Here is a 72089-nt window from a genome sequence, read left to right as displayed (position 1 = left end):
CTTACCGGATTTACATTTGCAACGTTGCTTCAACTATTCGAAGTTCTGTATTTTGATAACTTTTAAACTATATTTAAAATTTCTATTTTCCTCAAATTTAATGGTTTTGTTATAGTATTATTTAATTTTGGGATGAAATTCTCAAAAGTAAGGGATACTGTAACACCTCGGGTTTTCCAAAAATATATTCTTATCCTTTACCCGATTTGTTTTTATGTTCGGGAAATTTTATTAATAAAATTTCGAGTTATTTATATATTATAATATTATTGCATTATTGTTTATTTATTTAGTTAATATATATATATATATATATATATATATATATATATATATATACACACACATACACATATCTTTCTAAATATTACAAATTTAACCCTAAACTAAACTGTTATTCAATTATGTTTCCCTCTTCATACTCCAGGGACAAAAGTGAAATTTCTATATACTATAATCACTCAACCCGTTTACCCATTATTCAACCCAAACCCAAGACCCGATTAGCGAACCCGGACACCCAATTCGTTAGCTTGGGCCTCAATTCTCGTCGAAAACATGGTAATTGAATCAAAATATATGTTATACTTGCCTAATGCGGCCTACCGACAATCACAATTATGTTATATCGATCAGAACGGATTCATTTTGCCTAATATACTAGCTGACACTAACTTGTTCGTAATATACAAGTTAACGTGCACTATAATTAAATTAAGCATACAGTTATAATTCTTTAACCCTCGCCGTCATAACCCCTACACTTAATTGCATTCTTATTCGCTGTTTGATCGTGTTCTTGATTTCGTCTAGCTCGGCCACTGTTCTCGTATTTAAACCCTCATATAGCATCATAACAGGCTATCTCGTCATAGCTTAATCTACCGTTATCATTTATATCAATCAATATCTTATTGCTCATTCGATAAGGTGAGAACTCGCTCCATTTTTTTACTTGTTTTCAATGTTTTAGGGACATATGTGTATTTACAGTACTTTCTTATTACTATTATTATTATTATTATTATTGTTATTATTATTATTATTATTCTCCACATTAGCAACTGTTATCCTTGTGTGTATATCAGTTTTTTCCTAACTTGCTATTTGTTTACTTGCTTTATTTTTATCCCATTCGGAGAGGTCCATCATAATAGTATGATCATACAACCGTCGTAGTGGCCGGCGTCCAATCGCATGACAATGGTTTCACCGACAACCCATTTTTGGTAACCAATGCCCGATTCGCATGGCAATGGTTTAGCCATTTCTTTGTTATTTCTTTGAATCGTGAACAATGATCATACAACCGTCGTAGTGGCCGGCGTCCAATCGCATGACAATGGTTTCACCGACAACCCATTTTTGGTAACCAATACCCCATTCGCATGGAAATGGTTTAGCCATTTCTTTATTATTTCTTTGAATCGTGAACATGCTATGGCTTAATTGTTATCTCACAGGACCAATTTGCGTTTCCCCTTAAATATTATATTGTATCTCAATTAACTGGTGTTTTACTCACTCAACCACGTGTTGACCAAAATTATTATTATTTTGTACGCATATGCAGGTTACCATTTGAACTGATTTACCAAGATTTATTGAAGAACTTAGGGATTGATATGCTAGAGAAAGATTATCAAGACTTATATTAAATTTGGACTATTTATATCCTTGTTTATTTTATTTATAAATGATGTACTTGCTTTTTTTGGATTTTGGTTAATATTCAAATTAAATAAATAAATATTGTCATTTTAATTATTGCATGATAATACCTTGAGAGTTGTGAGCAATCAGCTCACGTCCCGGTACTTCCGCCTTAGGTTGGGGTGTAACATTGTATGCATATGTTTTTACCGATAACATCATATAAAGAACGTTGAAATAAAAACAAGAGAAATTGTTAACAAAAAATGTGACCGAAGGTCTCAAATTTATTGGTAACAATGGAGAAAATTGGTAGTAGTGGTGTTTAGAAAATAGTACTGTTAAGAAAAATGTTATGTGTGTAGACAAAATTTTGGGTTTTAAGAATATGCATAGCGAATAATCAGTGATGGGGTTTCAGAGCTAGCATGATGGTATAACCCAAGTGGTACATTGGTGAATGTTTGGTAGTGATGAGATGAAATGCGCACTGCTATGCTAAACATGGTTTATAAAAATTAAACCTACCTAAACACCCAAGATTACCTTGAGGAAAACCTTCTAAATTACCCCATCAAAGTAGTTTAAAATTTATTTTAAAGAGTATTTAATTTTAAATCGCATTAGAAAATACGTAAGATTTGATTTTAACTCTCACTCAAACAATAACTTAATTTTTTTTATCAACTAAATTTTTAGAAATCACTGTTTCTAAAACCATTCATATCCTCTTCTTAAGCATAGTTTGTTCTTAATATGGTTACGAGAATAGTATCATATCTAACGTCAAATTCTTTAATTAAAGACACTAACAATTATTTTTTATTAAAATCCACGAGTCTTAACAATACCACTCACAATTACATAAATCATTATTGCCAGAGCACCATGAATCAACTGTTGGCCCTCTTCTATCTAAACATTGTATTCTGCAGGTATCTATAACACATGGGTAAAGATGCCAAGATTCTGAACATACACTGTTAATTGTCACTGCGCTCCCTGATTAGTTAGCCATATATATATTGAGCAATAAAAATAATTAGTAATTTATCGCAAGTGAGTATTTATATGTTATAAGGTCAGAAGTAAAACATTAACGATTTATAAATATAAAGTAATGTATAGCTTACCAACAATTGCGAGTATGAGAAAAGCTACAACATAAATCTTTACGGGTGAGATGCTTATAATTTCTTGGTATATTTCAACTAAAAGAATAAACAAGGAAATGGTTCTTTATGATTGTTTATGCATTGTGTATATTTATACTCGATTATAGGAACATGTTTGGAAACATATTTTAATATTAAATAACAATTAATACATGATATTAATAACAATAAATGTATGACATTAAATAGCATTGAATGCATTATTTTATGGTATTAAATGCGACATATCACATGGTGGAATGCCTTGAAGGCCGACCAAGGAGCTGATTTGGTTGTAGCCAATGCCTTGGGAGGACCTCAAAGAGGCAATGAAGAAAGAGTTTTGCCCCGAACATGAACTGCAAAGGCTTGAAGCTCAGTTTTGGGAGATCAAGCAAATCGATGGGGATAACTCCACCTATTCCAACTGTTTCCGTGAACTTAGCCGTATCGTACCTCACCTTGTAACCCTCGAGAACCGTAGCATTCAGAAATACATTCGCGGGTTACCAAACATTTCCCGTGATGCTGTGGTGAGTCATGACCCCTTAACCATCGGTAAGGCTATAGACCTAGCCGCTTCCCTCACCGACGGTCATGTTAGTGATGGAACCTTGTACCGAATGGATTCCAAGCCTACTCCCGACAAGACCGAAACCGACTCATCCTCTGATGCTAAAGCCAAACCCAAACCTGCTTCAAACAACAACAATTGCCACAACAACAAGCATAAAGCCAACCATCACAACTATGCCGTTAACCAACCCAATAACCCACCTTCGCCCAACCAAAACCAAAATGCCCCGAACAAGAGGCATACTTCGGACTTCATCCTCTATGTGCCAAGTGTAACCATCATCATTCAGCTCAATCCCCTTGCCGACTATGCACCCAATGCATTCGTTATGGCCACCATGCTAACACTTTTCGTGTCCCGCCTAATGCACAAGTCGCCCCCCATGCTCAACCCGGTGTTCCTAATACCCGTTCTTGCTACCATTGCGGAGACCCAAATCAACTCCAAAATATGTGCCCTTAATTTATCCATGCACATCAAGCTCAAACTTTGACTACACCCTACTACTTTATCCATGCTCACCAAGTTCAAACCCATCAACCTCATGTCCTTAAAGCTCCTCCCATAAATCATGGTCAACCTTACCTAACCCAACTCTATCCAACTGTGCACCCGCAGGCTCAAGTATACCGAGCATACTCTACTCAAGTCCCTGCTATGCAAGTTCAAACCATTTAAGCTATTCCAAGTCAATCTACCTCAACTATGAATGCAACTCCTCATGGTGCTTCAAGTCACATCAACTAAGCTACTAAAGGACTCCGAAGACATTTGTCGATTTTCTCATTCTATCTTAAGTTATTTTTATCTTTTACCCAGTTATGTATTGTAACGCCTCTTTATGGCCTTGGATTATTTCAATTTGAACCTTATAATTTGCATGTTTTACCTCATGAATAAAGTTTCTTTATTTAAGTTGATTGTTTATTAAAGCATAAGTCTATCTTATTTCCTTACCCTCATTCATCACGACCCATTTTATTAGCCTCAACTATTAATGAGTTATCCCTTTTTAAAAGACTTATAATTTTACGTTAAAAGATGTCTTAGAAATTTCTTTATTTTATTTAAATCCACTGCAACTTTTGTAATGTTTTATACACCGGTGATTTTCTAGTCTTTTAATAAAAATTCCTTAAAACTTTTATTTTCTCAAAATAGTGTATTTCAAATGTTTTGTCACCCGCACAATGGGACGCGGTATGTGGACCATCCGACGATTTAAGTAATTACGGGCCGACACGTAATTACCAAAGTCCTCGCACGGAAATCATAATCTGAATAATTGTGTGTCGTAATATGGAATTGAAAGTAGATGGGACAACGGTACAAATGTAAATATGACAAGGACATGGTGGATACGCCGCTGGTACATCCTGTATAAAAGTGCCCTTATCGGATTTACATTTGTAGCGTTGATTCAACTATTCGAAATTCTGCATTTTGATTAGTTTTAAATTATATTTAAAATTTCTCATTTCCTCAAACTTTATGATTTTGTTATAGTATTATTTAATTTCGGGACGAAGTTCCTAAAAGTAGGGGATATTGTAACAACTCGGGTTTTTCAAAATTTTATTCTTATCGTTTACCCGATTTGTTTGTATGTTCGGGAAATTTTATTAATAAAATATCGAGTTATTTATATATTATAATATTATTGTATTATTGTTTATTTATTCAGTTATTATATATATATATATATATTTATATAACTTTCTAAATGTTATAAATTTAACCCTAAACTAAACTATTATCCAATTATGTTTCCCTCTTCATACTCCAGGGACTAAAGTGCAATTTCTATCTACTATAATCACTCAACCAGTTTACCCATTATCAAACCCAAACCCAAGACCAGATTAGCGAACCCGGACACCCAATTCGTTAGCTTGGACCTCAATTCTCGTCACAAACATGGTAATTGAATCAAAATATATGTTATACTTGCCCAATGCGGCCTACCGACAATCACAATTATGTTATATCAATTAAAATGGATTCATTTTGCCTATTATACTAGCCGACACTAACTTGTTCTTAATAAAAAAGTTAACGTGCACTATAATTATATTAAACATACAGTTATAATCCTCTAACCCTCGCCGTCATAAACCATATGCGTAATTGCATTCTTATTCGCTGTTTGATCGTGTTCTTGATTTTGTCTTGCTCGACCATTGTTCTCATAATTAAACCCTCATATAGCATCATGACTATCTCATCATAGCTTGATCTACTATTATCTTTCTTATCAATCATTATCTTATTGCTCATTTGGTAAGGTGAGTACTCACTCCCTTTTTTTACTTGTTTTCAATGTTTTGGGGACATATGCGTATTTTTATTATTATTATTATTATTATTATTATTATTATTATTATTATTGTCCACATTAGCAACTGTTATCCTTGTGTGTATATAAGTTTTTGCCTAACTTGCTATATGCTTACTTGCTTTATTTTTACCGCATTCGGAGAGGTCCATCATAATAGTATGATCATACGACTGTCGTACTGTTAGGAATAATGTTATATGTGTAGACAAAATTTAGGGTTTTAAGAACACGCAAGAGCGAATAATTAGTGATGGGGTTTTAGAGCTAGCATGATGGTATAACCTAGGTGGTATATTGGTGAATGTTTGGTAGTGATGAGATGAAATGCGCACTGATATGCCAAACATGGTTTATAAAAACTAAACTTACATATACATCCAAGATTACCTTGAGGAAAACCTCCTAAATTACCCCATCAAAGTAGTATAAAATGTCTTTTAAAAAGTATTTAATTTTAAATCACATTAGAAAATTCCTAAGATTTGATTTTAGCTCTTTCACTCAAACAATAACTTAATTTTGTTTATCAACTAAATTTTTAGAAATCACTATTTCTAAAACCATTCATATCCTCTTCTTAAGCATAACTTGTTCTTAATATGGTTACTAGAATAGTATCATTTCTAACGTCAGATTCATTAATTAAAGACGCTAATAATTATTTTTTATTAAATCCACGAATCTTAACAATGCCACTGACATATACATGAATTATCAATGCCAGAGCACCAGAAATCAACTTTCGGCCCTCTTCTGTCTACACATTGTATTCTGCATGTATCTAAATCACACGGGTCAAGATTCCAAGATTCTGAACACTCATTGTTAATTGTCACTGCGTTCCCTGATTAGTTAGCCATATATTGAGTAATAAAAATAATTAGTAATTTATCGCAAGTGAGTATTTATATGTATAAGGTCATAAGTAAAACACTAAAGATATATAAATATGAAGTAATGTATAGCTTACCAACAATTGTGAGTATAAGAAAAGCTACGACATAAATCTTTATGGATGATATGCTTATAATTTCTTGGTATATTTCAACTAAAAGAATAAACAGAGAAATGGTTTTTTATGATTGTTTATGCATTGTGTATATTTATACTCGATTATAGGAACATTTTTGGAAACATATTTTAATATTAAATAACAATTAATACATGATATTAAATAGCAATAAATGTATGACATTAAATAACATTAAATGCATTATTTATGGTATTACATGCGACATATATTAACATTTTTGTGTAAAAAATAAATATTAGAGATTAAAAGAAAGTGATTACTATAATAGTAACCAAGTTTTGAAATTATTTCAATCATGTTACTTATAAAATGTTTTGTTCCAATCAGGTCACTAAAGTTTTTCTTTTAGTTCTAGTCTTAGATAATTTTACTTGGATAGCAGGTTATGTAGGATTTTTTTAAATAGTTTGACATTTAAAAAAATTGAGAAAAAAATTTGGAAAATTGAAAAAAATATTATATTCTTTTCTTGCAAGTTTTCTTTTTCCCGTAAATCATTTTATATATAACACAAACCGAACTACATCTGGATAATGGGTAAGCGAGCAACAAGCTGCGCCGCTATCCCCTTTTGAATCGCAAAGCCTATTCTACTAAATATAAATCCTTAGTTCCTCGGGCTCTGCGAGTCACTGTGGACCACCTTCTGCACCCGCTCCAAGAAGCGAACCGCCTCGGGAGCTAGGGATCCAAAAGTGTCGAAGGCAAATGGAATGAACACGTGCTGATTCTCCAAACACGATGTCTCATGCTTAGCAACCTTCCTAGACTCCGCTCTCAAAACCGTCTGTCCCGGTACGAAGCCACTATCTCTCAGCCCCACCAACGGGGACACCCCAGTGAGGTCAATACACGCATGCTTACCCACTGTCTCTCAATTTTTTAAATATATTTTGCAATGTCAAGCTATTTATAAATAAAAAAAACCTACGTAACCTGGTATCTAGGTAAAATATATATGATTAGAACACAAATGAAACTTTAGGAGTTTTTTACCAAAATGGGTGATGAAGAAAAAGTATTTACCAAAATGGATGAATTAAAAAGTATTTACCAAAATGAGTTTTATCTATAACCTTGTTTTTTCTCACTCCTAATTTATTGATTAAAATTATTTCTATATAAAAGGATAGATATAGAAATGAATTAATGATAATAAAATCTGACTTTTTTTTAAGTTTTCATCTAGTTTAAATCAAAATTATTTAAAAAATTGTTTCTTAAAACTGACTTTTATATTAATATTATTTATTTATCTAAACTAATTATTTAAAATAAAAGTCGCATGTTCGTATTTTTCATATTTTTAGTTGATTTATTATTGTTTTTTTCTTCTAATGTATTTTTTTTATATTGGACACAATATGATAATATCATTTTGATAATATCAAAATGATGTATGAAAACAACTTTTTAGTAGTGTTATTCTCTTTTAAAAATTCAATATCATTATGATATATATAATATAGTGAAAAAGTAACTTATAATCGTCAACTTTAAAAATAAAAACATAATACACATTTGTGTTTTAAATTTTTTTATCAACATTTAAAGTTGTATTCAAACTAGAGTACTTTTATTCTCATTATAAGCTATACAATTATCGTTACTTTATCGGTACCATAACGAACTGAACTGATTTTAAATGAACAACATCGATACAAGTATCAACATCACTTGAACTGATTCTGACTAAACATTGGTACATATATCAATATCAAGTCCAGTTCAATATTTAAACAATCCTATATAAGAAAAAAAAACTTGAAAAAAACAACAAAAATAACATATTATAAAGCAATTAATAAACAAACAATAGTTTGTTTCGTTAAATAAAAAATATGAGTATAAATAAGATTTTCCAAGAACCTTTTTTTTAATAATTTTGTTATAAACGAAATGAAAATTAACATTAAAAGTTTTATTTTTTTTAATTCAATTTTTTATCTACCTTACCCATATAGAAATTTAAAGGAAATATAAGATTAGGATTTAGGAGTGAGAAAATATAAGTTAAAAAACCCTATTTTAGTAAATACTTTAAATTCACTCATTTTGGTAAATACTCCATCCCCCATTTTGGTAAAAAAAAAAATCGAAACTTTAGTGACCTGACTGGAACAAAATATTATATGAATGGCCTGATTGAAATAATTTTAAAATTTGGTTATTATTATATAGAGTAATCTATTATATATAAATGTGTGTTTTGAATGTAATAAATATGATTACACCAACATTTTTGTATTACAAATAACTGTTAAATTGGGGCTAGCCCACATAGAAGAGGCACATGCCTCTTAAAAGAGAGGTTACAGGTTTAAACCTCTACAAATGGATAAATTATTAGTTTAAAGTAGAGTAGAATTAATAATTGTCGTTAAAAAAACTAATCGAAAATTATATCAAAGAATATTACTAAAAAGGCAGTATAACAGTGAGTATTCCTTTTCATTTATATTTTAAAACATAAATTATAACTACATATAAAATTGATGGCCACACCATAAAATCTTTTTCTGATTATTTAGTTTTTTGTCTATTAGTTTTTCTTTTCTTTTGTATATTTTTTATTATTTTAATGTGTTTCTATCTGTAACATCCTACTTTCGGTTATATTAATAAAATAAAGTTCGTTTATTTTATAGCGGGTCGTTATCGGTTTAGTTGAATAGAATACGAGATGGACTTGTGTTGGGTAAATGGATATGGGTTATGGACTTGGGTTATGGAGGAATGAAGGAAAGACCATGGGCTTAAGCCCATGATCAAAAATATATATACCCTTAATCCTCCATTTAATTCATTTACACATATCCCTTACACCATCCAAAACACACACTTAAGATTATCTCTCTAGTTCTCTCTCTCTCTAAACCGATATCAAGAAGGAAACCGAGAACCGACCCGAGGTAATGATAGTATTTTATTGTTTGAGCTTAAATCCGTTAGATATAATCATGAAACGACGAGCCGACACCGTTAAACCGTTTAAATCATGAGATCCGGGTGGAATCGGGTATAAACTGAACCTAATATGAGCTTAGGGGTCACCCTAGCTCAGATCTGGATCGAACGTGACGAAAAACGATGAAAAACGGTGAAGATACGTTTTTTCGTGAGTTTTCCGGCAATGGCGGCGCCGGAAAAACGTGTACGAGGTTGTCAGGGAATGTTCTGACAAATCTGACCTAACCCTAGTTCGCTAAGGAATAACTAGTGAATTAGAGGTAATTCGCCAGCTAATTCGCTAAGGAAAGATTAACGAACTAGCTGTAGTTCGTATCCATTTCGTTAAGGGAAAAGGGTAACGAATTACCCTTGATTCGTTATGACCAGTTCGTTAAAGGACATAACGAATTAGAAGGTCCAATTCGCTGCTTGGACTGGTTCGCTACATGGACTGATTCGTTAAGAGTCCAGTTCGTTAAAAGTCCAATTCGTGTAAGTAACTAGTTCGTTAAAGGTTCCAATTCGTTACAAGAACCAGTTCGTCATGGCATGTCAGTTCGTTAAGGATAAGTAACGAATTAGAAGTTTAACAGAATAACAGAATGGTCCCTGGACTTAGAAAAGAATGATTTAATTACAAATAAGCCCTTGAACTTTTAAGTAGCATATTATTCAATGATTCAAAATGCTAATGGAAAATGTGTTAAGACAGTTAATGAAAATAAAATTTTTCCAAGCTGACCTGGCAGCTTAACCCCAGCCAGGGGCTCTGCCCCTTGGACCCCGCTAGGGGCTGCCGCCCCTAGAACCCCGCTGCCAGGGGCGCTGCCCCCGGACCCCCCGTTCGTTGAGGGTAATAATTAAACTAGAAAGGCGATATGTGAAGTGATAGTTTACTGAAACCTATAATTATCATACAGTTAGTCGTGCACAGCTCAGGAAGAGAATAACCGTAAACTGTGAACGCAACCGCATTGAGGTGAGTTTCTAGCCCACTTCCTTGTTATGTTTTCAGGGCTGTGTGCGTACTCGATGTGATAGTTAATACACTTACCTTAAGTGGTAAGTGTATGCCTTGTATGATGTATGTATGATGATTGCTTGACGGTGCGTGAACGATCTTCGGATATTGAATGTACCGTCAGGTGGTAGCTAAAGACGTGATTGCTATGTATGATGTAAGATAAGATGCATGTATGAATATTTATGATGTATGCATAATGTGCGTATGATAAGTTAATGGTACGTGAACGCTCTTTGGAGATTGCACGTATTTTCAGTAAAAAAAATATTTAAGGACAGGTATAGTGTGAAGCTATGGAAGAAAGGGTACCGGACCCTAATAATATCCAATGATGAAGGGTGACCAGACCCTAATAATATCCGAGGATGAAGGGTGACCGGACCCTAATAATATCCGAGGATGAAGGGTACCGGACCCTAAAATTATCCGAGGTATGTAGGGTGAAACGCCCTTTATAATGTATGGTTAGATATGAAGGTGTATGGACGAATGCTGATCTCGATATGTTGTAATGCGTACCTTCGGGCACGTATATGTGTATGAAAAGTAAGTTATGTGATTAACTAGAACTCACTCAGCATAGCTGACTTTTAGTATGCACGCAGGCAAATAGGTTGAGGCAGCTCGCGTGACTGAAGACACATGGCATGGAAATCGAAGATACTGACATCTCGAAGAAATGTTGTGATGTTTTAAAGACTATGTTTTGTTTTAATTGACTACGAATGTTTTATAAGACATGATTTGATGGTTATGTAAAATGTTATGGTTGAAGTTTTATTATTCCGCGAAAGTTTTTGCTAACTCTGATATTTAGAACTGCGTTTATAAGTAAATCCAACGTTAAAGTAGGGCTACCGGTAACGGGGCCTTACACTATCTTTTTGCTTATTGGTTTTAACCTGGGCATTGTAACGTGCCCGAAACCAATAATATTCGCGTCGACTCATCTTCGCAAATCTTGAATTTACTGACCAACTAAACTTTTTAAACTTTTTGTATCAAAAGTGGTTTGAGTTTTGTTTATGTTATGGTTCTGCGACCTTAAGAAACATAATCAAAATTGTAACATATTATGGTCTACTTAATAATTGATTGGCGTTTTATATTTATATAAATGCCCTTCACCCATGTTGTCACAAAGAACGAGTTTACACTAGGGTTGTTTAAAAAGCTTGCGGCTTGTGGCTCGCTTGAAAATAGCTTGAAAATAGCTCGGCTCGAAAAAAGTTCGATTCTAAATGAGCTCGGCTCGATTTCTGAACGAGCATAGCTCGAGCCAAGGTCAGCTCGGCTCGTGGCTCGGTTTAGCTCGACTCGTTAGCTCGGCTTGTTGGCTCGGTTATATTAAACCCTAAATTTTAATATCTATATATAATAATTGTATATCAAGAAATAAATAAATAAAAATCATACATATATTATGCCACTAAATACCTAAAACCTTATAAAAGAATAATTAAAAAACATATAACGTTAAAGATTCTCTAGTTTATAAATTTTATATAATATGTATGTTAAAATTATATTTTTTTATATATCAAAATTTGTAAAATATAAAATAAAAAAAATAAAAAATAATAAATAAATAAATAAATAAAATGAGTCGGCTCGACGAGCTCGAGCTTTAAATGAGCCGAGCTCAAGCTCGATTTTTCTGCTCGATAAAGAAAACGAGCCGAGCTCGAGCCAGCTCGATTAAGTTCGAGCTCGAGCTCGAGCACACTCTGGCTCGACTCGACTCGGCTCGTTTACAGCCCTAGTTTACACATGGCAAATATAATCTTAAACTTAAGTTTTAATATAGACGAAACAGAAAATCTCATACAAATCAAAGTTTGCTTACATATCACTACGCCAAAATTGCCATACGACCACACTATTACAAAAATCGTGCCTCCAAACTTTTGTTTAAAAGCATGGCTAATGATAAAATATAACATTTCGAAACATTCTAACCTAATTTTAGTTACTCATATTACCATTATTAACAGTTCACAACCTTTGGCCACATTTTATGAAAAATATGTGACAATGTTATAAAAGTTTAAAACCTTTAGCCACACTTTTAGAAATAAAATGTGACATTTACTAGCCACGCCAGAGAAAGTGTAAGGCCCTATATCGGGCGCCCTACTACGGTTGGGCTTACACTTACTTCTCGCCTTTTTCGTTTGATGGCTGCGCCACGGGAGTACAAAAATGAGAAATGACAGAGAATTAATGTGAAGATTGTTAGTCCAGCTGATTATGCTGGTAAATCTAAATTCTTGCTTAGTGAGATATCTTCAATGCAACCTTGAAAAATCATGATGGTGGTTGGGCTTTTGTTATCATATTCTTTAAACAAAAAAAGTTTATATATTCTTTAAGTAGCCTATAGTTTTTCATTAGTGGGAATAAGGATGTTTGTGGCTACTTTGTTCTTCTCAATCTTTGTGCATTTGCAGTTTAAAAAATAAAATATGGTTTTTTTTCCCGGATCCTTCAACATGCACAAAGTCTTAAAGTCTAAATGTTTTGAGTCAAGTTTTTTATTCTTGAGATGATCTTCAAACTTTATAGTCCTGTACAAGATGCAAATAGGCCAACTTGAAGCATTTGTTTAACAATTATATCTTGGTTCGTCATAAATGAAGTGCAATTATCATCTTTACTGAAACAAAACGACAGAGCAAGAGTTGCTTAGAGAAAGTCATATGCAGAGTTAGTAGTCTATCTTTCATTCTTTTGTAGCAAAATAAGTCTCCAAAAACAATAAGACATAGGTCTTCTAACTCTTACAAGGCAAAATGAATAAATAATTACTTTATTACATATTTACAAGGATGTCGTTTTGACTTGTTCTTTTAAAAAGAGCACCTGAAACACTACGGGTTGGGTCGGGTTAATCATAATAAACACATTGTATGCTATTAAAAATTTCGGAGGCTGGTCAACCTAAGCCTATAACGAGCCTGGCCTTACCTGCACAAACCGTTTTAATCGACGGACTGAACTCATAAAAAAACCTCAATTGGTTCAGTTGACTAGATAAAGTCGCACTGTGGTTTAAGCGTCACATTTTAGAAACTAAGAGTAAATCTGTCTTTTTGAAATTGAGTTTTAGAAAGAAACAAGTAAATAAACAGTCTTAATTAGTAATACCAAAAATAAGTCGTCTCTATGATTTTTGGACTAGGGTGTTGCGTCTTTGATAACTCGTAAGCCTAAATTGTATACTCGCTTAGAAATCTTTTTGTAGGTGTATGGGCCAGAGGCAACATTGACCAGAATATGCAAGCAAGCGAAACCTCATCATTCGTAGTAAACGAGTCAAACTATCATTTTAGTGGGTGTGTCACAATTATTGTTTTAGTAAACATGTCAAATTTTGTCGTCTTTAGTTGACAGATGAAACATATCATTTCAAGTAAACATGTTAAAATTATCGTTTTTAGTGAACGAGCCTGCCAGAATTATTATTTTTAGTGCATGGGTCAAAATAATCATATTAGGAAACGGGTAAAAATTATTTTTTTCGTTCAATGGGTCAAAATTACCATTTTTAGTTGAATATGATGTCATTCGACCCATTAGCTTACTTCACGAGTTCATTTTGGTCGTGTTTTTATCTTAAATGAATATTAATTTGTCATCTCCTTATATACGTTTAACTGAATGTTACCAATTCAATTTGTATTTCCACCATTGATTAACATGTTTATGAACTACAAGGTCAATATGCATTACTTCAGCTAAAAATCTCCCACCAGGTATTTGCATTGCATGGTTATATTAAAGTGAGTTTTCGTGTCTATGTTCTCTAAACACCAGGACACAAAATCCTAGTATGGGTATACGAAACTTGTTTACTATTTGACAATTTTTGACAATATTTTTAAAAATTATCAAAGGAATTACCAATGGAATATATCAATTCATAATTACCAAAGGATCGTCAACCGAAAACACTTATACTGAAAAAATCATTAAAATGTATTATTAAATCAAATACTCACTAATCACCAAATGATTAGTCGGCATCACTGACTACTACTGAATTTTTACCGCGAGTTGTACACTTTCATTGTCTAATAGAAGTGAACAATACGCCCAAAGATAATCTGTCAGTAGTCATCGTAGCTATATTTAAGGAAAAGAAAACACTTACTTGACATGGTATCCAGCGTTGTGTACCTCAACTTTTATTTACTGTGTCGTACGACAAGGTGGCAAATGTTGATAAATTTATATTACACCACCAAACATTCACGCATCATTTTTAATAAGTTCTAAGTTTATCACATATATATACGTCTAGATCTCACAATTTAATCAATTAAATCACATCACATAGGATTCTTAATTCTTAAGTTCTCCTACCCTTGTTGAGTTTCTAAAAGTCAATTTATTCAAATCAATTTTACAAGCCTAACATAGGACTTATATCAAAATGTTATGAATGTTATGGTCCCAACCCAGCAGCCCGTACACACAGCCCAAATCAGATGGCACAAACAAGTTAAACGCTTCAAGTTATAAGCAAAGTCACAAAGGAGTCGAGGTTATGAATGAACTTATGGTGAATTGGTTCTAGTCTCACATCTCCTTTCTCTCTGTATTCTCATCTTCTTTCAGTTGGATCTTTCTTCTTGTAATTTTCTAGTTGCAATCAAATGATTAATTGATTTGAGTGTTATCAATTGAATTATTTTGTTAATTCCACTTTGTATTGAGAAGTAATCACTTCATTGGTGCTTTCATTTCTTTGTCTGCATCAATGGCGGACAAATCCTAAATCCTGGATATAATCGCTAACGTCCAAACCATGCTTGACAATACTAACCCACATCCTCTTAACCAAAACCCAAATGCCCCAAACAAGAGAGCATACGTTGGACCTCATCCTCTATGTGCCAAGTGTAACCATCATCACTCTGCTCAATCCCCTTGCCGACTATGCACCCAATGCAATCGTTATGGCCACATTGCTAACACTTTCCGTGTCCCGCCTAATGCACAAGTCGCCCCCCATGCTCAACCAGGTGTTCCTAATACCCGTGCTTGCTACCATTGTGGAGAATCAAATCATCTCCGAAATGCATGCCCTTAACTTATCCATGCTCATCGAGCTTAATATATGACTACACCCTACTACTTTACCCATGCTTACCAAGTTCAAACCCATCAACCCCATGTCCTTCAAGCTCCTACCATCAATCAAAGTCAACCTTACCTACCCAACTTTATCCAACTCTGTACCCACAAGCTCAAGTATACCAAGTATACTCTACTCAAGCCCCTGTTATGCAAGTTCAAACCATTCAAGTTATTCCAAATCAATCTGCCTCGACTGCTCCAACTCCTATGAATGCAACTCCTCATGGTGCTTCAAGTCACATCAATTAAGCTACTCAAGGACTCCAAAAACTTTTGTTGATTTTCTCATTCTATCTAAAGTTATTTTTGTCTTTTTCCCAGTTATGTATTGTAATGTCTCTTTATGGCCTTGGATTATTTCAATTTGAACCTTATCATTTGCATGTTTTACCTCATGAATAAAGTTTCTTTTATTTAAGTAGATTGTTTATTAAAGCATAATTCTATCTTATTTCCTTACCCTCGTTCATCACAACCCATTTTATTAACCTCAACAATTAATGAGTTATCCCTTTTTAAAAGACTTATACTTTTACGTTAAAAGATGTCTTAGAAATTTCTTTATTTTATTTAAATCCACTGCAACTTTTTAAATGTTTTATACACGGGTGATTTTCTAGTCTTATAATAAAAACTCCTTAAAACTTTTGTTTTCTCAAAATCATGTCATTCAAATGTTTTGTAACCCACACAATGAGACGAGTTGTGTGGATCATCCAACGATCTTAGTAATTACGGGTCGACACATAATTACCAAAGTCCTCGCATGGAAATCATAATCCAAATAATTGTGTGTCATGATATGAATTTGAAAGTAGATGGGACAACGTTACAAATGTAAAGATGATAAGGACATGATGGATACGCCACTGGTACATCCTATATATAAGTGCCCTTATTGGATTTTCATTTGCAGCGTTGCTTCAACTATTCGAATTTCTGTATTTTGATTAGTTTTAAATTATATTTAAAATTTATCATTTTCTCAAATTTAATGGTTTTGTTATAGTATTATTTAATTTCGGGACGAAATTCCTAAAAGTAGGGGATTATGTAACAACTCGAGTTTTTCAAAATTTTATTCTTATCACTTACCCGACTTGTTTTTATGTTCAGAAATTTTATTAATAAAATATCGAGTTATTTATATATTATAATATTGTTGTATTATTGTTTATTTATTTAGTTAATATATATATATATATATATAACTTTCTAAATATTACAAATTTAACTCTAATTTAAATTATTATCCAATTATGTTTTCCTCTTCATACTCCAGGGACTAAATTGCAAATTTTTTATATTATAATCACTCAACCCGTTTACCCATTATCCAACCCAAACCCAAGCCCCGATTAGCGAACCTGGACACCCAATTCGTTAGCTTGGACCTCAATTCTCGTCACAAACATGGTAATTGAATCAAATATATGTTATACTTGCCTAATGTGGCCTACCGACAATCACAATTATGTTATATCGATCAAAATGGATTCGTTTTGCCTAATATACTAGCCGACACTAACTTGTTCATAATATGCAAGTTAACATGCACTATAATTCAATTAAACATACAGTAATAATCCTCTAACCCTCGCTGTCATAACCCTATACTTAATTGCATTCTTATACGCTGTTTGATCATGTTCTTGATTTCATCTTGGTCGGCCACACTGTTCTCGTAATTAAACCCTCATATAGCATCATAACATGTTATTTTGTCAAAGCTTGATCTACTGTTATCTTTCTTATCAATCATTATCTTATTGCTCATTTGTTAAGGTGAGTACTCACTCCCCTATTTTACTTGTTTTCAATGTTTTGGGAACATATGTGTATTTACAATACTTTCTTATTATTATCCACATTAGCAACTGTTATTCCTAACATGCTATTTGCTTACTTGCTTTATTTTTCCGCATTCGGAGAGGTTCATCATAATAGTATGATCATACGACTGTCGTAGTGGCCGGCGTCCAATCACATAACAATGGTTTTACCGACAACCCATTTTTGGTAACCAATGCCCGATTCGAATGGCAACGGTTTAGCCCTTTCTTTATTATTTGTTTGAATTGTGTACATGTTAGGGCTTAATTGTTATCTCACATGAACAATTTTCGTTTTCCCTTAAATATTATATTGTATCTCAATTAACTAGTGTTTTACTCACTCAACCTCGTGTTGACAAAAATTATTATTATTTTATACGCATATGCTGGTTACCGTTTGAACTGATTTATCAAGATTTATTGAAGAACTTAGGGTCTGTTTGGTATGAGGTAATGGAATGGACGACGGAATGGAATGAACGTGGTAATGGAATGGATAAAGGAATGGAATGAGTTACCACATGGGAATTAAACGAATCATTACTTAATATTGTTTGGTTGGTAGGAGAAAAAGAAAAAATTAAAATTAAAATGGTAGTGAGTGGTGGTGGTGGGAGGTAGGTGGCGGTCGTGCATTGGTGGCCGGTGATGGTGGTTGGCGGTGGCAGGTGGTGGTGGGCAACGAGATAAGGGTGGTTGGAGGTGGGTGGTGGTAGTGGGATGGAGGTGGGGTGGGTGGTGGCGATAACAGTGGAGGTGGTGGTGGGCGGCGGGTGTGATGGTGGGGGGATGGTTGATGGATGTGGCGAGTGGTTGGCACTGATGGCGATGGTGGTGGACAGCGATGGTGGTGGTTGGTGGCAGTGGTGGACAGCGGTTACGGTGGGCGGCTGGCGGTGCTGGCCAGCACTAATGGCGATGGTTGGTGGTGGCAGGTGGCGATGATGGTAGGTGGTGGTGGTGGTGGGTGTTGATGGTGTGTGGTGGTGGAAAGGTGATGGAGGTGATGTAGGGTGAAGGAGGGAATAGAATGAAAAAAAAACATAGGTGTTTGGAAGGAATGAAATTGGGGTATTTTAGAGGAAATTGAATGGACTAGGTAATGGGTCATTCCATTCCTTTGATCAACCAAACACACTAGTCTTCATTCCCTCACAATGGGTCATTCCATTCCATCCTTCATTCTTGTATACCAAACACTACCTTAGGGATTGATATGCTAGAGAAAAATTATCAAGACTTAAATTTAATTTGGACTATTTATTTCCTTGTTTGTTTTATTTATGAATGATGTACTTGATTTATTTGGATTTTGTTGAATACTTAAATTAAATAAATAGATATTGTCATTTTAATTATTGCATGATAGTAACTTGAGAGTTGTGAGCAATCAGCTCGCGCCCCTATATATCCGTCTTAGGTTGGGGTGTGACATTGCATGCATATGTTGTTTACCGGTAACATCATATAAAGCACGTTGAAAAAAAACAAGAGAAATTGTTAACAGAAAATTTATTGGTTACAGTGGGGAAAATTGGTAGCAGTGGTGTTTAGAATAAAGTACTGTTATGAAAAATGTTATGTGTGTAGGAAAAATCTAGGGTTTCAAGAACATGCAAAAGCGAATAACCAGTGATGGTGTTTCAGAGCTAGCATGATGGTATAACCTAGGTGGTATATTGGTGAATGTTTGGTAGTGATGAGATGAAATGTGCATTGATATGCCAAATATGGTCTATAAAAACTAAACCTACCTACACATCCAAGATTACGTTGAGGAAAACCTCCTAAATTACCCCCATCAAAGTAGTATAAAATGTCTTTTAAAAAGTATTTAATTTTAAATCACATTAAAAAAATGCGTAAGATTTGATTTTAGCTCTTTCACTCAAACAATAACTTAAATATTGTTTATCGACTAAATTTTTTGAAATCACTATTTCTATAACCCTTCATATCCTCTTCTTAAGCATAATTTGTTCTTAATATGGTTACTAGAATAGTATCATTTCTAACGTTAGTTTCTTTAATTAAAGACACTAATAATTATTTTTTTTATTAAAATCCACGAGTCTTAACAATGCCACTCACATACACATATATCACCAGTGCCAGAGCACCAGAAATCAACATTCGGCCCTCTTCTATTTACACATTCTATTCTGCAGGTATCGAAATCACATGGGTAAAGATTCCAAGATTCTGAACACCCATGTGCGTTCCCTGATTAGTTAGCCATATATTGAGAAATAAAAATAATTAGTAATTTATCGCAAGTGAGCATCAATATGTTACAAATATGAAGTAATGTATAGCTTACCAACAATTTCGAGTATGAGAAAAGCTACAACATAAATCTTTACGGGTGACATGCTTATAATTTCTAGGTATATTTCAACTAAAAGAATAAACAAGAAAATGGTTCTTTATGATTGTTTATGCATTGTATATATTTATACTCGATTATGGGAGCATATTTGAAAACATATTTTAATATTAGATAACAATTAATACATGATATTAAATAACAAAAAATGTACGACATTAAATAACATTAAATGCATTATTTTATGGTATTAAATGCGACATATATTAACATTTTTGTGTAAAAATTAAAAATTAGAGATTGAAAGAAAGGGATTACTATATATGGGTGTATTTACTGTACGCTAATGCTTAACGTACGGTAGGTACGCGAGACGCTCAAAGGCAAAAAAAAACAAAGGTAAAAACCTAAAACGCTCAGAAAACGCTCACAAAACCTTAAACTCTCATTAAACGCTCAAAAACCGTCTTTTTGAAAAAAGTGAAAATTTGATCGATTAACCATCCAAAACTGTTTTTTCAGTGAAGCAATGATTGATTGGATATGTATTGACGATTCCGAGATGTTTGGATGTGATTTCATGGATCGATTCGTGAAAAACGGAATTTGTGTACGTATTTGTACGATAAGCATTAGTGTATTGGATCTTTTCTCTACTATATATATATATATAATAGTCCTGTACATGATGCAAAATAAGCCAACTTGGAGAATCTGTTTAACAATTATATTTTGGTTCGTCCTAAATGAAGTACAATTATCATTTTTACTAAAACAAAATGACAGAGCAAGAGTTGCTTAGAGAAAATCATATGCAGAGTTAGTAGTCTATCTTTCATTCTTTTGTACCAAAATAAGTCTCTAAAAACAATAAGACATAGGTCTTCTAACTCTTACAAGGCAAAATGAATAAATAATTACTTTGTTACATATTTACAAGGCTATCATTTTGACTTGTTCTTTTAAAAAGAGCACCTAAAACACTACGGGTTGGGTCAGGTTAATCATAATAAACACAGTGTATGCTATTTAAAATTTCGGAGGCTGGTCAACCTAAGCCTATAGCGAGCCTGTCCTTCCTGCACAAACCGTTTTAACCGACGGACTGAACTCATAATAAAACCTCAATTGGTTCAGTTGACTAAATAAAGTGTAAGGCCCCGGTGCCGGTGCCCTACTTTGGTGTTGGATTTACTCATAAATATTTTTCTAAATATCAGAGTGAATTAAAACTTTCGCGGAATAAATAAAACTTCAGCATTCATTACAAAACATTCATAACTTGTCTTTAAAACACAACTTAAAACATGTCTTTTAGTTCAAACATTAACAACTGAGTCTTTAGATGCCAGCTTCTTTATTCATATGTCATGTGTCCCCCTTCAAGCCAGCTTTCTCATCCCACTCACATGCGTGCATACTAAAGGTCAGCTACGCTGAGTGAGTTCTAGTTAATCAGGCAACATACAATACATTCACATACTTATAAATATATGTATTCGTAGATACGTATAAATATACGTATCCGTAGATGCATATTACATACTTAGCCTGTTACCTTTCTTTCATTCGTACATACATACTTTCTTTCTTTCTTTCTTACTTTCATACATTCATAATATATACATAACCATCTTTACCATCTCAGATAAGTTTAGGGTCTGGTCCCTTCCTTTTCAATCTCAGATATTATTCAGGTCTGGTCTGGTCCTTTCATTCTCTATCTCATATATTATTAGGGTCCGGTCCCTTCCTTTTCTATCTCAGATATTATTAGGGTTTGGTCCCTTCCTTCTCTATCTTAGATATTATTAGGGTATGGTCCCTTCCTTCTCTATCTAATCAACCATTCTTACGCTTCTTCATACATACATTCTATTATATTCGTTTATATATATTCTTAATCATCCAAACCTCATTCATGCATATTATATAAGACGTATTTCCTGGCGATGCTTGCAATATTCGAAGATCGTTCATGTACCGACAAGCTTACATTAATAACATAAGTATAATAACTATCACATCAATCATTATGACATACATTTACCTTGTAGTCTTATTCACATTGAGTATGCACACAGCCCCGAAAACATAACAAGGAAATGGGGCTAGAAACTCACTTGAATCCTGTTACGTTCACCGTTAATGGTTATTCCTTTCTTTAGTTGTGCGCGACTAACTGTATAATAATTACACGTATCAATCAACTATCACTACCCATATCGTGTTTCTAGTTTAATTATAATCCTCAACGAACAGGGGTCCGGGGCAGCGCCCCTGGCAGCGGGGTTTTAGGAGCGGCATCCCCTAGCAGGGTCCAAGGGGCAGAGCCTATATTAAAGTGAGTTTTTGTGTCTATGTTCTCTAAACACAAGGACATGAAATCCCAGTATAATGCTTAACCTTTTTTAAACAGGTGCAACCCTTGCTTAAAAATAAAAAGAAGTTGCTTAAAGATAAAAGGAAGTTAAAGAAGAAGACAGGCCATGTTCTAAAAGTCAATACTTGTACGAGGACTATATAAAGCACAACAATAACTTCAATGCATGTTAAAGAACGACAAACCATGAGACCTGGAATTGTTGATGTGGTCACTGCCATAATTACTTGGCATCACAACAATATGATCCATCAACTAAGGTCTTCTCTTAGTGAACAGTAAATTGATGATAATAAAAATAAACCAATGTGTAAACTTTGACGGGTAGCTTTGGGTTTTTGTGTGTTGTTAATATGAAAAAGGCATTCAGTGTTGTTTTTGGCATCGTGAAGAAGTCGGTAACTAAAAGATTTGACTTTTTTTTATTAGTTTAGAATAGAAAATTTTAGAAGACTGACATCATATATTATTTATTTTCCTTACCTTTTTGTTAAAAATAAAGTTTCATAATATTTAACCAAGATCTATTCATTTTATAACCTTACTTGATAATTGTGACTTGCGATTTAATTGTTATGTGAAGTGTAATCCATTTTTGAGAAAAACAAACATCCTTTGTCAATTGCAACGTGTTCCCATAGTCTACATGACAACTACAATTAACGTATGTTAACAAATTTGGTGTTTGTTTTTAGAAAATAATATATAAAATTAGATTTTGGTATTTTATTGAATTACAACATGCAAATATGTTGTTATGGTACCATAAGGAACTAAACAGTTACCGACCGAATCCTCGTTACATCACCATCACATCATAAACCGAACTTATACCGATCAAATTCCAATTATGTTCCCGCCGCAACGCGCGGGCTAACCTACGTGTAAATTAAAAATCATTTAAAAGCAAATCCTCACACCACTAAAATGGTAAAAATCCACTGGTAGTGCAAGGAGTGGTTTAATGGAGTTAGCTTTCCAAATGGAGAAATAGATGGAAAACTATGGCTTGATTTAATAGAGATTGTTCTCCATATTTGTTAAGTTTTATTTTTTTTAACTCCGTACTTTTTTTTAGGAACGACAAACTAAGTAACGTCGGGTACTCTGTACACGGCCCCCATTTGTTAAAGGTAGCCCGAGCCGGTCACGAGTCCGGATGGACGGAACCCCTAGCGGTCCACCTATTGAGGGATTCCCCGAATAAAACCCGACCCCCACGCCCGCCAAACGGCACGACAGCGAGGAGCCGGTAAAGCAGGTGAGATCAGGACTCGAACCCTGGAAAGCCATCTCCCATATAAATTGGTGATAATGAGATTTAAACCCCGTAGCTCTCACTAATAAAGTAAGTACTCTACCATTAAGTCACATCAAATATTGTTTTATTTTTTTTAACTCAGAGCTTTAAATATTGTTTTACTAGGTTATTAACCCGTGTATTACACGGGTGAAAATATAAAAATCATGAATTAAAAACACACACATATATGCATTTGAAGAAATTTAATAATCTTGGTTTCTCAATGAACAAGTTATTTTAAATATATTTGTTAGGATAACAAAAATGACCATGTATGAAAAGTTATAAATTTAGATACTATAAAAAGTGATTATATAAAAATTACAATAAAATAATTAAAAGTTGATAATTTTAATAATTACAAATATTTTCGATAAATATGGCAAAATTAGTAATAAGATATTACCAGTATTTCCTACATGTACACATGTTTCATATATACATATATTGATTCGCGTATCACACGAGTGGGAATTAGTAACTTCTTCATGTAAACATATATGGATATATATTTAAATATTAGATTATTTATTTTATAATACTTATAAAATCAGGTTTTTTTTAATATTATCGTTACAACCAAATCTACATGCAAGCAATTTTGTTTAAGAAATATCTAGAAAATTTACACACAGTTATGTTGAAGAATTGATATTTATTTTAGTTGTTGACTATCTTTGATTGAGCAATTCTAAGGTTGTCAAAATTTATTTGTAATTCAATAACAATTTTAATAATCGACTTATTAGTGATCAACTTTGCTATAAAGTTATATACTCTCGCAAATGAGTATTGGCACAAAAATAAAATTTTGGATTTGAAATCAACTTATAAAAAAAACCACTTTATTTCATAACATCAATCCATATAAAACATAACAGTGTCTTAAACAACCAAATACTAAACTAAAAGAAACCAACAGTAACAAAACATGCTAAATCAATAAAGAAAAAGCATCAAAAGAGACTTGAAAATATACTTCTCAACCTTTAGGGTTAAAAGAACCACTCGAGAATCACCATCAACTTTGTCATCCCTAATTCTGATTTGTTTTTCGTAGATGACACACTCGTATCACCATCCAGATCATAGGGCCCAACCAACTTGCGTTTGAGGTTTGTGTTGTTAAGAGGTGTTGAATCAACATTTTCATAACTAACATGAGCATCTCCGACAGCGTCTTGACATTCGGAAATAGGAGTTGCATTATCATCAGTGACAAACATAGAGCCCGTGTGATACAACCTGCGGTCGTTTAAATTAGCAACTCCATCGTTTCCAACATAAGCAAAAAAGACTATAGTTGCTCTTATTAACATGGATTTAAAGTCATTTGGAGCAAACGGTGACCAGTTGAACCATCATCCACAAAAGTACCAACATCGATCACTACAAGAATAATAACTATATGTTATTAGCAACAAAACAATATTATATTACCCAATCTTACATAATATGATCATTAAGAACATAAGTGAAACCATGAAATACTTCTCAAAAAATTTGAATCGATAATAATAAAACTTAATTTTTGGCCGGTTAATGAAACAAAAAAATGACTCGCTAACCAGGTTAAATTCTATTATTAATAAAACTTTAAATTTATCCCGTTTACCTGTAAAATAGGTTAAATTTGACTCAATAATATTAAATCAAATTAAAATATATTGAGTAAGTATTAAATTACCATTTCATCTTGTAAAAGCATCTCTATATACAGAGTCATCATTTGGTTTGTTGTTCTTTAAACACCATACATTCAAAATACGAATATTCAACATGGTTATCTTTTGTTGCTCCATTGGTCTATCGGTGAAATAATAACAATTTTTACAAATAATTAGCAAACTATTCATATATATGAATAAAACACAATATCAATAATTAAGATTAAAATGTATGCGAAATAAAATTAAAATTTACACTACTTGAAACAGAAAATTACGCATGCAATAAATTCTAAGGTTGATTTAAAAAAAGAATTCGTAGTGAAAATAGTGTTGTGTTTGTGGAATGCTTTATATGGAGGTAAAGACCATTATATTTTTGTTAAGTTTGTTAAATATAGAAGTTCATTTAAATGTTTTTAATTGTATGATCAATTTAAATAATTTGGAATGAATGCGTGGTCAACAGTTGAAATTCTATTTTTAGAATACGTGTGATTTGTCTAATAATATATCATATTAAAAAAATTTATTACAACTTAAAAAATTGAAATATATAAGTTAAAAATATATATGAACTTATAATATTACATATAAGTAAAATGCATAAAAACATATATAAAAAGATAAACATTGCGTGTCCGTAACGTAACGTATTTGTAAACATTTTATTTTGTCATATAATTAAAGAGAGAATAGAAAATGCGATTTATTCAATAAATTTAAAAATTGATAAAATGTTGGTGGTATGCTATTTGTTTTAATGTTACTTACAATAACACATTCTGTTTACAAAACATGAAGTTTGACAAACACCCATGGGTAGTGAAGCAAGACCAATTTTTCTTATTATGTGAACGTTAAAAGAAAAATGAAGATTAACCTATCAAACATAAAAGATCAAACTTTATAACCATTTACTGTTGACCAAAATGTTAATCGAATATCTAATATTATAATTATTATCCATAATAAAAACAACCCGATGTTGAACAAATCACCTAATTATCCATAATAAAACCTTACAAATTATTAATCCTTACAAAATCATAGATTAATTAAATGGAACTTACGATTGTTGTTATACCATCAACCTATAAAAATAACTTAATATTGGAATGCATATATTATATCAAATGCCAAATCATAAAAAGAATAAAAGATAAAATAATTAATATTAAAACATATTCAAATATTAAGTTATGATAGATAATAAGGAAATTAAACTTATTTATAGAAATGACTAAAATTGAACTTGCCAATTATTGTTATTGTTATTTTAGAGTAACACCAAAGAACTAAATGATATTAACAATAGTTGACCCACTTTCATTCACATTGGTTTCAAGTTATCGTAAATTATATCTCTGAATGAAGTGTGGAAAGTTGAAATATGAATTTTAAAATAACCATAATTAACGTAAATAGCTAAAAATATTGAGAACATGATTATGGGTTAGATAGATTTAGAAAGAATTAAATGGGTTATGGGTTATAAAATGGGTTAGATCGATAAAAAAACGAGTTCTTCCATAGATATAATCTTATTTTATTTTTGAATTATTATATGACCAAGAAAAATATAGAATGGTTGATATAAATGAAAAGATTAGTATTAGACCAATAAAAAGAAGACATGTGGACACAAACTCAATTGATTTAATAGCATAGGTAGACGAATAGTACATGAAATCTATTGTAATGATTAGAGATTATTTAAACTAATTAATAAAAAGATATGAAGAAAAAAAAAAGAAAGAGACATGATTGATCCATTAACCGACTCATTTGTTCCAAACGCCTTCATGGAAAAACATGCAAGACAAAATTTGATAGAAAAGGCTTATATGCATAATGGTGTTTGAGCACTTTGAATAAAAAAAATAGGCGGAAAACACCCAACTACGGATGCCGTAAGGCTATGTGTACCGGAGGGGCTGTAAAATGGGGCGTTTTGCGACATGTGACTCCCAGTCAGCAAATGATGTGTTTTATTTTTGGGGTGTAATGATGTTGTAGCCCCACACACACACACACACACACACACACACACACACACATATATATATATGGTTAAGTTCAAGAAAGAAGTCATCTTAATGCGAGAAATGCGAAAAAAGGTTCTAGCCAATCATGTAATTTCTATTTATTTTCTTATTATTTAATTAAAAGGGTATCTTAGTAAAATATGCATTTGTCATTTTTTTTGGTAAGTATCAAGTAATAAATGACAAGTTACATATTAATATATATTTAGTTTGTTACATTTTTTAATATATTTTTATTTTAATCCAAATTCTATTCGTTGATCATAAATCTAGTTGGATGATACCAATTCTTAGATATTGTTTCTACTATAATGCCATATTCACTAATTAAGCATATTATTATTTTTTTCCTTATCGATGAACCATGCATTCATGATTCAAGCAGACTCTTTTAGTCTTTTTTTTTTATCTATTTCCCAATTTGATTTTTTTTTTGGTTCAACCAAATTGTTGCACGATTGTTTAAATACAAACCACAATCCTACAAAGACTATCTAGTTCAAAATAAAACGTACTAGCATAGATTAAAAATCCATCAGATTAAACGAATTTTTTTTCGATAAGCAAATACTTCAAAGTAAATAAAAAAGTGTATGTTGGCTCACCACACGGGTCAAACAAAAATCGCTAAAACACATAGGGACAAATTGTATGCCATTTTTTTACGTCCCCATTATAGTTTATATACCAAAATGATATTACAAACTTAAAATATCCATAATGTCTCCCTTAAAGTTCATTACTTTTTTTTTCTTATTGACTCCTCTCCTAAACCACAATCTCAATTTATTTTTCCTATGAGTGTCTCCATATGTGTTCTCCGCAACAAACTTAACATTCTTCATACACTTTGACATGACATCCTACACAACAGCATACTAATCAGCTTTAATAAAATACAATCACCATCCTACACAAGAAATGAGCTTCCCTACACATTAAAAATATAAAAAGCATTGCTACGCAGTTTCCTAGTTACTACCTACACAACAAACTAAATAACCTACATACATAGGATGTCATAAACAATGTCACTATATAAAACATAGACAACTAACTTATACCTACATAACTAATTTATGTCATCTATAAGTATTCATAATGGATCCCTACACATGGAATATATACCCTACATAATATAAATGATAGTCACACAAATGTAGTTACGTTTAGTACCTACACAGTCGTCTCATACATTTGTGTAGGATTATCAGCTTTATTAACATTTTTGTAGGGCTATTGTCTTTAATAATATTTGCATTCGTTCAACTACATAAGCATTAGAATTCTTTCCTACAAGGTAGAACGTTTTCTACACACTATTTTTTCATTGACTAAATTAAAGATACACACGTAAGCTAGAATTTTTCCTACATAGTTTTAGGCATAAAGCATACACAGTGTAAGTTTAAACTTTATATGTGTAGGTAAAAGTTATAGAGCTAAAATATATCATAACTACATGTAGTGTAGAAGATTTGGAAAAAACTTTAGAGAAAATTAAAGAGAGACAAAAAATTTTAAGAATTATTAACTAAAATGGGCATTGATTGAAAGCATCTTTTTCTTATCAACATTAAGACAATATTGCCCTTTTATTAAAAACCTTCCATATATTTTCTCCTTTTTATTACAAGTTTGTCATCGTTGTTATGGACTATTGATTAGACAAAATTAATGGTCCAGATTCATTTCTCGCATTTCTCATAATAAAATGACTTCTCTCATGAACCATCCCCTATATATATATATATATATATATATATATATATATATATATAGGATCGGGATCATGAGAGAACTTTTTTAAAATTGAGAACTATGAGAACCATTCTAAACCACAAAAAACCCAAAAATAAAAAATATCATAAAATAAAGAAAAAACAAAAATCAAAAAAGTAAAAAAAAACCAAAATTCTTATTTTATCATCCCGGTTTCATAAAAAAAACTTGGTTTAGCTAAATTATATACACATGTATAATATATACATATATGTACATTTACAAGTTTTTTTGTGCACATGTGTATAATTTAAAATAAATGATGCTGTACATATGTATATATTACGTAACGAACGAGCACGAGCAAGGTCTTATCTGGTTAGGTTCGGTCCGCTTACAGCCCTAGTAGTGAGGAATGATGGCCTTTTACTCGTTTAGAAAGCTAAGGTGGTATGGGATATATGGGCGAGCTTGGTCTGGGATAAATAGTACAAGTTTAATTTTATCAATGCCTATTTTTGGAATTTCTGTCAAATGACACCTAAAACTTGATATTTGTTTTCATAAATGCTTATTTCGGAATTTTTCCCTTTATTTTAACTCATTGCTTTATAGTAAGGGTCAGGTTATTCTACGATGAGGATGTAAGGCCCCGTTCCCGGTGCCTCACTTTAACGTCGGATTTACTTATAAACACAATTCTACAAATCAGAGTTTATAAAAAATTTTCGCGGAATATAAAACATCAATTATTTGTTACAGAACATTTAATCTTCCCTTTAAAACCATAACATAAAACATCATATTTAAAACATCATTTCTTCTATCTTCAGATGACAGTTGTTCAATCCATGCCATGTGTCATCCTCAGGCCAGCTTGTAAAACATAATTACCTGCGTGAATACTAAAATTCAGCTACGCTGAGTGAGTTCTAGTTAATCAAGCAACTTACCATACAACCATTACATGCAATCATATACGTGTCCGAAGACACATAGTCCATTGTCTGACCTGTTCACCTTACCGCTTAACCACTTAACTGTCCCCTACGTCTTAGCCACTTGTTTTACGGAAGCACATAGAGGCTTGCCCTCCCACGCACTCACGTTATGCCACTTAATAACGAAGGCACGTATAGGCTTACCCTACCACGCACTCACGTCATGCCACTTTAACAACTAAGGCACGTAAAGGATAACCCTACCACGTACTATCGTCATGCCACTAACACCCTTACTAGACCCTTGCCACTTCTATCACACTCTACCTCTGCTTGTCTACAGCACACTTTCTATCATTACATCATTTTCATAATAACCAAGTTACATAATAACATTTACACACACTAATAGCCACTTATTAATCAATCCCATTGGCGGTACGTGCAATATCCGAAAATCGTTCACGCACCGACAAATATTCATTCATAACATAATGCTTACTATCACATCAATCATTATAGCATACACTTACCACTTAATGTAAGTGTATTCACACTTCACATAGAGTATGCACACAGCCCCGAAAATATAACAAGGAAATGAGACTAGAAACTCACCTGAAGTCGGTTATGTTCACCGTTTATGGTTATTCCTTTCTTGAGCTGTGCACAACTAATTGTATAACAATTACATGTATTAATTAACTATCACTACTCATATCGCATTTCTAGTCTAATTATAACCCTCAACGAATGGGGATCCGGGGCAGCGCCCCTGGTAGCGGGGTTCTAGGGGCGACAGCCCCTAGCAGGGTCCAAGGGGCAGAGCCCCTGGCTGGGGTCGAGCTGCGAGGTTAGTTTGGAAAAAAATTTATTTACATTAACTGTCTTAACACATTTTTCATTAGGATTTTAAATTACTATTTAATTCACCATCTCATTTGCTATAACGAATTAAGCCTAATTCGTTATCAAAACACAGCCTAATTCGTTATCTTGACTTAGCGAACTGAGTGAGCTAATTCGTTATCTTGTCATGACGAATGGACGAGTAACGAATCAGCTAACATGGTCGGATTCGTTATCCTAGTTCGTCATTTCTCCTTAACGAATCACTTAGCGAACTGTTTCTAGTTCGTCATCCCACCATAACGAACTGGTTGTCCTTCCGTTAACGAATTATCGCTAATTCGTTAGATTTCCGTAACGAATCAGGGTTAGGGTTTTTTCGTACGTCAGACGTCACATCTGATGTGACACAACCCCCTGCGCCGCCGTTGCTTGAAAAGCGTGAATTTTGCTAGAAAAGCGAGATCTCATTTGTTTCACCACCGTTTTCATCGTTTATCGTCTCGTTCAATCCAGATCTGAGCTAGGGTGATCCCTAAGCTCATCTTTTGACCGGTTTATACCCGATTCCATCCGGATCTCGTGACTTTAACGGTTTAAGGTGTCGGATCATCATTTTGCGACTAAATCTAGCGGGTTTAGATTCATACATTATCATACTATCATTATCTTGGGGTCGGGATCGGTTCTTCTTCTTGGTTTCGGCTAGAGAAAGAGAGAAACTAGAGAGAGAGCTTAAGTGTGTGTTTTGGATGGTGTAGGGAATATGTGTAAATGAAAGGATTATGGAGTAATATTGTTTATATATGATGGGTCATGGGCTTAAGCCCATGGTCTTTCCTTCTTTCCTTTATTAACCCAACACTAGCCCGACTCATAGTTTATTATTTCTCTATTAACTCGAGTAACCTTTTCCTTCATAAATAAATAATATTTTACTATCATTTTCAAGAAATTTCGGGATGTTACAGAGGAACAAAAATGAGAAGAACAGGAAAGATTTTTAGCCCACACAAAAAAAAAACCCTCAAAAAATAATGAAAAATTAATAAAAAAAATCATAGCTCAAAATTTAATAAAAAGACTAAAAATGTAAAAACGAAAAACCGTTTTCACCATCTTACTCGTTCTAAAAATATCGTAAAAGACATAATGTTGAGGAAAAAAACAATAATGTGCCTTATTATCTGTCATTGTGTTTTGTGTTTATTTTTGTCATTGATTGTGTCTTTTTTCCTTGACATTATGTATTTCTTTATATTATGTTATATTATATTTTGTTCGGCATTGTGTTAAATTTTGCTTTCTATTGTGTCTTTTTTATTTATCATTGTGTTGTTTGTTCATTTCGGCATTGTGTCTTTTTTCTCTACATTATGTCTTTTCATCGGTTTTTATTTTGAAACGGTAATGACGAGGAAACATTTTGATTTTTAAATTTTTTTTGTTTTTTATTTATAGTTTTGAGTTATGATTTTTTAATTATTATTTTTTTTTTGAATTTTTTTGAGTGTTTTTTTTGTGTGGCCACAAATTCTTCTCACACTTCTCATTTTTGTCTCCCTTTTTTATTTTAATTTTACCCCATATAGTATAGAGGTTAAAATCTATTGTTATTTATGTCATTTTAACGTCACATAGACACAGGAGGCTTTTTCCGGTTCCAGTTATACATTTAGTGGTTGAAGTTGCTTATTAATGAGCTTAGGCCTTTAGTAAGTAATCTATATGTATATTATCTAATATTATACATTATACATATAGGCAACCTTCATCTCCCTTTAAGACACCTTTAAATTAAATGACAATTAAAGCTTCGGAAATCTATAGCATGTTCTCAATAATTCTCCGGCAAGTCTCGGGCCGGCACATTTAAGGCATAGTCCGTCACATCTAGTTGCCTATTAACAAGTGCGCAATTCGTCGTCCATCCGTTACATCTGGCGACCTATTAACATTGGTTAGATTATATCAACTTTTAACCCTTCAATTTGCGACCTATCTTTAATTCTTCGCAACATCCTTTGGCATACCCCAATTTGGTGGGCTCGGCAGTGAGAATCCCTTCAATTTTTCCCATGTATGTGTTTAATCTCAATTTTGTTGAATCCTGTTTTTGGTTAATTTTGTTGATTGTGTTTGGTTAATTTTGTTATATCTTGTTTCTTGCTATCGTGTTTGGGTAATTATATCATGCTTTGGTTCCACTTGAACTCCAATGAAAACAAATTAACATGTCGATGCTTTCAAGTACACCCTCATTTGTTTGTTTTTCTTTACAAATGTTATTGCTCATATGTTATCATTCAATTTGTTTGTTTGGTTTTAGTTAATCAAATTTTAGTTATTTTTCTAGATAAATCTTGCTTATATGTTTTATAAAAATTGTTGTTTTCTTTGTTAATATTATAAACTGAAATCTGATTTGAAACACCCCGGCTTTAAGTGGATTACGCCCGTGTGTAACGTACATGTCACTCATAGCTCGTAACACTATTAAAGCGGCAATAATTATATCATTTCATTTCGTAAAGTAACAAGTACACAATTATTCATAATTAAAAATAAAAAGAAACACTTCATCAAAACAATAAATAAGTTCTTTATTTAAATATCCTAAGGTATACTAATGATCTTCATCCTTAGCATGCCATCGATTCAACCTGTAGCACGTTGAAAATAATATATTTGTCAACAATTAAGTCTGTGAGTTTTCATAAGTTTTTTAGTATACATATATATAAAAGGCACGATTCAACATTCCTAATATAATTGATATTCAAGCAAAAAGTAAATGAAATCAATTAATGTCGTCCTCCCGTTCCTTTAGCTGAGGCCGTAGTAATAGGGGAAATGAGAACCACCTTACGAACAACCGAAGTCGTAACGTTAAACGGCGTAGATACGTCCCGTCGGACCCTCCCACTATGTGTATGCGTTTGCGTAACTTCCACCATATGAATAGTAAACACGTTGCAAGCAAGTTCACATATAATCATAAACCAGATGCAAGAATAACATTAACATGTACGCTAATTATGAATCGGTTTATAAATAAGCACATAACTAACGAGATAAAGCTTGTGACATGCTACACCCCAAAAATATTAAAAGCTTTAAAAATGGGGTTATGAAGAACTCACTTGGAATAGGGAATCCGGTAACGATATAAGAAAGTAGATGGTTCTGTGAGAAGTCCCGATAATTTGTCTTAGTTAATAAATATCGAAAACAATGTAAACGAACTAACACAGGAGCAACATGGGTTTATAATATATTTGGGATTGTTAAAGGATTTTCATAAAATTTGTCTATTATTAGTTTTAAATATCTTAAAAGTTGTTATTATTATTATAACAATTTAGTAGGAGGTAAACCAGAAATATCTTAGTTTTAAACTCCACTTCACGAGTAGGAGGTAAACCAGAAATATCTTCAGGGAAAACTTCGGGAAAATCACGAACTACCGGAATGTCTTTTATTGTCTTCTTTTCTTGTTTATTTTCCACAATGTTGGTAAGGAAAGCCACATACTTTTTACGTATGTATTTTTGTGCTTGAGTACACGAAAAAAGCTTGAGCCCCTTGGAAGGCTTCTCGTCGAAAATACGCAAAAACCGATCGTCCTCTAGCGGTATACGAATATACTTCTCAAAGCACACGATTTCGGCACGGTGTTGAGCTAATTAATTCATGCCTACTATGATATCAAAACTTACGAGTTGCATAGGGATGAGATCAATACGAAAAATCATAGTCGTTATGATTTAGGGTACAACCACGAATAACCGAGTCAATCAAGATAGTTTTACCATTCGCGACTTCCACCGTAAAGAAACTTTCGAGTTTAGAACGAGACGACGAAAGAATAGGCTCAAAATTGAAAGACACAAAACTCATATCAGCACCGGTATCGAATAAAATGGATGTATAAACGTTATTAACCAAGAACGTAGTGTTCACCACATCATTGTTATGCTGAGCTTGATTTGCACTGATCACGAATGCCCTCCCGCGAGCATTGGGGACAGCTGGGGTAGCTTGAGAAGTCGAGGCTTGATTGGCTTGAACTGGTTGAACCACTTGGTTTTCCATAAGTTGCGGAACTTGTTGAAAGGCCTGAACTTGATAGGCTTGAGCATCGTACACAGGTGGAGCGACCATTTGGACTTGATATGCAAGCCGAGGACACGCGTTGCGGAAATGACTAGGATCCCCACAATAGAAACACGCTCGAGGGGTGGGGTAAGCTTGAGCAATGGGTTGAGCTTGAGTTAAAAGACGGTTTTGGTTGAAAGTGTGGGGAGTGCGGGGTGGTTTGGTGAGGATTGGTTGGGTACGCATGAAGCCGAAACATGCGCCTAGCAGGTGTCTGAAACAACCACAATGGGTGCATTGTCGGCAAGGGATGCCGAGTTGGTGGTGTCGTTGGCAAATTTGGCAAAACGGGTGTGGTTCGTTGTAAGGTTTCTTTGGGGTGGATCTTGAAGGTTTTCGGTTTGGGTTTGTTGGTATTGAGGTTGAGGTCGGTTTTGTTGGGTTAAGGCATAGTTTTGTTTTCGTTTCTTGGAGTGGTTGTTGTTGTTGCGGTTTGGTTTTGGTGTGGCTTCGGCCTTGACCTCTTTGGAAGGTTCGGCCTTGATTTTCTCAACAGTCTTCTTGCTGCCTTTGAGGGTTCCCGCCTTAACGTGGTTGTCAAACAAGGATGTAGCAAGACAACAGCCTCGCGAAGAGTTTTGGAAGCACCACTTTGGACCGAGTCTTGGATTTGCCTTGGTAATCGAACATATTTGCTAATCCCACGAAAAAGAGGGGTGACAAGATATGGCACCAAGACGCTAAGCTCGTTGAAGCGAGCGGTGTAAGTAACGTTATCACCACCCTCTTGCTTAAGATTCCAAAATTCCACCTCAAGATTCATGAATTCATTGGGTGGACAGAACTCTTCGGTCATGATTTCCTTAAGTTCCTCCCATGGCAAGGCCATGGCTATATCAGCACCACGAGTGGATTTTTCTTGCACACACCAAGTTAAGGCTCTTTTTCTGAAGGCACCTGAAGAAAAGTGTGTCTTCTTGTCCTAGGACATTCGATATGGAGGAAAGTACTCTCCTTTCTTTGGTACCATTCCAGTAGGGCAGTGGCACCTTTAGAGCCATCAAACTTAAGAGGATTCGTATCGGTGAAGGTCTTATGACGACAAGAGTTGGACTTCGAACCCGAAGTGGCTGAGTTCGAATTGGAAGCATAGGTTTGGTGCATTTGAGCCACCATTTCCGGGAGCACAACAGCCAGTTGCTTAGTGAACTGGGCTGTCATTTTATGGCTGGAGTTTCTTGCACGACGAAGAGGGAAATGAGCTGACATGCTGAAAAGAGAGTACTGTGCGCGTGAGTTATCGAGTGATGATTTCGAGAAGTGGAATACATAAACCTTTTAAATAAATAAAAAAAATTGATAATAGTAAAATCATTTGAAAGTTATATTGAAATTAGGATATTCCTTTGCCACCATGACTTGTATGCAATTTAAGAGTAGGAGTGCAACCATTCTCTATTCACAAAGGAAAATGGCCACGTTTGACAACTTAAAGCTATTGTTTGTATGACGTTTGAGTGATATGATTTGGCCTAATAAGTTCCAGCACCCTTTTCGAACCCTCCAGGTAAGCAACCGGGTCCCGCGCCTGATTGAGATTTATGCGCATTGCTTATCCTTAGGTTTAAAAACCTTGGTGTCAAGGGTTCGAAAAACAAGTGTGTCACCCTTCAGTTACGACATACCCGTCACGTAGAACCATCTTTAAGAGGGCTGAAAATCATTTTTTAAAAATAAATAAATAAAATAAATTGTTTTAGGCATAACCCTTAGAGTTTGTGTGTGAATATGTGTACAGGTGATGCTATAAAACATAATAAATTCGAGCGTATGAATGCACTATTAATAAAAGCGCGGGAACATATCACATAGGATATACATGCAAAATAGGCCCTAAATTAAGCTATAACTATACTAGGCCGATAAATCTAACAACCTATCTTATAGTTACGGCTCTGATACCAATCTGAAACACCCCGGATTTAAGCGGAATACGCCCTGTGTAACTTACAGATTATTCATAACTCGTAACACTATTAAAGCGGCAATAATTATATCATTTCATTTCGTAACGTAACAAGTACACACTTATTCATAATTAAAAATAAAAATAAAAAGAAACACTTCATCAAAATAATAAATAAGTTCTTTATTCAAATATCCTAAGGTATACTAATGATCTTCATGTAACAACCCAGCTACCACCGCACCATAATATTGTGCGCTTTGGCCAGGACGTACCACCATCGCCTCACAGATTTGCTTTTGGTTGCCAAGGTGGTCACCCATCCTCATACTTCTCCCACATGAGCACGCTTAACTGTGGAATTCTCCTCTCATCCACTACCCTTAAGCGCCCAAAACGCTTTATGATGGGGAAGGTATCCACCTCCTTATAAAGAAGACTTAGTTCTCCTTCCCAACCGATGTGGGATGTCACAATCCACCCCCCTTAGGGGTCCAGCGTCCTCGCGGGACCTGGCACCACCGGTCCGGCCTTGTCTCTGATACCATCTGTAACAAACCAGCTACCACCGCACCATAATATTGTCCGCTTTGGCCAGGACGTACCACCACGCCACGCGGATTTGCTTTTGGTTGCCCTGGTGGTCACCCATCCTCATACTTCTCCCACCCGAGCACGCTTAACTGTGGTATTCTCCTCTCATCCATTACCATTAAGCGCCTAAAACGCGTTATGATGGGAGGTATCCACCTCCTTATAAAGAATGCTTAGTTCTCTTTCCCAACCGATGTGGGATGTCACCCTTCATCCTTAACATGCCATCGATTCAACACGTAGCACGTTGAAAATAATATATTTGTCAAAAATTAAGTTGGTGAGTTTTTCAGAAGTTTTTGAGTATACATATATATAAAAGGCACGATTTAACATTCGTAATGTAATAGATATTCAATGTATAGTAAATGATATCAATTAATGCCGTTGTCACACCCAATTAAGGCCTAGGCGTGTGACCAACAATTGGTACTGGTTTTGTAAAATTATCAGAGTTTATTTTAACGGAAGACTTTTTATTTTTTAAAAAAAAATTTTCGTCACTTTGAAATCATTATAAATAAAATATGAATTCTTTTTTTTTTTGAAAAAGCTTCTCGGGTAATAAATACCCAAAGTATTTTTGTTTTATAAATCTTTGTTTAATTTAGCATGTTATTTTCATAATTTAAAACAATGAGCCATATCTACCTTGCGAACATCCACTTCATGAATGGCTCTAATTTTTGATACTATAATTTCCTGAAATGTTAGAAAAATACGTCAGCTATATGCTGGTGAACACACTGACGCAAAAATATTTTTATTTACTCAATTACCCCTCAAGACGTAACTTAGGTCTCAGCCCATCGTGGCTTAGAAATAATTAAGTTGAAAACATAATTCAAATTATAAACTTTAAGTTCAACTCGACCCGCTCAGCAAACACCGCAGCGTTCGACATTACTTAGGTACCATAGTATACACATGATCAGCTTCACTCCGACGTAGCTTAGGTCCGGCCCATCGTGGCGGAGGTCATGACCAGGTGTGGTGCGGTGTGCCCACCGAATTTTTACCACATATGTAAGGATCCAAACAACGTATACAACAGTCTGAGGACCAACGTTTACTTATTGTTTATAACATTTTAGGGATACGTAATCCAATGTAATCAATTTTAATTCGACTCGATTTATCAAGTTATAAAAGTTTTGGGACGTATTCACCTTTTCTTGAAAAGATCAGCTTCAATACACTGATCGGTTCCTCCTTTCTTTGCTATCTCGCACCTATAGTACGAGTATAACTTTTTATTAGTCGGATCTTTAATCCGGCTTAAGACCTATAGTCTCTTTTGTATAATCTTTACCTAGAATATATTTTCTTTTAAACTTTTAGTTTAAAAAAAGTTTTCATTATTTAAACCTTTAGTTTAAATATTGTTTATTTCTTTTATAAGTTAAAAATATTTAATTTAACTTATTTGCTTTTCTTTTACAAGATGAACCTTTAGTTCTAAATACTTTTCTTTTTGTAACATGTTTGAACCTATAGTTCAAATAATGTATCACTTATTCTTACGTTCGAACCTTTATTCCGACATGTTTTCTTTTCTAAAATCTACGTTTTCCAAAACTTATACTTATATATATACATCATTTAGTTTATATGAATAATATAAACAATATATATATATATATATATATATATTCATTTACTTATTTAAAATACTTTTAAATAATTTTTTTATCTTTATTTATTAATAAAGATTATTTTATTTATTTTCTTTTATTATTATATAAGATCATTTAAATAATAATTTCACTTCATCTATAACAAATAGTTATATCATATCTTTATCTTTATAATTTCTTTGCTTAACTTTCTTTTGTTTATTTTCGAGGTATCGAGCATACCTCGACTAAAGTCTAAGCCTTTTAATATTTTATTTTATTTGGGCATTACTGTGACATCTGGCATTTTTAGGTTAACTCTGTTAACTAAACCCAGTTAAATCCTGTTGACTATGTCTATAGACTCAGTTAGTTCTGTTAACTATGAGTATGAACTCTTGTACATGTGATGTCATGTATGCGTATATTTAAGTCAACGTGTCATTGGTGACTTAAACAAGGATAAGTGACTAATTATAACTAGGATAATAAACTCGTCTTGCATGTTATAATAAACATGTCATATAACATGTATGATAAGTATAATGTGCTATGTGATTAATATGTTATATTATGGTTATTACATGATGATGTGATTGTAAGTAAGCTAAATGATTAAATAGGTTATATTGTATGTCATGTAACATGTTTATTATTTAAATTGAACCTTAGGTTATGTTACATAGGAAATGTTTATTAAAATATGTAGCATGTCACACATGAGTTAATAAAAGTTAACCTAAGTAATTTTATTCATTAAATCAATCATAAAGGGTTGTTAATAATAAGGAGGTTACAACTATTGGATGCCAACACCTTTTCCTTTCCCTTTTCCTCTCTCTTTGGCCGTGATACTCACACCCACACACATACTCTCATTTTCTTTCATACAAACAATCATCTTCTAGTATTTTCTCCATAACACAAGAGTTGGTGATTTTGGTAAACAAGGGTTTAAGCATTTGATTAAGCAAAGTGAGTAGATTATTATGTTTATATGTTTCTTTTTCTTTTAATTCATATGAACCTTGTATCCAAATGGTTGGATCATGAAAGGGGATGATCAAAGTTTGACAAATAAAAAGGATTTTTGTATGAGTCTTGATTAATATTTTGAGTCCTTTATAAATACTTGTGTTCTTATTATGAAATCAAATGGATAAAAATAAGACATGCAATTTGATTTGGTAAGAATGTTTCTTGATGATTGTTGAATCAAAGGATAGAAAAGTTGTGATTTGTAGTTGATTGTGTTTAAAACTGCTTGCTGGCAGACTTGGTGTCTCGGATTGTATTGTGAATAACTTGATGATATGTTTGAGTTTTTGATCGATTTTTGATTCTATGAACATGTACTTTGAATCTAGTTTTCAGAAAGTTTGGAATCTTAATTTTTGGACTCTGTTTGAGTACTTTTTATTAATTTACAAAATCAGGATGCAAATCTAAATTAGAGAAAATAATTCTGAGTTGAGTTGTGAATTTCATAACTTCATGATAAAAATAGATATGGATATAATTCTACTTCTAGGATGTTGTAAATTGAATTAGGAATCTAGTCCAATTGGTCTTGCATCAATTGGACAAATATGGAACTTTTGACAAATTTTTTATTACTGCTGTGTTGTTGTAGAAATATAAATCCATGTTGTTGTAGTATATGAATATTCTGGACGAATTGGTAAATCCAAAAATTGTGAGAAAAATATATGTTGAACCTAATACTGATGTGTACATGTGTGATTTATTTGGTAATTTAATTGTGAGTTTTGATTGATGAGAAAAATCGGTTTAGGTGGTATAAATTGTTAAAGGTGATAAAGGTGTTGGTTGAATTGAGATAATTGCAAATTGTGATATGTTAGTTGTGGTAAATTAGAACTTTGACTTTTTAAGTTAACTTAGAACTAGTTGACTAAATAGTTAGTCTTGCTTGTGATGTTGTGAAAGTGTATTGATCATAGAATTGCAAGGAATATGGCTAAGTGTGTATACTTGATGATTGATTAAGTGTGACTAGAATTATAAGGTAAACATTCTAAGTCCAATATTTTAGTCAAAGGTCAATATTTTAGTCAAAGGTCAATATTTTGGTCAAAGGTCAACATAGAAGTCAACTTTAGTCAAAGTCAACTTTAGTCAAAGCCAACTTTAGTGAAAGTCAACAAAAGTCAAACTTTGGTCAAAAGTCTTTTTAAAAACAATGGGAGATTGTTGGATACTAGTGGTTCTAGGAACCATCCCACAAGTTACTTACGTACTTGCATTTTTAGGGTCTTAGCACGTGACGCATTTACTTCGGTCGGATTCGTGTAATACCCGAAGCACCAATAAGGTGAGTTTACGGCCCCACTTTTATACCTTTCCTTTGGGGGAGGAAACATGCAAAACTGTTTTACTTTACTTGCTCTAAATGTTTACACAACCGTTTGGTTGCTTATAACGTAGTGTTTCTTTGCCTTGGAAAGTCCTCACGAACATCGGACCGTTAACTAAGGTTAACTGGCGTGGTAAATTTAAATAGTACTATTGGGTTTGACAAACCCCACCCTGCATTATTCTTGACTGGAGGTCGAACGGGGTGTAACTTTGACCAAACCTTGTTAAGTTTTGGCAATACTTGACTTGAGGCATTAACTAGTCAGCTTCGGTCGTGATGGAAACATAACACTATGCGGCAACGAGTTAACTAAGTGTAGTTAACCATGGGCCACTTTTATTTATAAATGTTTATGAACTGATAGAGCATAAATTACTTTGAAAACCTGTGAACTCACCAACCATATGTGTTGACTCTTTTTAGCATGTTTTCCTCAGGTCACTAGCAAGCACTTGGATTAGGATAACATTGCATGCATGGACTCGCATTGGTTTAAGTTTGAAAACATTTATTTGATATTGGTTTTGCGCTTGTAGCGCCATGAATTATTTAAACTTGTTTGGGAGATGGCTCCCGCACTTTGTTTAGCTTCCGCACTAGCACTTAAGTACTCTGAACATTTTATTTTGATTTGTTGAAACTTTTAAGACCATGTAGATGTCGTTTGGTGTGATTAATGTGTTCGGATCCTGGTATGTCACCCACCTTACGGTAAAACTCCGTTAGTGGAAATTTGGGGGTGTGACAGATTGGTATCAGAGCCATTGGTTATAGCGAACCAGGTTTCATACCATTTCATATAGGTTGCAGTCCGGTCTATAGCTTTTCATGATGCATTAGTTACACTGCACATATATACATGAGATACCACTCACTCATCCCAACCCCAACCCTTGTGTCACAGTATGTCTTCGTCGTCAGCTGATCACGCCCGTGAGAAAGCACCTATCATCGCTGAGGAGAGCACACCACCTGCGTCCCCGAGACTGAAGAGGCAGTGGACCATCCCTGATGCTGGCACATCTACTGCTGAGGAGTCTTCACCCGAGCACACGTTCTTTCCTAAGCCCCAGTGCGACTGGGAATGGTACCCAGAGGTGGTGACCATGATGATTGAGAAGGAGGAGGTTCCACCCCTAGCTGTTGTAGGTCCTTCTTGCCCTACTCTACCCCGCTCTGCCATGCCCTCCTGAGCGGGTGATAGCTGCACTTGTTTCTGGCCTGGATAAGGCGCAGTGTGGGAAACAGGGTATGAAGTCGGACATTTCTAAGCTAGCGCAAAAACAGAGTGGAGCCAAGCATAAGATGGATTTCTTGAGGGAGCTCTGCGATCGGAGGTCAGATATGCACTACAAGTTAACCTTTGAAGTTGAGAGGCTAGGTGAGAAGATGCAGATGCTTGCAGATAGGGTGATAGATCTGACTAACGAACTGAATATTGCTCGTAATCGTATTCGGGATCTGGAGGACCGGCTGGCACCTCCAGAGGACCCAGAGGAGGACCCCGAGGAGGATCCGGAGGAAGACCCCGAGGAGGAGCCCGAGGTGAGCGGGTCATCGGGAGTATCTGACGAGTGATATCGTCAGTTGGTATTCGTTTGGATTTCTTTCTTTTATGAACCTAGGTGGAAGGGTTGTTCCCATCCAACAGAGGATATTTTTGAACTATGATGTTTGGATTGAATGATTGTAATCGGATTACAAGTTATCTTTTCAAGTATTGTTTTCTTAAATTGTGTTGTGATGTTCATAAATTAGTTGTTTGATTGTTATTGATGTACTAGAATTAAGGCATTAATCCGGTCTATGTTCACGACTGCGTAGGATTATGTCGGGACGTAGACGTGGCCATGGCAGGGGTAGCATTAACCTCACTCCAGCAGAACTGGCGGCACTCATCAACGAGCATGTGACCGCAGCGATTGCAGCCGCCCAGATTCCGGGGCAGGCGGCAGGGGGAGCCGCAGGGTGCACCTTTAAGAACTACATGGATTGTAAACCCCATGCGTTTAAAGGCACCGAGGGGGCTGTCGGTTTGCTGCGCTGGATAGAGAAGGCAGAATCAGTGTGTGCTATGTGTAATTGCCCGGCTGCGAGCCAGGTGAAGTTTGCTACAGGGACTCTCGAGGAGTCAGCACTTACTTGGTGGAATACCCAAGTTCAGTTGTTGGGTCTAAATGCGGCCAATGCTATGTCATGGGAGGAATTCAAAAATCTAATCAAGACCGAGTATAGCTCGCGTGGTGAAGTGCAGAAGTTAGAGCATGAGTTTTGAAATTTGCGGATGGAGGGTTCCGACATTGAGGCTTATACGACACGATCCCATGAGTTAGCGATACTGTGCCCTCAAATGGTCGATCCTGCTTATAAGAGGGTCGAAATGTATATTGACGGTTTACCTCCGCAGATCCAGAGTATGGTGACATCGGCAAATCCCGCTAACATTCACGATGCCGTCCGGTTAGCTCATAAGTTAACTGATCAAGCCGTCAAACAAGGCACTCTCCCGTCCAAGAAGTCTGCTACTGGCACATCCGATAATAAACGCAAGTGGGAGAGTAGTGGCAACAACAACTCCAACAACAAGAGCACCTCTTCAGGCCACAATCAACAGAGACGGTTTGAGTCTCCTCGCAGGAACAACTACCCGAGCCAGAACCAACAACAGGGAGGATATCAGGGGAAACTCCCAAAGTGTAACAAGTGTAACTTCCATCATGCGGGAAATGTGATAAGTACCGTTGCAACAAGTGTGGCAGACATGGCCACGAAACCAAGTTTTGCCGAGCAGACAACCCCCAGAAACAAGCCCCACCTCAAGAGGCCCCGAAAGGGTGTTTTGAGTGTCGACAGGAGGGTCACTTTAAGGGAAACTGCCCCAAACTGAAGAATGTTGGTAACGGAGGGGCAAATGGCAACGGGAAGAATGGTAACAATGGGAATGGTAACAACGGAGGTGAAGGCAGGGGAAGAGCCTTCGTTATTGGTGGCGGTTCAGGTGAGACTTCTAACGACTCCGTAACTATTACCGGTAAATATAAAATGAATGGTTGTTATGCGCTAACTTTATTTGATACCGGGGCCGATCGAAGTTTCGTGTCAACTAAATTTTTTGAAATGGTTAATAGCACCCCATCTGCCCTAGAGTCTAAGTACACTATCGAGTTAGCAGATGGTAAAATCATCCAAGTGTCCCATATTTTGAAGGGTTGTACCGTAGAATTGTCTAGTCATTTGTTTCCCATAGATCTTATGCCGATTGAACTTGGTAGCTTCGACTTAGTTATTGGGATGGATTGGTTGTCCGAGCACCGAGCCGAGGTTGTCTGTCACGAGAAGATCGTCCGCGTACCTCTCCCTGGGGGAGAAACTCTCATTGTTCATGGTGAGAAAGAGAGTGCGACAGTTCGGATCATTTCCCTTATGAAGGCACAGAAGTTACTGCGTAAAGGCCATACTGCGATCTTAGCCCTAATCACCGACAAAGGTACTGACGAGGCTGTGGAGGAGGAGGTCTCAATCGACCAGATCCCTATTGTTAGAGACTTTCCTGAGGTTTTCCCCGAAGACCTACCTGGCCTTCCGCCTCACAGACAAGTGGAGTTCCAAATCGACCTGACACAAGGAGTTGTTCCTGTAGCTCGTGCACCGTATCGCCTTGCTCCGAAGGAGTTAGAGGAACTGTCTAAGCAGTTGCAAGAACTGCTAGATAAGGGTTTCATACGCCCCAGTTCATCCCCGTGGGGAGCTCCAGTCCTATTCGTGAAGAAGAAGGATGGAACTCTACGCATGTGTATCGACTATCGGGAACTTAATAAGGTGACGACCAAGAACCGATATCCCTTGCCACGTATTGATGATCTGTTCGATCAGCTGCAAGGATCCAGTTACTACTCGAAGGTCGACCTTAGGTCGGGTTATCACCAACTACGAGTTCGGGAAGAAGACATTGCGAAAACAACGTTTCGTACTCGTTATGGACACTATGAGTTCGCCGTTATGCCATTTGGGTTAACAAACGCCCCAGCCGTATTCATGGACCTCATGAATCGTGTTTGTAAGCCTTATTTGGATAAATTCGTCATTGTGTTCATAGACGACAAGGGAGGAACATGAAGAGCACTTGCGATTAATGATGGAGCTACTCATGAAGGAACAACTGTATGCCAAATTATCGAAGTGCGAGTTCTGGATGCGTATCCTTAACCCGCAAGGGCATTGTGTATAAGTGGACCGAGGCACATGACACAGCATTTCAAACTCTGAAAGACAAGCTGTGTAGTGCGCCAATCCTATCACTGCCCAAAGGAGTAGAAGACTTTGTTGTTTACTGCGATGCTTCACTGCAAGGAATTGGATGTGTGCTCATGCAACGGGAAAAGATCATCGCATATGCTTTTCGACAACTGAAGACCGCTGAAAAGAACTACACGATCCATGACTTAGAACTTGGAGCCGTCATCTTTGCACTAAAAATCTGGAGGCATTACCTCTATGGAACCCGGTGTACGATCTACACTGACCATAAGAGCCTCCAGCACATATTCGAGCATAAAGAACTGAACATGAGGCAGAGACGATGGGTCGAGTTGCTTAACGATTATGAATGTGCTATTAAGTATCATCCGGGTAAAGCCAACGTGGTGGCTGACGCCTTGAGCCGAAAAGAAACTTTGAAGCCCAGGAGGGTTAGGGCTTTACAACTAACGATTCACTCTGGTTTACCCGAAAAGATCAAGGATGCCCAGTTAGAAGCTCTGAAAGCCGAGAATTTCGATGCCGAATCTTTGCGCGGTGTAGACGGGAACTCAAGGTTAAGTCGGATGGCATTCGGTATTACCATGATCGAATTTGGGTACCGCGTTATGGGGATCTAAGAACACTGGTCATGGACGAACCACACAAATCCCGATACTCAGTACATCCGGGATCATATAAGATGTACCATGACTTAAAAGAGCTATACTGGTGGCCGAGTATGAAAGAGGAAATTGCTGGGTACGTGGCTAAGTGTCTGACATGTGCCAAAGTGAAAGCAGAACATAGGAAACCGCCGGGATTACTTCAACAACCCGAAATTCCTATGGGGAAATGGGAACAGATATCCATGGATTTCATATCCAAACTACCCAAGACACCCAGCGGTTGCGACATGATTTGGGTCATAGTGGATCGATTGACCAAATCCGCACATTTTCTAGCCATCCGGGAAGCGGACAAGACGGATAGGCTGGCTCGTATTTACATTAAAGAAATCGTTTCCCGTCATGGTGTGCCGATATCGATTATTTCGGACCGTGATGCTAGGTTTACCTCAAACTTTTGGAAATCGTTGCAAAAGTCGTTGGGTACACGACTGGATATGAGCACGGCTTATCATCCACAAACAGACGGTCAGAGCGAGCGAACAATACAAACATTGGAGGATATGTTAAGGGCGTGCATCATCGATTTTGGGAGTAGTTGAGAGACGCACTTGCCTTTAGTTGAGTTCTCTTTCAATAACAGTTACCATACGAGCATACAAGCAGCCCCTTTTGAAGCTCTGTATGGGCGTAAATGCCGATCACCACTCTGCTGGGCGGAAGTGGGTGAGAGCCAACTAACTGGCCCTGAAATAGTTCATGAAACGACGGAGAGGATAGTTCAGATCCGAAAACGTATGGCAGCAGCACGTGATCGTCAGAAAAGTTATGCTGATAAGCGTAGAAGGCCTTTGGAATTTGAAGTCGGGGACAAAGTTTTACTAAAAGTGGTACCGTGGAAGGGTGTCATTCGTTTCGGAAAACGGGGAAAGTTGAGCCCGCGTTACGTAGGGCCATTCGAAATCGTGGAATGAATCGGTCCAGTGGCTTATAGGTTGGACTTACCGGAACAACTCCGCGGGGTACATAACGTCTTCCACGTATCAAATCTTAAAAAGTGTTTGGCTTACGAAAACTTGATAGTTCCTTTGGAGGAACTAGAAGTGGACGAACAGTTACGTTTCATCGAAGAGCCGGTGGAAATTATGGATCAGGACGTAAAGACCCGTAGGCACAGTAAAACTCCTATCGTTCGCGTTCGTTGGAACTCTAAGCGCGGACCAGAGTTCACATGGGAGCGCAAAGACCAGATGAAAGAAAAGTATCCACACCTATTCAAACCTGAAGCCAAACCATAGGTACGATTTAAATTTTCGGGATGAAACTTCTTTCAACAAGGGGATGATGTGACAAACCTAAAATTTTTCTTTTCTATCCTTTTCATGTCCCAGTCTAGTGGTGACATCACATTAATTTTCGGGACGAAAATTCTTTCAACAAGGGGATGATGTGACATCCGGCATTTTTAGGTTAACTCTGTTAACTAAACCCAGTTAAATCCTGTTGACTATGTCTATAAACTCAGTTAGTTCTGTTAACTATGAGTATGAACTCTTGTACATGTGATGTCATGTATGCGTATATTTAAGTCAACGTGTCATTGGTGACTTAAACAAGGATAAGTGACTAATTATAACTAGGATAATAAACTCGTCTTGCATGTTATAATAAACATGTCATATAACATGTATGATAAGTATAATGTGCTATGTGATTAATATGTTATATTATGGTTATTACATGATGATGTGATTGTAAGTAAGCTAAATGATTAAATAGGTTATATTGTATGTCATGTAACATGTTTATTATTTAAATGGAACCTTAGGTTATGTTACATAGGAAATGTTTATTAAAATATGTAGCATGTCACACATGAGTTAATAAAAGTTAACCTAAGTATTTTTATTCATTAAATCAATCATAAAGGGTTGTTAATAACAAGGAGGTTACAACTATTGGATGCCAACACCTTTTCCTCTCTCTTTGGCCGTGATACTCACACACACACACACATACTCTCATTTTCTTTCATACAAACAATCATCTTCTAGTATTTTCTCCATAACACAAGAGTTGGTGATTTTGGTAAACAAGGGTTTAAGCATTTGATCAAGCATAGTGAGTAGATTATTATGTTTATATGTTTTTTTCTTTAATTCATATGAACCTTGTATCTAAATGGTTGGATCATGAAAGGGGATGATCAAAGTTTGACAAATAAAAAGGATTTTTGTATGAGTCTTGATTAATATTTTGAGTCCTTTATAAATACTTGTGTTCTTATTATGAAATCAAATGGATAAAAATATGACATGCAATTTGATTTGGTAAGAATGTTTCTTGATGATTGTTGAATCAAATGATAGAAAAGTTGTGATTTGTAGTTGATTGTGGTTAAAACTGCTTGCTGGCAGACTTGGTGTCTCGGATTGTATTGTGAATAACTTGATATGTTTGAGTTTTTGATAGATTTTTGATTCTATGAACATGTACTTTGAATCTAGTTTTTAGAAAGTTCGGAATCTTAATTTTTGGACTCTGTTTGAGTACTTTTTATTAATTTACAAAATCAGGATGCAAATCTAAGTTAGAGAAAATAATTCTGAGTTGAGTTGTGAATTTCATAACTTCATGATAAAAATAGATATGGATATAATTCTACTTCTAGGATGTTGTAAATTGAATTAGAAATCTAGTCCAATTGGTCTTGCATCAATTGGACAAATATGGAACTTTTGACAAATTTTTTATTACTGCTGTGTTGTTGTAGAAATATAAATCATGTTGTTGTAGTATATGAATATTCTGGACGAATTGGTAAATCTAAAAATTGTGAGAAAAATATATGTTGAACCTAATACTGATATGTACATGTGTGATTTATTTGGTAATTTAATTGTGAGTTTTGATTGATGAGAAAAATCGGTTTAGGTGGTATAAATTGTTAAAGGTGTTGGTTGAATTGAGATAATTGCAAATTGTGATATGTTAGATGTGGTAAATTAGAACTTTGACTTTTTAAGTCAACTTAAAACTAGTTGACTAAATAGTTAGTCTTGCTTGTGATGTTGTGAAAGTGTATTGATCATAGAATTGCAAGGAATATGGCTAAGTGTGTATACTTGATGATTGATTAAGTGTGACTAGAATTATAAGGTAAACATTCTAAGTCCAATATTTTAGTCTAAAGTCAATATTTTAGCCAAAGGTCAATATTTTGGTCAAAGGTCAACATAGAAGTCAACTTTAGTCAAAGTCAACTTTAGTCAAAGCCAACTTTAGTCAAAGTCAACAAAAGTCAAACTTTGGTCAAAAGTCTTTTTAAAAACAATGGGAGATTGTTGGATACTAGTGGTTCTAGGAACCATCCCACAAGTTACTTACGTACTTGCATTTTTAGGGTCTAAGCACGTGACGCATTTACTTCGGTCGGATTCGTGTAATACCCGAAGCACCAACAAGGTGAGTTTACGGCCCCACTTTTATACCTTTCCTTTGGGGGAGGAAACATGCAAAACTGTTTTACTTTACTTGCTCTAAATCTTTACACAACCGTTTGGTTGCTTATAACGTAGTGTTTCTTTGCCATGGAAAGTCCTCACGAACATCGGACCGTTAACTAAGGTTAACTGGCGTGGTAAATTTAAATAGTACTATTGGGTTTGACAAACCCCACCCTGCATTATTCTCGACTAGAGGTCGAACGGGGTGTAACTTTGACCAAACGTTGTTAAGTTTTGGCAATACTTGACTTGAGGCAATAACTAGTCAGCTTCGGTCGTGATGGAAACATAACACTATGCGGCAACGAGTTAACTAAGTGTAGTTAACCATGGGCCACTTTTATTTTTAAATGTTTATGAACTGATAGAGCATAACTTACTTTGAAAACCTGTGAACTCACCAACCATATGTGTTGACTCTTTTTAGCATGTTTTCCTCAGGTCACTAGCAAGCACTTGGATTAGGATAACATTGCATGCATGGACTCGCATTGGTTTAAGTTTGAAAACATTTATTTGATATTGGTTTTGCGCTTGTAGCACCATGAATTATTTAAACTTGTTTGGGAGATGGTTCCCGCACTTTGTTTAGCTTCCGCACTAGCACTTAAGTACTCTGAACATTTTATTTTGATTTGTTAAAACTTTTAAGACCATGTAGATGTCGTTTGGTGTGATTAATGTGTTCGGATCCTGGTATGTCACCCGCCTTACGGTAAAACTCCGTTAGTGGAAATTTGGGGGTGTGACAATTACCCCTACCTTCCTTGGCTTATTATTTTCTAGACTCTCGGGCATAACTTCGACGCTTGCACGTATATCGAGAATCTTGTTCAACACCTTCTTTCACGTAAAACGAGGTTCACTGGTCTTCAAAATGTAACAACTCGGATATTTTTGTTTAAATTATTAATGTCTAATACTCGAACCGTTGTCGTTTTCGTTAAATAAATCATTAAAATATTATATTATTTAAATATATATATATATATTATTTATATTCCTTTAATTTAGAACTTTGTACATTTTCCACTCTAAACTAACTTTTACCCAACTTTGTTTCCACACTATAACTTCAGGGACTGGATTGAAAATCTTATAAATCTTACATTAGAACCAGGATCTAAGACCCAAACCCGTTTACCCATATTGCGTGACCTGATTAATAGTAATACCCTTCGACAACAATCTTCGTGTTTTGTTTGGAATTGATGTGACATCCCACATCGGTTGTGAATGAGAACTAAGCCTTCTTTATAAGGAGGTGAATACATTCCCCATCATAGCGCGTTTTGGGCGCTTAATGGTAGTGGATGAGAGGAGAATTCCACAGTTAAGCGTGCTCAGGTGGGAGTAGTATGAGGATGGGTGACCACCTAGGCAACCAAAAGCAAATCCTTGAGGCGATGGTGGTACGTCCCGGCCAAAGCGGATAATATTATGGTGCGGTAGTAGCTGAGCTGTTACAAATGGTATCAGAGCCAGAGCCGAACCGGTGTTGCCAGGTCCCGCGAGGACGCTAGACCCCTAAGGGGGGTGGATTGTGACATCCCGCATCGGTTGGGAAGGAGAACTAAGCTTTCTTTATAAGGAGGTGGACACCTTCCCCATCATAACGCGTTTTGGGCGCTTAATGGTAGTGGATGAGAGGAGAATTTCACAGTTAAGCGTGCTCAGGTGGGAGTAGTATGAGGATGGGTGACCACCTGGGCAACCAAAAGGAAATCCGTGAGGCGATGATGGTACGTCCCGACCAAAGCGGACAATATTATGGTGCGGTAGTAGCTGAGCTGTTACAATTGATTTGTGATCTTTATATATCTTACCATTTCCGGCTTCACCGACGGTACAATTAGGAAACTACGATTTCTCGCGAGACGTATGCACATAATATACAACCGTCTTCACCCGATTCATGGAAAACCCTATAACGTACACCATAACTCAATTAATTGTGCATATAACACTCTCTCCCCGTCTGTTGGTACATGTATGTCAGTAGTTCATAGTCTAACGTTTGTAATCGAGTCTGTAATGTAATTATGTTTTTGATTATGTTTATGTTTATGTAACGAGCGAAGTTGTCAACAAGTTCGCTTAGGCGAACTTGTTGAACAAGCGAAGTTGTTAACAAGTTCGCTCAGGCGAACTTGTTGAACAAGCGAAGTTATGGACAACTTCGCCTGAGGCGAAGTTGTCGTGTTTATATATACTGTTCACCGTAACAGTTGAGAATAGTTCGCGAGGTTGGTTAGGGTTCGTTTCAGTTGATTAGTTCGAGAGTTACGTGTTTACAAGTAAAAGTCTGTAATAGTGACCTCGTGTCACGTGTTCGGGTTATCAATATAACGTGTTTCGGTTATTGCTTGTGTGTTTGTTTTATATATATTCTACGCTCGTATCTACCTACGCAGGGATTCCGCACTTGCGCAGATAGCGACATCCCGTGTACGATCCGTCCAGGAACCTACAATTGGTATCAGAGCCATCGGCTCGATTGTGAGGTTCGGGATTTCACGCGGTTGTAGAAAACGTCTCGTTTGACCTATTCACGGGACGAGTTTTTGTTCGTATTGAGTTCTAATCACTATATACAGTCATTTTCAAGCCTTTACAACGACCGGAAACTGCAGAATCGTCGACAACAGATCTGAATATTTTCAGTGTTCATCGGGCGAAGTTACTGTTCTTCAGGCGAAGTTGCCGTCACTGAAAGTAGGGTTTCGGCGAAGATATAAGGTTAAGCGAAGTTATTCACAACTTCGCCTGCCTCATAAGTTCGCCTAAGCGAAGTTATCCTCAACTTCGCTTACCTGCTAAGTTCACCTAAGCGAAGTTATCCTCAACTTCGCTTACCTGATAAGTTCGCCGAGTCACACGAATTTAAGAATTTTTCCAGCGAAGTTAACACTTAAGCGAAGTTATTCTTAACTTCGCCTTTAGTACTGTTTGGACAAATTTTTGAATTTTTCGGGTTTTTGAGAAGATGTCGCAAATTAACATCTCTGATTTGGTGAAAATGGAAGTCGAAGCGGGGTCAGCCACTAAGGCCCCAAGGCTGTTAAAAGGAACCGACTTTGTTGCATGGAAGGATCGGTTTATTCAGTATATTAAATACCAGGATGCAAAGATGTGGGTGTGCATCCAGGATGGATATATTCCACCGACCATGGAATACGAAGGTCGGGATGTGATAAAGAAGTACAGCAAGATGGAGGAAGAGGAGAAGAAGATGTACGAAGCCGAAAGCAAGGCTCACGCAGCTATCACTATGGCTCTTCCACAGGAGATCCTTCATACTTTCAGAAAGTATACATCGGCTCGAGAGCTTTGGGATGCTCTTGAAAATAGATTCGAAGGGAACGTGGGTATTCGTGCCTCGAAGATTAAACTGTTGAAGACTCAGTTCTCTGTCTTCAAATATTTGAAGAACGAATCTCTGGATGATATTATCACTCGATATTATCATCTAATGACAGAGCTAAACAACTATTCGATTGCTTACAGAGAAGAGGAGATAGTTGAAAAGCTTCTCGATGCTCTCCCACCGAAGTGGGAAATGTACACAGTTCTGATGAGGGAAGACAGAGACTTTCCTAATTATGATTTGGAGACAGCAGTAAACAAGCTCAGAACCTTTGAGCTTAATATGGTTCGTAAAGAGACACCAACAGATCAGATTCAAGACCCTGGTATGTATGGTGCCAAACTTAACTCAGGCTCAAGTTCGAAGCCTGAATCTGCTGCTTACTACTCCAAAGGAGAGGCAGGTTCTAACTCTTCTCATGAAGGAAACGTTTCAGTAAACATGAACGGTGATGTTTGCTTTGTTGCTGGAGGTTCAAGTGCTTCGAAACCTCAAACATCCAACAGTAGTTTCTCTCCCAGTGCCTCAAGCAATAACTATTCCAAGATGCCAATGAGTGTCAAATCTGCTAAAGAGCAGTTTGCAGTCTATGCATCTTTTATTGCTTCATATGAGAACTACATACAAGGGAAGATTGTGGACCCTGCTGTTTTGGATGAGGATTATGACCAGATCGATGCTGATGATCTGGAGGAGATGGATTTGCAATGGCAAATGGCCATGATAGTGAGGCGAGTCAAGCGTTTCATGAATAAGACGGGGAGAAAGTTTGTTGGTGGTAGGCCCGGATTCGACAAGTCTAAAGTGAGGTGCTATAACTGTCAACAGTATGGGCACTTTGCTAAAGAATGCAGAAACGAGAGAGTTGAACGGGGTCAAGGCCGGTCTGCACAGCCTACTAGGATAAGTAAAGAAGTCAATGCCATGTTGTCTAGAGAAGCCGGTGAATACAACTGGAACCTGCATGCGAATGAAACTGGTGAGCAGGCGAATATGGCTAAGGTAGAAAATGAAGATTGTGAGAAGATGACTGGAGAGGAGAAAGCTACTGGTAAGGAGAAAGCTTTCATGGCAGATAACGATGGTCAACCCTCCGAGGTAAGTTCTAAACCTGTTTGTACAAAATGTGAGAATTTGTCTGAGCAACTTGCTACCATAACTGATCAGTATGTTCGTTTAGATGCTGAATTTAAAACTCTTAAAGAAGATCATCATTTTACTAAGGCAAGAGAAAACAGTTACAAAGTTAAAATAAAAGCATGTGAAAAAGATGTCAAAAGCTTAAAAACTAAACTTGCTGAAAAAATTGATGTAATTGACCTAAGTTATGAGGTTTTAGAAGAAAAGACTAAACTTATTGCTGAACGAGAAAAGCAGATTGCTGACCACCAGGTGAAAGTGGTGGAACTGAACCGAAAACTCGAGCAGTTCCGAAATTCCTCAGCTATTCTAGATCACCTCGTTAGTGATCAAGGTACCTCTGCAAAGAGGGGAGGAATTGGTTATCACGAGGTGCCACCACCTTATAACCACAACTACACTTTCAACCATAGTATTCAGAAATCTGTGGATTTTGAAGTTCCTCAGACAGTTCCAATCAAGGTTACATGTAAAGAACCAACTGTTAGTAATGGCGAAACGAGTTCGCCTGTTTCTAGTGTAAATATTTCTGTTACGAGTCCAGTCTCATCGGATTCGGATAAGTTGTCCGAATCAGGTAAGACGAAAGAGAAGGTAGTGTTACCCACTGGTGGAGATAAAAATAAATCTTCTAAAAGGAGTACTCCACTCAACCCGTATGTCCCACCTTATGTGAGACGAACGGCTGGTAACACTGCCTCTACATCCAAACCAACATTTGAAAAGAAAATGGAGAGTAGGTGTTGCTTTAGATGTAATAAATTAGGACATCTTGTTGCAGATTGCCCTCTGACGCCGAGATACAGAGGTGTGAGGCCAAATAAAACTGAGAATAAGCATCAGTTTGATACTGCTAAAAATGAAAACTTTTCAAAATGCCAAAATGTAACTAATTCAAGTTTTCATAAAAACAAACCTCAGTTTTTCAACCAAACCACAAGATATAACACTTTCAATTCACATAGGTTTGGAAGGCATCACACTCAATCTTCAAGGAGATTTCCTAACAGGACTTACAGGAATTATCCTGATGCTAACTTTGGAAAGCCAGGGTACGGGACGTATCGATCCAAGACCAATTGGTCTTGGGTCCCAAGATTCTAATTCTCTGTTTTATTGTGCAGGAACAGTTGAACAGGGCTGCCCACAGTCTTTGGATTGTAGATAGCGGCTGTTCCGGGCACGTGACGGGCAACAAATACTTGTTGCACGACTTAAAACCTGTTCAGGGAGCCAGAGTTAGTTTTGCTGGTGAAAGCGGAGGAAGAATTACTGGTAGAGGTACAGTGTCAAATGGAAGGATGACACTTGAGAATGTGAATTTTGTGGAAGAGCTGAAGCACAATCTGCTGAGTGTGTCGCAGATTTGTGATAAGGAGTATACTGTTCACTTCACGAAGAATGAGGCGAATCATCATAAACCTTATTGAGCTGAACGGGATGATCAATCCCGAGTAACCATGTTTTTATTGAGTTGTTGAAAAAAAAAACAAAACAACAAAAAATAAAAAAAAAAATAAAAAAAAAAACATCACTATTGCTTAAAATTAGTCGGTTACCTCAGATTGATGGACATATCCTTGGATATGTTTTGGTCCTCGTTTCTACTTAGAGAATGAGGGTCGCCATTAACCAGATGACTGAAAGTGACCGGGCGGTTATGATGTGTTTTCTTTCTGTCGCTGAAAATTAGTCGGTCATACATAGTTAGAAGGACACATACTTGTATGTGGTCGGTCCAGTTGATCCAGTGGATCTTCAGGATTGCCGTTTACCTGAAGACTTTGACGTGATCGGGGTGACTGAAGTCAAATTTTTTTTGGGGAAATGAAATTACTTTTCAAGTCTATTACTTCGTATGAAGTAAATGTGCTATGTTTAACAGAAAATTGATCTAACCTTGGAAAATGATATATATACTGATTGTGTGTGCTTAACTAGTGAAGTTATTAGGCTTAAAAGGCTTTAGGACAATCATTGTATGTCATGGTAACTTTTTATGGTGCGTAAAAGTAGATGTGATACAAACTAATTTTACTTGATTTTACGTGGAAACTCCTTAAGAGTTTTGCGTGTCTTCATATATATCTTTTCGAATGATAGGCATAAAAGCGATTACCCAGTCATACACGAGCCCATGTGTGTTCTGATTCCCGTGAAGAAAGCGTTTCAAGACACTGTAGTGATCCAGATTCGGGACTTGCAGTAAAATTCTACTTTGAAGTCTATGTTGAAAAAAAAAAAAAAAAAAAAAAAAATTTTAAGTTATTGTAACATATTAGTGATCATAAATTCAAGACTTCGCTATCTTAGAGCAAGAAGAAGAACGGGAAACAGGAGAAGAATACATACAAGTTAATCAGACACTATGGGTCGAAGTCAATTCGGGGTGACTTGGGGAAAGCCAAATACGCTTTGAGGATAGATAGGAGGCATCAATATTTCTGAGTTGTTGCCCACTTAAATTTTAAGGATTAATTGAACCTAACTCGTATCACAGAAACGATGAAAACCACTTTAAGTTATACCTGCTTACAACCTGTCTCTATATGTCATAATACAGCTAAACACGGATCTATGTGACAGCCACGTAGTTAGTATGATTCCTGTTTGGATCTTTTCTAAAACGTAGCAGTCCCTACCGAGACTGAAATTTGATCCCTTATACTTTAAATTTTTTTTTAAATTTTTTTTTAAGTTTTTGTACTTAGATAGTTTTATGATTTTTTAACTGGTTACTTAGAATTGATCATGTCGTTTATTTCTTAAAGGCAATGTATATAGATGTCTTGAAAGGTTCTTGGCATCTCAGGGGGAGATGAGCTGTAGAGGAGATGAGTTGAGGACCAAGCGTCGAGAAGACCGAGACGATGATCCCAATGCACCGGAATGTGCAGGTGGTGAGCTGCCAAGAACATCTCAAGCTCTTGGGGCTTCCACAGCTGAGGGGGAGTCTACCGAATACAGGGAGGATACAGAGAGGGGATTGAGAGCAGATGGCAAGCCGTGGATGGTGATGAAGTACAAGCCGATCCGATGCATCAAGGAGGTTCCAATGAAGAATATGCCTCAAGATGTGTTGAAGAATCTAAAATGGTGGTACGTTGATTGCCAGACTGCTGAAGCCGTGATGGAAGACGAAGATGAACAAGAAGTGCTGAGGGTGTACGACCCGATGCATCTTGTTAATCTATCGCAAGCTGATCTGAAGATGCTCAACGAAAAGAAGATCTTCTACATTCCTGCTTGGAAGGATCAAGCAAGGAAATATCAAAGGGTGGTGTCGGTATGTGTTAGAGAAGGAGCGCACGCGTAAAGATACAAGATTACAAGACTCAAGCTTTGAAGATCAAGATATGAAGCTACTGCCAAGGGGGAGTCTGTTGGTACATGTATGTCAGTAGTTCATAGTCTAACGTTTGTAATCGAGTCTGTAATGTAATTATGTTTTTGATTATGTTTATGTTTATGTAACGAGCGAAGTTGTCAACAAGTTCGCTTAGGCGAACTTGTTGAACAAGCGAAGTTGTTAACAAGTTCGCTCAGGCGAACTTGTTGAACAAGCGAAGTTATGGACAACTTCGCCTGAGGCGAAGTTGTCGTGTTTATATATACTGTTCACCGTAACAGTTGAGAATAGTTCGCGAGGTTGGTTAGGGTTCGTTTCAGTTGATTAGTTCGAGAGTTACGTGTTTACAAGTAAGAGTCTGTAATAGTGACCTCGTGTCACGTGTTCGGGTTATCAATATAACGTGTTTCGGTTATTGCTTGTGTGTTTGTTTTATACGTATTCTACGCTCGTATCTACCTACGCAGGGATTCCGCACCTGCGCAGATAGCGACATCCCGTGTACGATCCGTCCAGGAACCTACACCGTCGCCTATCGAAACCCCATGATTAATTGGATTATAACAGCTTCTACATATATATTCGTGGTCTTGTTTTGGACCGTAGGGTTTGTTTGCAGTGCACCATCAATCATAAACGTGATCGGTAATTGTTTATATGGTTAGATTCGCCTTGATCTCCTCTTCAATAACCCTAACAATAACTAATCAAACAATAACGGGATTAAACGAATTGAGTTGTTAGGGTTCTTATTTGAATATGTTGCCCAGACTGTCTGTTTATATGTTCTTTAGTTCCTGAGTTGTTAACAAACTGGTAGCCTATCACGGTTGGCTTGGGCTGAGGTGTTTGTTTCTTGGGAACGGCTGCTGGCGCAGGTTCGAATACCGTCAGCCCGTTTTTGTAGGGGTTTATTTATTTATTTGATTTTAATCATTTTTTTATTCATAATTTTCAACATAAGTAATATAATAATGATAGTTAATTAATATTTTTTTAACTATTATATATATATATATATATATATATATATCTGTGTGTGTGTGTGTGTGTGTGTTTATTATTAAATAAATGGTATAATAATAATAATATTCCGTTAACTATAATTTCCCTTAAACCGATTTTCGTTAAGGATTTGAAATACTTATTCATTTAAAATATTACATTCTACATTTATATATTTATTTAAATGTTATTATTACATATTTTAGTTAAGTACTTAAACATTTTTCTATTTAAACGTGTATATAGATTTGTATTTTATCTATTCGAATAATTATAATTATATATCAAGTTATATTTAATCAAACTATTTTATTTAATTTGTATATTAGTTAATTATTCATTTATTTAAGTATTATCATTATAAGAATGTCTTATATCTTATTTGTTTAAATTATTTAAATATTTAATTATATATATATATATATATATATATATTCAGAGTAATTAATTTCAATTTTATAATTAATAAAGCTAATGATCATAACAAATAATACTTAAAGATCAATCGTTCAATCAATAATGTATTAAATCACAAACATGCTCAAATCATGTCGAAACCCAAATCTATTGTACATATTATGTAATTTACAACTAATTCATATTATATTATTTAACTAGGAATCCTTATCGGTGAATCCCGAAGGGGTTTAGCTGCTCACATCATCATTTGTGTATTGTTCATCTAATCAGGTGAGTAATCACTCCCCTTTTTACTTATTTTTAAGCTTTTTGGGGACATATGCGTATCGTATCATATTTATCTATTATCTAGTATTCAAAATCGCAACTGTTTAATCCTTGTGTGTATATCAGTTGATGCCTAACTTGCTATTTGCTTACTTGCTTTATTTGAACCGCATTCGGAGAGGTCCAACATATTCTCATTCTAGTATGATCATACGACCGTCGTAGTGGCCGGCGTCCGACGCATTGACAATGGTTTCACCGACACCTCATTTTAGGTAACCAATGCACATTCGCATGGTAACGGTTTAGCCCTTTCTTTATGTTTGATTGTTTGTGTATGTGCTATGGTTCAACTATTTATCTCACAGGAACAGTTTGCATCTTTCTTTATATATTATATATACTATTACTGTTGTGTCTTAAACTGTTGTTTTACTCACTCAACATGTGTTGTTGACAAATGTAAGGCCCCGTTACCGGTGCCTCACTTTTGACATCGGATTTACTCATAAATACAGTTCTACAAATCAGAGTTTATTAAAACTTTCGCGGAAACGTTAACTTAAATCATTTGATACAAAACATTTGGTATTTGCTTTAAAACATAATATACAACATCATATTTAAATCAACACTTTTCTTCCATCTTTAGATGCCAGCCATTCAATCCATGCCATGTGTCATCCTCATGTCCTCTCAATGAACATATATACATGCGTGCATACTAAAAGTCAGCTACGCTGAGTGAGTTCTAGTTAATCAGGCAAAATACAATTCATTCTCATACATTTCTACACGTATCCGAAGACACGTATTAATACTATAACCCTTTATAAATATCCATAAGAGGACGGTCAAATAAAATCAAATAAGAGAATCATTACTATTACCCATATTGTATATGTTCTCCATATAAGGAACAATCTATATATATCCATAGGAGGAACACTCTATATATTATCCATAGAAGGAACACGATGCTTTTCATAGAAGGAACACTATACTATCCATAGAAGGAACAACCTATATACTTTCCACAGAAGGAACACTCTATATACTTTCCATAGAAGGAACACTATAATATCCATAGAAGGAACACTCTATATATTTTCCATAGAAGGAACTATATATACACTACTATTTAATATCCATATAAGGAGCATGAACTTTAATATTAAATTTCCATTTAAGGATCACTAATAAGATCTACGGATATTATCTACACTATCACTTCCCGGGTCTATATCCAATTGAAGTTAGAGGGATTTTCCATCCTAACTTACTATATCGGACATAGGATCCGCATACTGTTCGTACACTTGCTTCTCCATACCATACGTACAACTATAATCATCTTCCTTGACGATGCGTGCAATATCCGAAGATCATTTACGCATCGACAAGTAGTTATTCAAATCTATCACATATATCATATATAGCATACACTTACCACGTAAGGTAAGAGTATTAACTAATCACATCGAATATGCACACAGCCCCGAAAACATAATAAGGAAGTGGGGCTAGAAACTCACCTGAACTCGGTTACGTTCACTGTTAATGGTCGTCCTTCTCTTTAGCTGTGCATGACTAACTGTATAACAATTATACGTATCAATTAACTATTGCTACCCATAACGCGTTCCTGGTCTAATTATAACCCTCGACAAAGGGGGTCCGGGGGCAGCGCCCCTCGCAGCGGGGTTCTATGGGCGGCAGCCCCTAGCAGGTCCAAGGGGCAGAGCCCCTGGCTGGGGTCGAGCTGTCTTAACACATTTTCCATTAGGATTTTAATTTATTATTTAATTCGCCATCTCAATTCCTATAACGAATTAAGCCTAATTCGTTATCAGATCACAGTCTAAATCGTTATCTGCTTCGTTACTCTGTTTTGTTAGCTAATTCGTTATCTGGTCATCATCTGGTTTGTCATTCTGATTCGTTATCTGAACATAGCGAATTGGGCAAGTAACGAATCACTTGATTCGTCTGATTCGTTATCTCAGTTCGTTAGCCTCATTCGTTATCTTGACGTGACCTGATTCGTTATCTTAATGTAACGAATGGGTAGATAACGAATTAAAGGCTCATTCGTTATCAAGTCACACGAAGGAGTCCCATTCGTTATGAACGCGTAACGAATTGATCAATTATAGCAAATCACCCCTGTTCTTATCCAGACTTTGACTTAGGGTCAAAGTCAAAATCGTCAAGAACAATAAGCAGCCAACATATCTCAAATCTGCAATTAAATCTTCATTTCTTAATGAAATATCATGATTTAGAAATCATTGGAATCGTCTATGCAGCGCCTACAAACCCCAAGGGTCCAATCATCCAAATATCCGTGTTTGTAGTGTGCGATTTAAGCATCTATATTACGGGTCTTTTAGGGTAACGATTAACTAATCAAACTGTAATCAATTTAAGTAGGTTTGGCTTCGTTGGATTCGTTTTTACCATACTAAAACAGATCTATGATTAAAAGACTAAATCTGAACTAAAACGAACAAGTTCTCGATATAAACGTACCTTAAACGAGTAGGTTTACGAACACGGTCTAGTCTTGATATTGTTTAGGTTCGCCAATCTAGCACCAACAAGCTCGGGTTTTCACCTTCGGATCTCGGCGCGGGTATTAGGATGGTGTTCGTGTGTGTTTCTCAAGGTGTAGGCTATGGTTTAGAAACGAATAATAATGGAAATTACGGGTTTAAGGGGTATTTATACTCCCTTAAGCCTATGGACCTGAGGCCAACCTTTCATTTTTGGTCCATACTTAATTCCATCTAATTAGCCTACTTGAACCATCTTTATTATTCTATTACTTCTTTACTATTTCTAGTAAAATTTCCCACCATAATTAAATAATATAGTTAATGTTATTTTTAGAAATTTCGGGATGTTACAACAAAAATATATTTATACGCATTTTGATGACCGTCGTTTGAGTCAATCAAAAACCTAATTAAACTATATAGATATAGTAAGTAAGGTATCGTATCCACTAGGAGTATGTGGTCAATGCAAATCGTGTAAACAAGATTTAATATTATGAAGTAGCAGATTTTATTGCTGGTCACACAAGCAAATGGTTTGAATTGAGAATTAAGCAAACAAGCAAGTAAACAAGTTTCAATCAATTAATAAAAGAAAATCACACCCGGGACTTCAAGTAGGCAACTTATAATAATCTTATACAACCTAACAAATAAATTATTAATGATTAACTACAAACTGATCAATCAGACAAAACCTTAGACATCAACAATCACTTTACACACGGCACTGGTTATCAAACAGTACTTTCCAGTGTGACTTAGTTAAGGGCAATCATATGTTTTATCGTATTCAATCTAACAAAACAGTCATATGATCAATTATCTAGCAACTGGTAACAAATTTTTCTGACTAGCGTAAACCTAAACAGATTGAACACACAGAAATACCAAACATCAATAATCATATATCAATCATCAATAATTATACAAGAGTGTTCTTAATCACATGAGAAAAACTGTAAAAGTTACAAACTATACATCCCGGGTGCGATTCTAGGAGATTAGCGAGCCTTGACATCGTTAAATCTTCAATATGGATGATATGTATCATGTGTAAGGTCTTGGCACGAGCTATGATGGTGAAATCGCCTCTTGGAACTGCTGGAAATCGCCTCTCTTGGTTAAAAACGAGTTAGGGTTCTTTTAGATGAAAAATATGATATAAACCTAATTTTCCCGACCATCACATTTGCAGGTTATCGGCTTGGTTGTTTAGCGAGATGAAGATCACGTGGAGAGGCTTTTTAGGATACAAACTTAATTAATCATTTTTGTAATTTTGTTATACTTGATGTACTTAACTGTAATTGTTTTATTTGAAATTATTGAATAGATATCGAAACTTATAATGCTGCATGATAGTAACCTTTAGAGCTAGCTGTGACAGTCAGTTCACGCCCCGGCAATTCCGTCGTAGGTTGGGGTGTGACACAAAACTTGTCGACATAAATTATATAATAAATGATAATAATTCGAGCTTGAACTTGAAAAACGAATCATGAGCTGAGCTAAAAATCTAGTAAGTCAAATCAAGCATATGTAGATTGTAGTCGAGCTCAAGCTCGACTCGGGACCCCTATCAATTAGGTACATTATGGCCAATAATTTTGTTCACTCTGGAGGGGCTTTAATTGTGTGCCACTAAATGACGTTTTATTTGTAGTGATATAAAAGTGATGTTTAATGAATTAAATATAAAGTATCCTATTACAGTATATTATAATAATACCACAATGATTAAGCGTCTTATAAAGTTTAAAGTTATAAAACTCAAGTGTCAAGTGTCAAAATAAGTTATACTACATTGAAATTCTGGCGAATAAGCGTACTATAAAACTGATGTTTTATAACTAATATATATCAAGTTTCCTATTACGGTGTATTACAATAACACCAAAATGGTTAAACTTCATGTAAATGTTAAAATTATAAGACCCAAGTGTCAAGTGTCATATTAACTTATTTTATAATAAAACTCTAGAGAATAAACGTTCTATAAAACATATGTTTTATGACTACAATAACAAGTGTCCTATTATAGTGTATTATAATAAAACCACAATGATTAAGCGTCTTATAAAGGTTAAAGTTATAAGACTCAAGTGTCCTGTTAAGTTATGTTATAATAAAACTCTAGCGAATAAGCGTCCTATAATCCAGATGTTTTATGACTAAAATATCAAATGTCCTATTACGGTGTATTATAATAACATCACAATGATTATGCATCTTATAAAGGTTAAAGTTATATGACCATAGTGTAAAATGTCCTATTAAGTTATGTTCTTATATGACTTCGACTAGAAAGGGTCCTATTACACTGAACATTTATGACTTAACTACAAAGTGTCCTATTAAGTTATGTTATAATAAGACCTCCGGTGATAAAGTGTCCTATTACATTACCACATAATGGGACACCAACAACTACATGTCTTATAGATTACTTTATTAGGATTTACATTTTAAGTGTCTTATTAAGTTATATGATAATATGACCCCAAAGAATCATCCATCTTATTAAATAACTTTTTAGGACACCGGTTAAGTAGCGTATATTGTAAAATGACCTCAAAAGTTCATTTGTCCTATTAATAGATTTTAGGACCCTATTTTACAAGCGTCCCATACAAAAGGTCCTAAAAAGCCATTTTTGTTGTAGTGATAAATTACAATATTCAAGTTAATTACGCTATTTAAAATATAAGGAAAGTCAAACTAATAATAAATTTTGGGACAATTGATTAACACACGCCGGAAAAAAAAATACAGATCAACTAATCTCGGATATACAATATACAATTATATTTTCTTTTATGTAACAAAATTTAAAATGAATATACATGAATATTCAAAAATGAAATATACATCAATATTAAAATTAAAATCTATACATATTATAAACTCATGATCAATCCGTGAAATTAGATTATATGAGTCGGGCAATTACCTGAAATAATAAAACGAATATTAATATTGATATTATAGATTATTTTAATTATAACTAATAATCGGAAAAAATAAAAGATGTTACCGAAAACAGGAAAATTAAAGGTGTCACCGGAAAATAGATTGTATAAGCCGTGACACTCACCTGAAATTATAAAGTAGAATATTAATGTTGATATTATGCAACCATTGTTATAGGTAAAACAAACATCCGAAAAACTTAACCGGAAAAACGAAAATATGGAATATAAGGTTTTGATTAACAAACTAAAAAGAAAACTTGAGCAAATAAATCGGGTAGATAACCTGATATAATTAAAAGAAACCATTGTTAAAGGTATAATACATAGCCGGAAAACTCAATGGAAAATCTTACCGGAAAAAATTAATACGTCCACATATAACCTTCATCGCCGTTTATGATTTACAACCTAAACTGATTTTAATAAAATCAGTTAACAATGAGAATAAAGATAAAAAGGTTAGATGAAATAATAACCAGAAAAAAATTTAATGTTGCCGGAAATTGATAGGTCAAGATCGGAAGTTTATTATAAAATATATACTTACCGGAAAATTAATACAAATCTACATCCATATTCGTCGGAATATATGAATAGGAGAAAGGAGATCCGGCTAAACTATAAAAAGAGAGAAAAAGTTGATTAGGGTAAATAATTAAGAAATGTTATGGTTTAAATATAGGTTAGTTGATTAGTTGACATGATTAAGAAAGGTAATGGGTGACATAGCAATGACGTGACATCCTATGTGGATACCCTAGAATGGTGACATGTGGAAATTGCTCATTGCTTTAATAGTATGTATAGATTACTTCTTTACTATTTCTAGTAAACTTTCCCACCATAATTAAATAATACAGTTAATGTTATTTTTAGAAATTTCGAGATGTTACAACAAAAATATATTTTATACGCATTTTGATGACCGTCGTTTGAGTCAATAAAAAACCTAATTAAACCCTATAGATAGAGTAAGTAAGGTATCATATCCACCAGGAGTATGTGGTCAATGCATATCCTGTAAACAAGATTTAATATTATGAAGTAGCAGATTTTAGTGCTGATCACACAAGCAAATGGTTTGAAATGAGAATTAAGCAAGCAAGCAAGTAAACAAGTTTCAATCAATTAATAAAAACAAATCACACCCGAGACTTCAAGTAGGCAACTTACAGTAATCTCATACAATCTAACAAATAAATTATTAATGATTAACTACAAACTGATCAATCAGACAAAACCTTAGACATCAACAATCACTTTACACACGGCACTGGTAATCAAACAGTCCTTTCCAGTGTGACTCAGTTAAGGGCAATCATATGTTTTATCGTATTCAATCTAACAAAACAGTCATATGATCAATTATCTAGCAACTGGTAACAAATTGTTCAGACTAACGTAAACCTAAACCGATTGAACACACAGAAATACCAAACATCAATAATCATATATCAATCATCAATAATTATACAAGAGTGTTCTTAATCACATGAGAAAAACTGTAAAAGTTACAAACTATACATCCCGGGTGAGATTCTAGGAGATTAGCGAGCCTTGACATCGTTAAATCTTCAATACGGATGATATGTATCATGTGTAAGGTCTTGGCACGAGCTATGATGGTGAAATCGCCTCTTGGAACTGCTGGAAATCGCCTCTCTTGGTTAAAAACGAGTTAGGGTTCTTTTTGATGAAAAATATGATATAAACCTAATTTTCCCGACCATCACATTTGCAGGATATTGGCTCGGTTGTTTAGCGAGATGAAGATCACGTAGAGAGGCTTTTTAGGATACAAACTTAATTAATCATTGTTGTAATTTCGTTATACTTGATGTACTTAACTGTAATTGTTTTATTTGAAATTATTAGATAGATATTGAAACTTATAATGCTGCATGATAGTAACCTTGAGAGCTAGCTGTGACAATCAGTTCACGCCCCGACAATTCCGTCATAGGTTGGGGTGTGACATAAAACTTGTCAGCACACATTTCGAGGCGGGTCGGCACGTACTTCGAGGTGGGTGTCGGGTTATCTTGGGTAAGTACGTACTTCGAGCCAGGTCATTGGGTCGGCGCGTACTTCAAGTCATCCTCGGGATCGACACGGTTTACGAGGTAAAATGTCGGGTTTTTGGCACGGAATACGAGGAGGGTTTGTGGCACGCTTTACGAGGTAAATTCTAGAGTGAGAAAGTAATTTAGAGAGAGTGAATTGGTGTGAATGAGAATGAGGGCTGTAGCCCTCTATTTATAGGTTATCTCGGGTTCCCGTCGCGATACGCGAGGGGCCAAGACATAGCCGTCACGTATCGCGACGTAGCTATGATGACACACCATGTAGGCTTACCACGTGGGGCCATGTGGCGGACGCTGTGCCACGTGGTGACACGTGGCGGATGCGGTGCCACCTTTGGACACGTGGCAGACACATGCCATTTTGTCAGACCACATCATCGCGATACACGGTGACATTTGGGATCGTTAGGATTCTCATAAAATTTGTGTATTATTAGTTTTAAGTATCTTAAAAGTCGTTATTTATTATTATTATTTATGTTATTGTTTTAGAAAAATGTATATATTTTTAATTGATTATGTATATATACATATATACTCGAAAACGTTTAACGAGAATTTATTATTTAAAGTTTAATAGTGTTTGGTTCGTTAAACCAGTGTAAATATTATTAAGTGTTAATATAATTAAAGTTTTAAGTAAAAATAATACATTTGATTAAAAAAATAATAATAAAAATGAAAGAAATAAAAAGGAATAAAAAATATCAAAAACCGAACCAGGGGGTTCGAACCTGTGCCCCTGGCTGGGTTTTGATTATACATCATGTGCGCTGGCCAACTGAGCCAGTGGCAGATTCATTTAGTTTATGAAACAAAATGTATATAACTCTTAATTCCAGTTAACCCTTAAACCATAAGTACCCTAGAACAAATTAATCCCAATTCAAGATCATTTGCCCTCTGTCACATGAAATTGACATAGGACTTTTAATCCCTACTGAAAACCGATCCTGGAGGACCTTTCAATTACCTTAAACGAGCAACAAAAAATGATGAACGATGAGATGAGGGTTGCGGCTTGAATATGAAATCAAACGAGGTCCAGGACTGTTAACTGGCTGCAATTATCTTAGGGGTTTGCTTCGCGATAGTGAGATGTTGGTGTGGAGCATTTTAATTGAGTTTTGGGCTCGTATTTATAGGCTAACAAGATCAAAATCAGCCGCGACCTTAGTTAACGAAAATTAATTCAAATTGATATGAAATAACTGTCAATTACGCGTTATACTATAATAGGAAGGAGCGTGCATGTTAAGAATCATCCTAATTAATCCAATCCAGCGATTTATGGGTCATTAAACTGGGGGGGGGGGGGCTGTCGGTGACGGGGAGAAGGGAAAGAGGAGGGAAAAACTTTTGTTATATTGCCATAAGGTCACTCATGATTGGTTTGGTGATCAATTGTGGTAAACAATATAGTGTAGGGGCTAAACGTGCACATAATAGATACTTTAAATAATAAGAATATGCATAAATGTAATAAAGACAAAACCTAAAGACATAATTAATAAATGGACGTCTTATTAAATGTGGCGATGCGATTACAAATGAGTAATAAAACGAGTAGAAATACAAATTTGAATTTGACGAATGTCACATGATTTACTTTTTAGGTACTTTGGTAAACCCATCTTTACCGTTGGACAAAGTTCTAGGTACATATATTACTTTATTATGCGTGTTTTGTATGTAACAACTGGGTTTTTCAAAATTTTATTCTTATCATTTACCCGACTTGTTTTTATGTTCGAAAAATTTTATTAATAATATATCGAGTTATTTAATTATTATAATATTATTGTATTATTGTTTATTTATTTAGTTAATATATATATATAACTTTCTAAATATTACAAATTTAACCCTCACCATCATGGTACTCAGTATATTCCACCAATAGCAAAGCTATGGTAGGGTCTAAGGAGGGTAAGTTGTATACAACCTTACCTCTACCCCGTAGGAATAAAGATGTTGCTTCCGGTGAGACCCCGACTCGATAGTAGTTTTGAATCAAGCCTTGGGCATGAGGCACATAACACTCAACCATCGGGACACCGGCCGATTGGTGCATGTACCCTTGTATTTCGGCTATCAACGCCACCAGATGATGCCTAATTTTAACATTATTTTTACGAGATTATTAAAATAACGTCAAAATTAGTGCAATTTCACTTTTGCCCACCCGAAGGTTCACACATTTATACATTATACAAATTTAACCCTAAATTAAACTATTATCCAGTTATGTTTCCCTCTTCATACTCTAGGGACTAAAGTGAAATTTCTATATATTATAATCACTCAACCCGTTTACCCATTATATAACCCAAACGCGAGACCCAATTAGCGAACCCGGACACCCAATTCGTTAGATTGGACCTCAATTCTCTTCACAAACAAGGTAATTGAATCAATATATACGTTATTCTTGCCTAATGCGGCCAACGACAATCAAAATTATGTTATATCGATCATAATGGATTCGTTTTGCCTAATATGTTAGCCCACACTAAATCGTTCTTAATATACAAGTTAATATGCACTATAATTCAATTAAACATAAAGTTATAATCCTCTAACCCTCGCCATCATAACCCCTATACTTAATTGCATCCTTATTCGTTGTTTGATCGTGTTCTTGATTTCGCCTTGCTCGGCCACTGTTCTCGTACTTAAACCCTCATATAGCATCATAATAGACTATCTCGTCAGAGCTTGATCTACAACTATCTTTCTTATCAATCATTATCCTATTGCTCATTTGATAAGGTGAGTACTCACCCCGTCTTTTTTACTTGTTTTCAATGTTTTGGGGACATATGCGTATTTATAGTACTTTCTTATTATTATTCTCCACATTAGCAACTGTTATCCTTGTGTGTATATCAGTTTACTTTCTTACTTGCTTCATTTTTACCACATTCGGAGATGTCCATCATTATAGTATGATCATACGACATATGCCTAACTTTTTATTTGCTTACTTGCTTTATTTTTACTGCATTCGGATATGTCCATCATAACAGTATGATCATGCGACCTTCGTAGTGGCCAACGTCCAATCGCATGACAATGGTTCACCGACAACCCATTTTTGGTAACCAATGCCCAATTCGTCTGGCAACGGTTTAGCCCTTTCTTTATTATTTGTTTGAATTGTGAACATGTTAGGGCTTAATTGTTATTTCACAGGAACAGTTTGCATTTTCCCTTAAATATTATATCGTATCTCAATTAACTGGTGTTTTACTTATCAATCTCGTGTTGATAAAAACTATTATTATTTTTTACGCATATGCAGGGTACCGTTTGAACTGATTTATCAAGATTTACTGAATAAATTAGGGATTGATATGCTAGATAAAGATTATCAAGACTTAAAATTAATTTGGACTATTTATTTCATTTCTTGTTTTATTTATGAATGATGTACTTGCTTTATTTGGATTTTTTTGAATATTTAAATTAAATAAATAGATATTGTCATTTTAATTATTGCATGATAGTACCTTGAGAGTTGTGAGCAATCAGCTCACGACCGGTAACATCATATAAAGCACGTTGAATAAAAACAAGAGAAATTGTTAACATAAAATGTGACTGAAGATCTCAAATTTATTGGTAACAGTGGATAAAATTGGTAGTAGTGGTGTTTAGAATAGAGTACTGTTAGGAAAAATGCTATGTGTGAAGGCAAAATTTTGGGGGTTTAAGAACATGCAAGAGTGAATAATCAGTGATGGGGTTTTAGAGCTAGCACGATGGTATAACATAGGTGGTATATTGGTGAATGTTAGGTAGTGATGAGATGAAATGTGCACTGATATATCAAATATGGTCTATGAAAACTAAACCTACCTACACACCCAAGATTACCTTGAGGAAAACCTCCTAAATTACCCTATCAAAGTAGTATAAAATGTCTTTTAAAGAGTATTTTAATTTTAAATCACAATAGAAAATGCGTAAGATTTTATTTTAGCTCTTTCACTCAAACAATAACTTAATTTTGTTTATCAACAAAATTTTTAGAAATCACTATTTCTATAACCCTTCATATCCTCTTCTTAAGCATAATTTGATCTTGATATGGTTACTAGAATAGTATCATTTCTAACGTTAGATTCTTTAATTAAAGACACTGATAATTATTTTTTATTAAAATCCACGAGTCTTAACAATGCCACTCACATACACATATATCACCAGTGCCAGAGCACCAAAAATCAACATTCGGCCCTCTTCTATTTACACATTCTATTCTGCAGGTATCGAAATCACATGGGTAAAGATTCCAAGATTCTGAACACGCATGTGCTATCCCTGATTAGTTAGCCATATATTGATCAATAAAAATAATTAGTAATTTATCGCAAGTGAGCATCAATATGTTATAAATATGAAGTAATGTATAGCTTACCAACAATTGCGAGTATGAGAAAAGCTACAACATAAATCTTTACGGTTGACATGCTTATAATTTCTTGGTATATTTCAACTAAAAGAATAAACAAGGAAATAGTTCTTTATGATTGTTTATTCATTGTATATATTTATACTCGATTATGGGAGCATATTTGGAAACATATTTTAATATTAAATAACAATTAATACATGACATTGAATAACAATAAATGTATGGCATTAAATAACATTAAATGCATAATTTTATGGTATTAGATGCGACATATATTAACATTTTTGTGTAAAAAATAAAAATTAGAGATTAAAAAAAAGGGATTACTTGTTGGTCGGGTATAAATCTTGTATAATAGTTCTTTAATTTTGTAGTTTTTAATTAATTTTTTGTTAGAACATTGGTAGTTCAAGTATGCTTTTGATTTATAGGTTTGTGAGAGTTAAAGAGACTATTTGGAGACATTTACGAGCATGATTTGAAGTCTCGGGAAGATCGGATCCACTACACAAGTGTTGGAAATGAAAAGAAA

The 72089-nt window shown here is 35.2% G+C and overlaps 1 protein-coding gene across 1 annotated transcript; it reads left to right on the top strand.

Moving 5' to 3' along the window:
• Positions 1-44853: 44853 nt before the first annotated feature.
• Positions 44854-59519, top strand: LOC143576222 (uncharacterized). The gene is made up of 2 exons (XM_077060365.1): positions 44854-45316; positions 59452-59519. The coding sequence occupies exons 1-2, from the start codon at positions 44854-44856 to the stop codon at positions 59517-59519; spliced, it is 531 nt and encodes a 176-aa protein (XP_076916480.1).
• Positions 59520-72089: the final 12570 nt, after the last annotated feature.

The sequence above is a fragment of the Bidens hawaiensis genome, unplaced genomic scaffold (assembly GCF_021521415.1).
Source record: "Bidens hawaiensis isolate Kalapana, Puna unplaced genomic scaffold, B.hawaiensis_p1.1 tig00028026_1, whole genome shotgun sequence".
NCBI classification, from domain to species: domain Eukaryota; kingdom Viridiplantae; phylum Streptophyta; class Magnoliopsida; order Asterales; family Asteraceae; genus Bidens; species Bidens hawaiensis.
Note: the sequence above shows the minus strand (reverse complement) of the source record. Positions and strands in the feature narration are given on the sequence as shown.

What these genes read in the sequence shown, in the direction of transcription:
- LOC143576222 (XM_077060365.1), top strand. Translation starts at nt 44,854, where the DNA reads ATGCCGATTGAACTTGGTAGCTTCGACTTAGTTATTGGGATGGATTGG. An exon ending in GCAAGAACTGCTAGATAAGG is followed by an intron (nt 45,317 to 59,451) that starts GTTTCATACGCC and finishes TTATTTAACTAG; the next exon opens with GAATCCTTATCGGTGAATCC.